At 40.3% G+C, this 72,089-nt stretch overlaps 1 protein-coding gene across 1 annotated transcript; it reads right to left on the reverse strand.

Moving 5' to 3' along the window:
* Nucleotides 1-2,486: 2,486 nt before the first annotated feature.
* Nucleotides 2,487-52,827, reverse strand: Itgb1 (integrin subunit beta 1). The gene is made up of 16 exons (XM_090319111.1): nucleotides 52,725-52,827; nucleotides 35,233-35,299; nucleotides 34,063-34,148; nucleotides 30,719-30,941; nucleotides 27,316-27,486; nucleotides 25,499-25,737; nucleotides 23,800-23,955; nucleotides 22,667-22,762; nucleotides 22,186-22,275; nucleotides 21,003-21,143; nucleotides 20,670-20,887; nucleotides 15,806-16,044; nucleotides 15,394-15,616; nucleotides 13,756-13,988; nucleotides 9,923-10,089; nucleotides 2,487-2,907 (listed from the first exon to the last, which is right to left on the reverse strand). The coding sequence occupies exons 2-16, from the start codon at nucleotides 35,297-35,299 to the stop codon at nucleotides 2,842-2,844; spliced, it is 2,415 nt and encodes an 804-aa protein (XP_090175237.1). The 5' UTR covers nucleotides 52,725-52,827; the 3' UTR covers nucleotides 2,487-2,841.
* Between the last annotated feature and the right edge of the window lie 19,262 nt (nucleotides 52,828-72,089).

Genomic DNA, 72,089 nt, shown 5'->3' on the forward strand with positions numbered 1-72,089 from the left:
CAGGTCTTCCTGCATGCTAGGCAAGCAATTTACCAGTAGGTCAAACTCGCGACCATTTCTTCAATTATTTTGAAGTGTTCTTTATACATTCTGGATCAAAGTCTTTGACCAGGTGAATGACTTGGAAATGTTTTCCCTGCTACATGGGTAACCTTTATGTATTTTCTGGTTTTTGTCTTCTTTTTGTTATCATCATTTTTAAATGTTACCACCACTCTTTCCAAGAAAACCATCCCAAATAGAACTCTAGCCATCTGCACAATTCCCCCTTCTATCTCTCCACAAATATTCCAGTTGGCTGAAAATTCATTCCAGGTATTTCATGTAAACAGTTCCATACCATATCCTGCCTCAGAACACATTTTTAATGGACAAGAGATATCGCAATGTCTCATATTACATATTTGTCAATGGACCGCTTTCACTTTGTGGGCATCTGAAGTGAGCAGCCCTGCGTTGAGTATTGATCTGAAATGAGTCTCTGCTTTCCATTCTTTTGTATATATCCAGGAGTAAAGCTGCCGAGTCCTACCGCCATTGTTTATCTCTGGAGGAAGTGTCTTCACTCTTTGACATTGTATAAGAGTTCCCATTTTGGGGGCCAGGAGTTTGGCCTAGTGGGTCTGTTTACAAGTGTTTGCTGGCCATTTTTCTGTGGAAATGTCTTTTCAAATAACTGAGTTGTCTCTGAAGTTGTAGTTCTTCATATATTTTTTGGCATGTTCTCCCATTTTGTGCCTTGTCACTGTTTGAGAACAGTTTGGCATACAAACTTTCTCAATTTTGATTAAATTCAAAGTCTTCTTGTCTCTCTTTTTCTTTCTAGTGTCACATATATCAACATTTGACTAAACAGGGATGAGTCATACTTGTCTCAACCTTCCTGGTAAATGTTTTTGTATTTCCAAAGTTCTAATTTAGATAACATCCTAATCTAAATCCAGCTTGAATTTTTGTTCCCACTAATGCAGAAGTCACTTCTCTTTATCCCTGGATTCTCAGAAGAAACCTGGAAACAGGAAATTCTAAAGAGTGAACCAAGTGTATCTACAGGATCAAAGATTCCTGGAAATACTCTTCTGACTATCTTTGAGAGTACTAGGTTAGAAGTCTTCAAAGAAACCAGCTTCAGGTTTCTGGCAAATGGCCTCTACTGAAGATTACCTCTCAACTAGACAAGAGAAAGAAAATATGTCAGTTATACTGTTATACTATCCATTAATGTATTAAGTAGTATTGTGAACTGTTTAGGGGCTCAGGGTTTTATGAAGGCATCTTTATTGAAGGGATTTGTAGTAACAGTAAAGAACAAGAGAAAAACCCCCGAAACAACTGTAAGCGGCCAGCAAGCGGCCAGTTCAGTGTACTGTTGGTTTCGTATGTCTTCAAAGACTCTCACAATGGGTGTGATATACATAAAAATGTTTATTTTATCTCTGTGGTTTGAAATGGCCAGTTTCAATCCTAAATATGTTCACATGTCAACAGTATGGCAGCATTTAAGGAATTAATTCAGCTCCTTCAGCTTCCAACAAATGGATTTCTACAGTTAGGGCAACGTTCTTCTCAGATCTGTTAGGATTACAGAGGTGAGCCACCAGTGCCCATTTTTTATCAACTCCTTTATCTTGTATCCCTTTCATGTTCACACCAAAGAGCCAAAACACTCAATTATTTTTACCCATTTTTATTTAATAAATAACTTCAGTAAATAGCGTTGTAAAAAGTGAGTTGTTAAAATGAAAAGGCACTTAAAACAAGAACATGAATAATAACAGACCAGCAACTGGAAGAGTGAGCAGGAAGCCTGGCAGTCTGCTACAGCACAGCTGAAGGTGAGACTTGCCTAAGTGAGTGCTGCTGTATGCGCATGCAGCACCTTATGTTCAACTTCACATCTTCATGAGAACGCAAAATTACAGCTAAAACTTCAAAGAAAAAGTATTGGTAAAAAAAAAAGGCCTCCCCCGCCCCCCGCAAATTGCAAAAAGATTAGGAGAAGTGACTAAAAGCACCAGATTAAACTAAAAAATAGCAAAATCTAAAAGGTCCCCACAGTCAGCAAATGCTATATAAGTTATGGCCTTAATGTAAATAGTGCTCAATCAAGTACTCTTTATAGCAGAAAAGTTCCCAGGATTTTTTATCCAAGGTGTGAATTTATAAAAAAAAAAAAAAAGGCATAAAAGTTACCAAGATTAAGTAACTCTTAAAATGGCACACAGGTTTTAAAGCTATCTGCTTTTCCTTCCTAACTCTCTTCCCATGGCTTCTGTACATCAACTGTTACAGTTATTTTACTGAAACCCTCAACATACTGTCTTTCAAATATGTCAATCAGTCATGCCCAAATAGGCAGTTGGAATAGGCTGAAAACAAGCCAACACTGGCTGACAGGACTTGTACTTCATATTTGGTGCAACTGAAAACTGGCATATCTGAAAATAGGAAAATCGGTCTTAATATGTCATTAGCAGAAGCTAATCATACATGCTATTAGCGGAAATGTATCGTGTTCCTTCAACTCTTGCCCTTTCCTAGAATGTCAGTAATCCAGTGAGAGGAGGATTTCACCATCCAGGAAGAAGAAGTCAAAAAGGCACACTGTGACCTTAGCTGACAAGGCTAACAATCCTGTCTCAAGTCTTTGTCAGTCAATCCCTGGCATGGATTTTTAACACATCATTGTCAAAAATTTTTAAAAAATGAAAATTATACATATTATACACTTTTAAAACCTGCATATGAATAAAACCTGGCAACAGTGCCCTAAAGCTACCTTACTGTGACTATGACAATTGCTACTTTGCATTCAGTGTTGTGAAATCTGACAGGTAGGACTCATTTTCCCTCGTATTTTGGATTGACCACAGTCGTCACAGCACTTTTGTAAATAGGATTTTCACCCTAAAAACAAAAACAAAAAAATGCTTAATCATTTATCCAATTAAAATCATACAGTATTACAGCATAAACAAGGTTAAACATTACTTTATAATCATTTAATGCTTTTTTTTTTTTGCCAGTCCTGGGGCTTGAACTCAGGGCCTGAGCACTGTCCTTGGGCTTTCTCAAGGCTAGAGCTCTACCACTTGTGCCAGAGCACCACTTTGGCCTTTTCTGTGTATGTGGTACCAAGGAGTAGAACCCAGGGCTTCATGCATACTAGGCAAGCACTCTACTACTAGGCCAAACTCCCAGCTCCTAATGAAGTAATTTTTAATCATTTCTAGAAGACATTAATAGTGGCTCATGTAAGGATGATGATGAAAGCTCTGGACATCTGATGCTAACCCTGTATCTGACACCGCTTCTTTCTTGGCTCTTTCCTGTACTGAAGGATTGTTCTAAGACTGTTCTCCATAGACCACAAGACACTGCTGCCATCAGAGATGCTCCTTTGCACAAACGGTCATGCTGCCAATCTTTTGTTTGCTGGTGGGATGGCATTCAGAGCCACTTCCTTGCTTAGGAAAGCACTCTACCACCTAAACCAACACTCTTGTCCTGGTGTGCTTTTTGGACACTTTTTTTTTTCTTTCAAATTAGTTAGGATCTCACATTATTTGTCCAGGTATCAGACTGATGTCACCTTGCAAGTAGCTGAGCTTACGGACAACCATCACAGGCATGCCTGAGTTAGAGATGCATTAACTCGGCCTAACACAAATCCCCTCAATCTGCATGTAAGATGCTTGACAAAACGAGAATCCTGGGCCTGCTGGGGAGAAGACAGCTCCTGAGACCTTGTACAGAAGATACTGCAGTAGAGCTCTGCCCAGCCAGTGCCATTGCACACATGCCATTACCAATTGCCCAAACAGTTGAGAATGTTAAATGATTACCATTCTTTCCCCAATTGTGAAGAGGATGATGGGGTTTTAGCAAGAACTATAGGCCCAGAAGTGACTCCAAGCCATAAACACAAGTATTTCAAGAACCAAAAATGCACTGACAGTGATGGTTTAAGCATAGGTGTAACCACGGGTCTTATTTCTGCCCTCATAGAGAGAGCAAAGTTTGATGGATGACAGACACGAAAAGGGCAAAGTAGAATATGGAACTAATAATAAGAGAGAAAAACAAGATTAGGTATATTTTCATAGTGAAATGGACTACAGATAAATTACTGAAAGGTAAAAGTAATATACACCAAGTTGAGATAAAGGAGAGAATGGCACATGGATAGAATGCACATGGCTGGAAAAATACATGCAGTTCAGATGTCTTACGTGTGTGATGTTTGTAGGGAGGGGGATGTTCTGAAGTCTCTGGACAGAAAAGGAGGACAGGAGGACAGTGCCAACTCATCACCAGAGGAAGGTATAGCAGCTAGGCAGATCCGAGGCACCAGATGAGCCAGTGTGCTGGGCTCAGCAGTGGTACGCACACCACTCACACCAAGACCAGCTATCCTCCTTGCTCAAGCCTCCAGTCCTCACTCCTTAAGACACAACCTCATTGGCTGGAACAAGTCAGAAATCCTCAGAAAAACCATCTGTCGTCAGAATGTCATTGTAAGCTCTAACCTCAACGGAAGCTAATACGTGCTTTATAGACATTTCAAAATAAGAGTCAACAAACTGCACCCTAACGACTAACTTCTCAGGAAGTCAGAGTGTACATAAATACTCATTTCATCCATCCTTCTATTTGCACATGCAACTGGTACTGCTACTCATTCAAATGGTGGGATCCATAAATTAGCACTTAATTAAGCTTCTTTCAAAAATGCACTGGATAAGTATTTTTTGGCTTCTTCCCACCCTACCTCCTTTCTCTCTCGTTGGTACTGGGACTTGAACAAGCACTGTCCCTTAGCTTTTGCACTCAAGGTTGGAGCTCTACCACTTGAGCCACAGCTCCACTTCTTGCTTTTGGCTTGTTAAATGGAAATAAGAATCTAGTAGATTTTCCTGCGGGGCTGGTTTCAAACCATCATCTTCAAATCTCAGCCACCTGAGTAGCTAGAATTCCAGACATAAGCCAGTGGGGCCCGGCTGTATCCTTATTTTGTGCTTAAAAACATTTTATTATTTTGTGTTTAAAACATAAAGCAAAATATAAAGAACCCAGCATGAGTACAAAATATGATTTTTATATGCAAGAACTTACCTTTGGAGAACTTTGGTTTGCTATACACAGAAACTTATATTATTTCAAAGTCCATCCAAACAGAAGTTTAGCATGCATGGTTAGAGGTAAAATGATACTGTCTGTATTAGGCAGCAGTTTAAATGGGGGTAAACTGAGGTAATTTAGATTAGTTTCCATCATTCAGAATGCAATCCCACCCCCCCCCAAAAAAAACCCATTAAAATCTTGAGGCCAGGGTTGTATTCTCAGGTAAAGACCTCTCCTCAAAAGCACATCTTCAACAGTGGTGACTCTAAACCATTTCTACTCTCTTACCCACAATGAAAATCAGCAGAGATTTAGTATCTACAGTAAAATTTGTGTAAGGGCAGGAGGTGTCTACATTATAGTCTCACGTGCTAAAATAACTGCAATGCCTATTAATGAGAATGCAATGTCTACTAATGACTGGAAAACATTAGAAAGTGCTTTAGAAGCCAGGATGTACTCTTATTATTGGGGCGGAGGTGGAGGGGAGGGGAGGTACTGGAGTTTAAAGTCAGTCTCTCACACTTGCTATGCTGGCACTCCACAACTTGATTTACTTCTCCAGCCTTGCCTTTAGCTAGCTAATTTTGTGGATGGAGTCTAAGCAAACTCCTCTGCCCAAGACAATTTCAAATTATGATCTTCCAGATCCCATCCTTGAGAATGGCTGTAGATTATAGGTGTAATCTAGTTTTATTTCTTAATTTCTACCTAATGGTTTTTGAAAAGATTAACCTGATGTATAGTCATAAACTTGCATACAATTTTGTTACACAATAATGAATAATAATTTTTTTTTTTGCCAGTTGGGGCTTGGGCTGAGGGTCTGAGCACTGTCCTTGGGCTTTCTCAAGGCTAGCACTCTACCACTTGAGCTTCAGCACCACTTCTGGCTTTTTTTCTATGTACGTGGTACCGAGGAATTGAACCTGGGTCTTTGTGCATGCTAGGCAAGCACTCTATACCACTAGGCCAAACTCCTGACCCAAATAATAAAATTTTTACCAAACATTTGCCGTGAGAGTAATGGGAAACACTTACTATAGATGAAAAAGGAATACTTTAGCCAAAACCTAAGAGAATGATATGACCAGCAGGCATAAGTAATAATAATTTGATGATTTCCTGCAAACTACCTTTAACATACAGGAAGGGTAAACATTTGCCTTATGAGAAATACTTTGACATTTTTAGCATTTAACTGCTTCTGACAAAGAGACAAAAAAATCCAGTAATGAATTTAATTCTAATTATCACTCAGCAAAGTTATCAGACTGATGAGTCTAAATTAATATTAAAAATATACTAATCTACCCATATACAAATAAACATAAATTTTCTAACAAATTTAACTTGGTGAAGAAGTTTTATGGTTGCCTGATGATAAAAAGAAGATGTGGCAGATTAGGACTCTTGGTATTTTGGGTCATTTCTTTATTCTGTAAAATAGCAAATCTATTTTTGGCTTTTATCTGATCTTCCTTCCTTACCTCCCTCCTTTAGTAGTTCCTTTCTTTCTTTCCTCTCCTTCACCCCCTCCCGCTCCCTCTTGATTTTTGGTTGTTTTTCAGTGCTGAATATCAGACCCAGAGCCTCCTTCATTCTTCTACTTCATCAACTCTACTGCGGAGCTACATCCCCCGTCCCTCTCCAGTATTGTTTCAGAAGCAAACTCCCCCAAAAGTAAACAAGTGTAGCTGCAGTGTCAAGACCCATGCACTGAAATGATTCTCACACCTTCTACCACAGAAGTTCTGCTTCCCTGAGTTACAACAAATTGCCAGAACCTGCAATTCTGTTATAATACAGAGTGATGATCTACCTTTTCCTAACCAAGAAACGGCAGCATCTGAGTGGGATCTGCGCCCTGCAGAGCTTAGGAGCCTGACCCTGGAGCTCAACGGCCTAGATCCGAACCTACTTCTCCACTGCCCAGTTACGTGAACTCAGTCCAGCTAGCTAATCCTTCTATGCCCGTTTTCTGTGTATGAGGCAGGAATAAAAGTAGCTCCTATTTTCACTAAGAAACAAGAATTAGGTCGATCTGTCTGTCTGTCTATCCATCCATCCATCTATCTGTCTAATCTACTGCCAGTCTTGGGGCTTGAACTCTGGGCACTGTACTTGAGCTATTGTGTGTGTGTGTGTGTGTGTGTGTGTGTGTGTGTGTGTGTGTGTGTGTGTGTGTGTGTGTTGCTGCTGCTGTTGTTCAAGGCTAAGTCCTCTACCACTTGAGCAAAGCTCTACTTTCTGTGAGTAACTGGAGACAGAGTCTCACGGACTTTCCTGCTCAGGCTAGCTTTGAACCAGGACCCTCAGACCTCAGATCCTGAGTAGCTAGGATTACAGGTGTGAGCCACTGATGCCAGGCAGCCATAGCTATTATGACCACAACAACACTACCAACACCACCGTGTTCTACAAAAGAAGGTATTGAAGAGGAAAGCTGAATCCTCTACCACAATGAAGACCGCTGGTGGACAAAAGCAGGGTTCTGTCACTAGTTTGGAAAATTTGGTTCTAAGCATAATTAATATTTTTACAAATTTTACAAAGCATTTCACCAAATTTCACATAGAAGCAGTTTGAAACTCTAAGAAAGAATGTTGTCCACTACCTACAGAAGACAAACATAACATTAGCCAGCTACAGGATGTAACTGTAGAATTATTTTTTCTTGAGATAATGACTCACTGGGCCTCCCACGCTATCGTACCACTTGTGATCTTTCCTCCCAGACTCTATAAAGTATTAGGCTATCAGGAAGGCACCGCACCACCCAGGAAAACCATGGTATATTTCTCTTTCGAGTCTTTGTTTTAGCCAAGCACCAGTGACTCACACCTAAAATCCTTGCTACTCATGAGGCTAACCTCTAGAAGTTCAGTCAGACCAGGCAGAAAAGTTTGCTTAAGACTCCATTTCCAAAATTAAGGAGCAAAATGTAGGACTGGAATCATTGCTTAGCTGATTAAAAGTGCAAGACTCACAAATACAATGCAAAGTTAAAATTCCTATACTGATGAACTTATTTTCTAAAAAATTCCATTCCTTGAAAATTAGAATCATTCAACACACATACACCACTGAACTCAAGGCCTGGTGCTATAAGTCAGGCTCCTAATCCATCTTTTGGCTCACAGATTTGAAGGATAGGTTCTCGTGCTAATTTTGTCAAGTATCGTCTTAAAACAGGATCCTCTAATCTCTACTCTCCAGCAGCTGAATCTCAAGTTATGACTGAGAACTAAAAAAAAACAACAACAAAAACTCAATCTTTCTAGAACAGTAACAATGATATTGTAGTTAAAAACTACACAAGTGTTACAGGATGACAGATTTTTCTATTTTCAAAGTCAATTTCTTATCTAATTTTTAATACTCAATCCTACAATGTAACAAATCATTTTTGATATAAGGATAAGATTACCTAGTACTGTTGGGAATATTACAGTCACCAACCCAACCCCAACACAAGTGTAGGAATGGAACCTCGGAGAGGTAAACGGAATACTACTAAGTGGAATATTAACTTGAGTCTGTCTCCCTGCAAAGCACTAAAACAGAGCTGCTGTTTGTTCATCTTCTCATTGATTTGAAGTCTTTTGAAGCACCAAGTCAACAAGCAATAAGAAAAGCTGCAAGACAGCTTTAAAATCCAGACAGCTTTTTAAAAAGCAGCAACAGTGATAAGAGACACACAAGTGCAGTAAGGAAAAGATAAAAAAAAAGTTAACATGCAAAGACATAAAAGGAAAAGAAATACGAACGGCAACTTAGAGACCAGCTTTACGTCCATAGTTTGGATTCTTGAAATTATTTATAGGACTCTTGTAAATCGGATTTTCTTGCTAAAGTAAAAGAAATAGTTTCTAATGATTTCATCAGAAAGAAAATTGACTGTTTAAACACTAAAAAGAGAACTTTTTAAAATTATTTCTACAATTTCTAAAATGAAAATACTTGAGAAATGGTAGTGACCTATCCTTGCAGCTTAGCCTTATGGTTGTTATAGTAATTGCATACAATATTGCATGTTCAGTGTGTAGCATGCAGGCTAAAGGTGACAGGATTCACCAAAAGATTCATTCAAAAGATGAATACAGGAAGGCCATATATGCCCAATTCTGAATCCATACCAGAATCCACTAAATGCTAGTGCAAACTCTGCAGTCAAATCTTGTAAACTGTTTCTCAAACAGCGACATTTATTGAGATTTAATTTGCATAGAATAAATTATACTGTAATTTCAGAGTTCCATGAGTTTTCAAATGCATACAGACAGACATGGAAGAGATTATGTCAAGACAATTCTGGCATCCTCTTTTCTTGCTTAATCCTTTGCCTCCTCCAGCCCAAGCAACCCTGACCTGATTTGTTTGTTAATTATTCTGGAAATGGAGTTGAACAGATTCTGTGGCTGGCCTGGTTTCTCATCATGATTTTCCAGATCTCAGTCTCCTGAGTATCCAGGATTACAGGTGAGGGTCACTTGAACCCAGCTGTAGCTTTTGAAATATGGTTATTTTCTCCTTAAGGTTCAGAGGTGGAAGAAGGGCAACTAAGTTGTTTTCTACACTGGTAATGAGATTTGAGATTCCGTTCTACATTAAAAGAGTAGATCAACAGGTTTAGTTTCAACTCTACTAAAAATTTTCCAATTTACATTCATTAGGGAATGAAATACTTAAAGAGGGCTTTGATAAACAATAAATAGTAATAGTAAATAAAGTCTTAAGAATAAGAGGAACATTTACTTTTTAAGTCACTTCAGTTTTTAGATGCTTTGCAACTTACCGCGTCCCATTTAGCATTCATTTTCTCCTTTTCAAATTTAGCAAATTCCCGTCTGTCGTGAATTATCATTAAAAGCTTCCAAATCAGCAGCAAGGCGAGGCCAATCAGTACAATTCCAGCAACCACGCCCGCTACAATGGGAATGATGTCTGGCCCAGTGGGGCAATCTGGGAGAGAAGAAAGTTGAGAAGGATGAAAGGTGGGGGGTAAATGCAAAGCCGAGCCACAACCACAAAGAGCTGGGCACAGTCTTTTTCTTTTTTTAAATTTTATTGTCCAGGTAATACACAGAGGGGTTACAGTTACATTTTACCACTCCCTCTGTTTGCTCCTACTTTCCCTCCTCCCCTAAGTTGTAAAAGTTCATTTCCAACATATTGTCTTGTGTGTATTGCTGTTGCATTGATTCACACTTTGTCATTTGTCTCACCATTCTGTTATTCTCATCCCCTACCCCAATTTAGATAAACATATATGCAAGACACAGGGTACCAAAATCAAGTACAGTGACAATAGAGAATAAACTAAAGGAGGGGCAGGGAAATGAAAGAAAAAAGAAGTAACTTCACCCAGTACATTAAAAACAACAACCACAAAGAAAAATCTCTTCTTTCTATATCTTCTTATTCATTTCACTTAGCATCATCTCATATGAACATAAAAGGCTACCTATAAACTCAATGAAATATCCATCAACATCTCAACACAACCCTTTAATGAAATAGAAGAAGCAATCCACAATTTCATGTGGAATAATAAAAGACCCCAAATAGCAAAATCAATTCTTAGCAGAAAGAACACGGCTGAAGAAATATCAATACCAAACTTCAAACTCTATTACAAAGCTACAGTAGTAAAAACAGATTGGCACTCGTACAAGAACAGGCCTGAAGACCAATGGAATAGAATTGAAGACCCAGAAATGAATCCACAAAATTATGGCCACCTAATCTTCAATAAGGGAGCCAAACAAAACAAAACAAATCAGGATGTAAGAAAGCCTCTTCAACAAATGGTGCTGGCAGAATTGGTTAAACACATGTAAAAATTAAAGTTAGATCCTTATAGATATCACCCTGCACCAGAATCAATTCCAAATGGGTTCCAGACCTTGAAGCAGATACTCTTGAAAACAATACAAGAAGGAATAGGAGAAATACTAGGGTTCCTTGCTGCAGGCCAAAACTTCCTAAATAAAGACCCAGAAACACAACAAATTAAAGTTTGGACAAATGGGACTGCATTAAACTGCAGAGCTTCTGCATGGCAAAGGACATATCTAGCAAGATAAACAGAACTCACAGATTGAGAGAAGATCATTAGCCATACAAGAAACAAAGGAGTCATATCTATAATATACTTAGAACTAAAAAAAAAAAAAAAAGTAAATTCCCCCAAAACAAATCCTCAGAGAAACAACCACCCCATTAAAAAATGAACTAAAGACTTAAAAAAAAAGACTTCTCTGAAGAGGAAAAAAGAATGGCCAATAGACAAATGAAGAAATGCTCAATATCTCTGGTCATTAAATGAAAAGCAAAACAATATTAAGATTCTACCTCACCCCAGTTACAATGGCTGATATCAAGAAATCTAAAAACAGATGCTGGTGAGGATTTGGCCAAAAGGGTATGTTACTACACTATTGGTAAACTGATTCAACCACTCTGGAAAGCAGTATGGAGATTCCTCAAAAGACTAAACATAGAGCGCCCCTATGATCCAGCAATTCTACTCCTGGGCATTTACCCAAATGTCCACAAACAAGGCCATACTAAAGCTACCAACACAACCATGTTCACGGCAGCATTATTTACCATAGCTAGGATATGGAACCAACCCAGATGCCCCCCTCAGTAGATGAACAGATCAAGATGATGTGGGGGTTCTATGCTTCCATCAGAAAGAATGCATTGCCCCATTTGTAAGAAATGGAAAAACTTGGGAAAAATTATATTAAATGAAGTCAAAGTCAAAGAAAAATTGAATGATTTCTCTCATTTCTAAGAACTATATGTCTATGGTATTTTTTTTTCTTTCTTTCTTTTTTTGTCAGTTCTGGGGCTTGAATTCAGAGGCTGAGCACTGAATGAGCTTCTTTTGCTCAAGGCTAGCACTCTACCACTTGAGCCACAGTGCCACTTCCAACTTTTTCTGTTTATGTGGTACTGAGAAATCAAACCCAGAGTTTCATGTATGCTAGGCAAGCACTCTATCACTAAGCTGAATTCCCACCCCATCTATGATATATATTCCCCCCTCCTCTCTCATCAGGCATGGGGCTTGAACTCTGGGACTGGGCACTGTCCCTGAGCCCTTCAGCTCAAGGCTACCACCCTTCCCCTTGAGCCACAGCCCCATTTCCGGTTTTCTAGTGGTTAATTGGAGATAAGAGTCTCACAGACTTTAGTACCTGGGCTGGCTTTGAACAGCAGTTCTCAGATCTGAGCCTCCTGACTAGCTAGGATTACAGGCGTGAACCACTGCACTCAGCCCATCTGTGATATTCTTTTTTTTTTGCCAGTCCTGGGGCTTGAACTCAGGACCTGAGCACTGTCTTTGGACTTTCTCAAGGCTGGAGCTCTACCACTTGAGCCATAGCACCATTTCCAGCTTTCTTCTATGTATGTGGTACCAAGGAATTGAACCCGGGTCTTCGTGCATGCTAGACAAGCACTTTAACCACTAGGCCAAACTCCCGGCCCCATCTGTGACATTCTTAACAGGGTATGGATCTCAATAGCCCAAATTCTCAGTGCATAGGACCATATATAATGAAGCGTATCAATATGAACTCCAAGATATGGCAACATGAGGTTCTTACTCATGCCCTGTATGTAGGGTTTTTGTTTCTCTTAGTTTTCTGTACCTTGTGTCTTGTATATAAGATTATTTGATATGTAGAAGGGAAAGGGAATCACAGAAACAGCATGATAAAGGATGAACCAACGCGACAATGACACTCACTTGACACTAAATTGGATATGAGCCATACAACTTGGAGGGGAGGGGTAAGCAGGAGAAAATGAGGGATGGGGCAACGATGCTTAAAAAACAAATGTTGTTGTTACCTTACTCACGCATCCCATCACCTTATCAATAACAATAAAATTTAAAAAGTTTAGCAGTTTCCTGTCAGTTAAGTTTATCACCTTTTCTAACATGCTCACATAAAAACCTATATGATCATTTAGGAACTTTTAAGGACTCTACTTAGAAAAAGTTATTCATAAAGCAAGATATAAAAATGTTTCATTTCCTGAAAACCAGAACCAATTTAATAATATCTTCAGAGGTAACAGTGTTCAGAATGAAATGTACTCGTTACCTTATTTATGTAACTCTAACCCCCATTTAACACACACACACACACACACACACACACACACAAACATATGTATTTTTTTTAATAAGAGAAATATTAAGTTGAGAAGTAAACAGTAGCTAGTAGGGAACCTGTTACCATAATAAAAATTTTAGGATTGGGGGACCCAATATCCTCTTAACGAATTATGTTCCCCAGAATCCTTAATACAAAACCCAGTTCAAATTTAAATATCATCAATTGAGCACTGAGTTAATTGTCAGGACTGATGCTAAGTGCCTTGAGCAGACTACTATGTCTAAACATTTCTAACGGAAAACTTAAAACTCGTGATCCTTATTTCATGCTTAGAAAGTGTTTTAAGCTTTGAGAAAAGAAAAATTTCCTAACTTGTACCTAAAATAATAGAGATGGAGTTTGTATCTGGATATTAGGGGATCTGACAATAAGCTAGATAGTCGGAACCACACATGAAAGCAAATAAACACGTATAATGACTGGGTTCTACCTGGAGTCTCTACAACGTGAACGCTGGCTTCGTTGTTCCTGTTCACTGAGTAGGTAAAGTAGAACCAGCAGTCGTCCACGTCCTTCTCCTTACAGTGGGTCACAGGATCAGCCTGCACAGGCTGGGGCAACTTCTCCCGGCTTTCTACCTTCGTCAGGTTGAAGTGTGAACATTCCTGTGCACAAGTGTCTTTCTTTTCTCCTTTATTGAAAGCTCTGCACTGAACACATTCTCTGTCAAAACAAAGTTAGTGTGTTTAAATGTACTTAATAAACATTTTGCCTAAAGTGTTATTTTGTGTGCTAACCCCTTGATTTAATGAACCAAGGGCAACATGTTTTGGATGGGAAGTGAAGATTCTAGCCTCCAGCAGTGGTTTCTGCAGGGCTGTCTGTAGCTGATGTCAATCTCAAGGTGGCCAATTGGAAAGGGTTCATGAGGAGGTCTCTCTGACCCTGCCCCCAACGAGGTAGACTGAGGCAAATGAGCTGCCCAAGCTACCCACATGAGTATGCTCTCTCGGGGAGATGAAAGGACCTGCACTTTTAACAGAATGGTGCCTTTTGACTCCTTAAAAATAGCTTGAGATCTAAGTATTTGAGGTCTGAACCAACCTGATAAGATAAATCTTAAGAGATTCTTATCTCCAGTAAAGCAGCAAGAAGCCAGAAGTGGGGGGATGACTCAATGACTCAAGTGATAAAAGCTGGAGTTCTGGGGCCGGGAGTTTGGCCTAGTGGTGGAGTGCTTGTCTAGCATGCACAAAGACCTGGGTTTGATTCCTTGGTACCACATATATAGAAAAAATACAGAAGTGGTGCTGTGGCTCAAGTGGTAGAGCTCTAGCCTTGAAAAAATCCAAGGACAGTGCTCAGGCTCTGAGCTCAAGCCCAAGACTGGCAAAAAAAAGAAAGAATACTTGAAAGTGATGAAAAAAAAAAGCTGGAGCTCTAGTGCTGTTATTGCCATAGAAAAAAAATGTTAAACATTAATACTGATGCTTAAGTAATTTTGTTAGACAATGCCAGCAATGAATGCTTTTTAACTAGTAAATTTCCTGTTTCTTAAAAAAAAAAACTAGTTCCACGAATGAAATTTTAAGAGTAATAATTGAATTATAATCCCAGTCAATAATAGAATTCCAATTAATAATTCCAATTAATCTATTTCAATACAGAAATAGATCATAAACAAGGTCTATGTTAAAAATGATAGTATAAACTGTTAACTTAAAAGGTCTAAGTTATATATAATTACAATCAATCAAGGGTAAACCTTTAATTTTGCTGAGTTAACTTTATAACTGGGCCAGAGATATTCCTCAGTAGAACACAAGGCCCTCATCTGGTTTAATCTCCAGCACCATTAAAAAAAAAAAAAAGTGGTAACAATGACAATTTAACAAAGTTAACCACACAGATCCAATTATATAGCAATTTCATATAAAAATAATAGCATGGTTCTTTCTCAGGTGATAAACACATACTAGCTAATGAGTAAGACATAAGAAGTGAGCTCCTTTGGGGCATCTATTTATAGTACAACATACTGGTACTTGTCCTGGCTCCACTGATACCTCTAATACATACTTAGGTGAATAAAGGTAAGTACAATCTCAAGCAGTTAGGGAATGCTTACTTATGCTCAGCACAAACGCCAAGGCAGGTCTGACACGTCTCACAAGTTTGACCTTGGAACTTCGGGTCTGTACACTTGCAGACACCACACTCACAGATGCCCCGGCCATTGCAGATCTGTCCGTTTACTGCCATGCACGGAGCAGTGTCCAAAGAGCAGTCGCATGCACTCCCGGTGTAGTTGGGGTAGCACTCACACACACGACACCTACAAACACCATTTCCTGCAATCATAAAGAGGATTGCTCAAAGTAATTATTAAAAAAATCACAGCACTGACTCAAAAAGTAAAAATAAGCCAACAACACATAAGAAAGTGTATTTAAGGATGGACTGACCGAAAATGCTGTCCCTTTAAGATTTTTACCACACAAGGGGAAATCATAGTTCACAACTTACAATACTTTTCTTACCTCCACAGATTAAGCCATTGGATCGATCACAGTTGAAATTATCACACTCGCAGAATTTGCCAGAATAAATTTCGTTGGTGTTATCCCTCTTCCGACACACACACTGTCCACAGACACACTCTCCATTGTTACTACAAATCTCTGAGCTGTTCTCCTTCCTGCAATAAGCATCCATGTCTTCACTGTTCACTTCGTCAGTGCTGCATTCACAGTGTCTGCCAACGCGACCATCGTTACACCTGAAGAAAGAGTTCAAGTTGCATTGACACCAGGAGCCGTGAAGAAGAAACTGCACAATCTCTTCAACTACGAACACAGTGTGTGGGAAGGTTACAAGTGTGTGTGTGTGTGTGTGTGTGTGTGTGTGTGTGTGTGTGTGTGTGTGTGTGTGTGTGTGTGTAATAAACCCAGTCATTGAATTGTAAATGATTTTTTGCAGTATGAGGAGAGGATTTTAACCTTTAGGCCTCGAGCATAATAGACAAGTACTCTACCATCTCAGCTGTACCCCAGGACTCACTTGTAAATTTTAATTTGAAAAGTTAAATCATTGTAAGGCTGGAGGAATAGTTCAAGTGGTAGGACACCAGTCATGCAAATAACAACAACAACGAAATGGCAGTATTGTGAAAATAGTTTAAATGAATTTAGGTTCTACATTCTATAAATGCAGAATTTCCTCTTTTTAATTTTACAACATATCCATTTGTTAAAAAATTATTCCAGAGATGCAAACTAATTATGTACAGCATTAACATTCCCTTTTGCTCCCTAAGTCTATTTCTCAAAGAAAATCACCAGTATTGCTAGTGCAGGCAATATAGGGGTGGTTTTTCACACCTGTAACCCTGACTACTCAGAAGGTTGAGAGCTGAGGATCACAGTTAAAAGCCAGCCCACAGAGGAAAGTCCACAAGATTCTCAATTAATCTCCCAAAAGTCAGAAGTGCAGTGGCACTGTGGCTCAAGAGGTAGAGCACGGCCCTAGAGCACAAAAGTTCAGGGATAGCACCCAATATCAGTACCAAAAAAAAAACCCATTATCAAAACACTGTTCCCAAAACACTGTTCTACAAACACATATTTTATAGGGCCTAAAGCTGAAATGTTCAGGAATAAAGACAGCGATTTAGGAGTGGCAACACTTCCCATTCAGTAAGGTAAAAGTGTGCATGTGTGTGTGTGTGGGGGGGAATTGTTTCTGAGCAAGAGTAGCTAAGGAAATCAGAGTGGGTGAGACAGTGGTCTGAATTCCACCAACAGCCCCAAAGTTTCTGTCTGGGATGAGTGTGAGTGGATGGACTTGCAGTTCATCCAGAAAGAAGCTACAGGAGATTCTGGGGGCTACATGTGAACTCACACAGCATCTGTATCACAGAAACCCCAGGAGGTGTGGATGTACAGAACTTTCAGTCTCAGCTCCACCTAGAACACCTCACAGCAGGTGGACAGACGCAGCTGGACTGGGAAAACACTAAGAGAAACAGCTGATCCCAACAGACTGCGTTTACACAATGTAAGAAACAGGAAAGCCTCAACTGAAATGCTAAATGAGATCAGTTAGCTCTTTGATTTCTTCTCTGCTGCTGGCTGCTGGGAATGGCCAGCCATTATACTGAATGGGAACTGCACTTATGCTGCCACCTGCTGGACAGAATACGACAAAAACCTGTTCAAAAATTGGGGTGGGAGGGGGGCTCTCTCCTTAGTTGATTTTGGTGTCCTTTTTTTTTTCATCATCTAAACTTTTAAAAATACATTTTAATTTATATTACCTCTTTGTTATCTTACATGGTTACTTTAGGTATTTCTGTTCATTCTTTCTTACCTTACAATTGTTATTTCTTTTTCTTCCTTGTCAGACACACTGCATGGCACAAGGCAACCTCTTAATACTCAACCTTAAAACTGTATCTTCTTTCCTCTCCAATTGACAACCTCCATAAATATCTTCCTTCTGTCTATAAACAGGATGGCTCACTAGCTCCTATCTTCATCTACCTTTTATCTAAGCACTGAATAGGTTACATAATCAGATCAGTGTTGGTTTATCAGTTTTATTAGTGTACTTATCTTCCTATTAATCTATTCTTTTCACTTTATGGCTAAATGTCACCAACTAGCTCTTTTCTACCTACCACATCATTTTCATTAATGCACTCTATTAACCACGGCCACCACCCCTTCTCACATTGTAACAACACATGCCTCACCTCACTTCCACCCTTTCTTATGTATGATAGTACCCTCCTCATTTTCACACAAAGTATGGAGACCCTCTCATATTCTCAGGATACTAGAGCTGCGGTGGGAATGGGATAGGATTGTTTTAATATTGGTCAAGGTAGATATATATCACCTGTTTGCCAATGTGGCTAGCCTCCTCTCTGTGAGAACAGGCCAGCACACACAGTGCTTTTAGGTGCCAACCATACCCTCCCCTTAAAAGAAAAACTTCACCATAATCTGGCCACTATCCAGTTGTATCTTAACAGGGGGAAGTCTACAAGTGAAAGGCCACAGAAAGTTAAATCTTCCAACCAAACTTGCACTCAGACGGGCAAGTCCCAATGTAAAACTACCAGTAAAGTGAGCACATGAAGAAATGCATCTCCCCTGAAGGCCAACAAATTCCACAAAAAAGCATGAACAAAAGCAAAGCAGATACTCTCTAACAGTGAACTCAAAAGATTTATGACAAAAATGAAATTAAAGACAAAAACATGTGATTGAAGTCAAAAGAGAATTACAACAGAAAAATGAAATAAGGAAGATTGTATCGGATATGAAAGAAGAATTCAATAAAGAAATTCAACTCAAATAACAATTCTGAAAATGCAAAATTTCAAACCCAAACAAAAAAGCTCAAGTGAGAGTGTTGCCAGTGAATACAAGTTGAGAAAACAGAGTATCAGAGATCAGAGATAAAAGCAGAGGGGCCAAACAAATCAAAGATATGGAAAAAATACTAACAAAATAAGTACAAGGCATTCGGTACTTTAGAACAGAAATTTATCAATCTTAGGTATGAGACTGAGAAAAAATTAAAACTAAGATAACATATTCAATAAAATCCTAACAGAAAATTTGCCAAGCTTGAGAAAGAGTCATCAAGGTACAGAATATTTACAGAACATTCAACAGGAAAAAAAAAATCAAAGCAACATCCCTTGACAGCCAAAATATTAAATATACAAAACAAAAAAGAGGATATTGAAAGCCTTAAATACCTGAGAAAGGAAGTTCATTAGAAAAACAAATTTCTTAATGAAAACTCTGAAATTCAAGGATGTGGAAGAACACAATTATCCTCATAATTTCTCATTTCAAATTTCTCCCTCACAATTGAGGAAGAAATAAAAATTCTCCATTATACATAAAGGTGCAACAAATTCATGACCACTAAATTAGCACTGCAGAAGATAACTGAAGGAATACTACATACAAAATGACAAATGAAAACAGAAAAATAGAGGAGAGAATAAACCCTATTTAATGAGACTAGCCAAAGAATAGGAAAAAACAAGCATTATAAAAAAATGACAGGAGGGCCGGGAGTTTGGCCTAGTGGTAGAGTGCTTGCCTAGCATGCACGAAGACCGGGGTTCGATTCCTTGGTACCACATGCATAGAAAAAGGCCACAAATGGTGCTGAAGCTCAAGTGGTAGAGCTCTAGCCTTGAGAAAGCCCAAGGACAGTGCTCGGGCCCTGAGCTCAAGCCCACGACTGGCAAAAAAAAAAAAAAAAAAAGACAGGAAATATGACACAAGTCTGAATATTAACTCTCAATGTTAATGGTTTCCAGTCTCCAATCAAGAGGCTATTTCAGGCTCAAGCCTATAAAATTCTACACACTCAGGACTGAGATCTGATGATTGTGGTTCGAGCTCAAGTCAATCAAATGTAGTTCAGTCTTTATCAACAACCAGCCAGTAAAAGCCAGAAATATAACCATATAAATAGAGCCATCTAATCTTTGACAAAGGAGCCAAAAATACACTGGGGAAAAGACAGCCTCTTCAAAACAAAACAAAAGAAAAACTTACTAAGAAACCGATAATTTATGTTTGAGAGTTTGACACTAGACTGTTCTTACTCTGTACAAAAATCAACTACAATTGGATGAAAGAACTAAATGTAAGCTCTGCACCCCTGAAACTACTACAGGGGATATTCTGGAAATTATAGGCACAGAATGGATTTGTGAATACAATCCGAATTGCCAAACAAAACTAGAGCAAGAATGGATGAATGGGACTACACCGAATTAAAAATTTCTGTATAGCAAAAGAATTACAAAAAACAAGGGACAACAAAATGGAAAGAAAAAAAAAAAGGCACAAAATGGAAGGAAATCTTTACCAACTATTCAACATAAGGAGTTAACACCCAGAATATACAAGATAGCAAAAGAGCAAATCACCCAATTAAAAATGGGTAGTTTTTCAAAGAAATGCAAATGGTAAATAGATACATTAAGAAATGTCCCACATTCCCAGCCATAAATGAAACGCAAGTCAAAACTACACAAACATTCCATTTTACCCCAGTCAGAATGACAATAATCAAGAAAAAAGCCAATAAATGCTGGTGAGGATGTGGGAGAAAAGGAGCCCGGAGAGGCTGGGTGGGAAGGTAAAAAAATGTAATAGTGGAATGAAGAAAATGTAATATATACTGTACAGAACAGTACACTCTATAAAAAATGAAATTATGTCATTTGCAGAAAAACAGACTTACCTGAAGAATAGCATGTTAAGCAAGATAAGACAACCTCAAAAAGAAAACTATGTTCTTGCTCATTTGTGGACTTTACACTTCAACTGTGAATAATATGTAAACACTGCATCTATAAAGATATACCTGCAAGCTCCACACTCAAACGTTCCGTTCCCGTCATGACAGCGAGGGCTTGGAGGAGCGTTTTCATCTTGGCATTCACAATTACAGATGAAGTGAAGAGCAATCTCTACCTCTTCAGTAAAGCCCAGAGGCTTAATTTTAATGGTTTCCATATCCTTAGTGCTTCCAGAAACCTTTTCTGGACATTTATTTGCGGTTATGCTTATTTCAAATTGAACCTGGAAGAGAAAAAGAAAATCAAATTAAGCTATCAATAAAGCTCATTTTTTTTGTAAACACACTTAAAATGAGCATTTTTTTTTCTTTTCTACAGAAAATGCTTATAAGACACACCTCATCTCCTATGGAGATATTGGAACACTTTCTTCCATTTTCCCCTGTTCCGTTCACCCCATTCTTGCAGTAGGATTTGTAATTTATCGTTACACCTTCTGGCAATTTGCTGTTTTCCAAAATGACTTCTGAGGAAAGGGACTAAAAGATTAAAAGGTAATGGTCAACAGGAAAGTCAAATAAAATATTACCCATATATAAAACCAAAGAGTAACAATCAACTGTATTCATAAAAAATAAAAACATTTGAAACCAGGGCTGCCTGAAGGATTAGAAAACTCAGAGTAGTAACTTCTAATTAGGAGTCCAATCCTCAAAATAATGTGTACAATAGGAGTCTTTTTAATTCAATTACATTATTAATGGTTATATAGCCTAATATCAATTATGAGAAACAGAGAAAAGATGTTTTCTTTCCTCTGTAAATGATCTGCTCAACAAACTGAGAATAAATTTATTAGAATGCCTGAAGTCCTGGCAGACCGGTATAAACTTTAAGTGGCTTGTGAGGGATGGGTGCAGGTAGCTCAGCGGCAGAGCAGTTGCCCAGCCCATGTCAGTTCTGGGTTTGTCAGCACTGCTCTTGAGCCTACCAAAACAAACAAAAACAGAGACCACCCTAAGAGGATGAAAGTCAGTCCTCCTTATAAGGCAGGTATATAAGCACTTAGGTGTTACACATATATGTGTATTGGTATATATATAGTGCTATTTAGTCTTAATGACACATTCATATGGTCACATCTGAGTGTATGTGTATACTTGTTGAAAATAGAAAATGACACTCTCTGACTTAGTACAAGAAAAGGCAAAGAAAAGTTTTCTTAACACAATTTATCAAAATAGAAAAAACCAGTAAGGATACTTACAGGAAATAAAAAAGACTGAAAGAGTAACTATATACCTAAACATAAATCTTACACTTGTTGGCAATGAGATTTTTGCTTAGTGACATGAGATGTTCAGAAAGTTCCACACATTCCTTTGGCATATTTCTTCTTCACTTAGACATGATTTTGGAAGACAACAGAAATATTTACGCCCAGACACAGAACTTAAGAGTTATGTTTTCTTTTTTTCTATTGCTGTCTTAGCTTGGAAAATTCTGTATCAGTGAATATTTACTTTCCTAGAGCAAAGTATCCTTATTGTTGAAAGTTGATCTTACTTAAAATCTACTCACATTGTAGGCATCAATGATCAACTGAATCACATTGCTAGAATTACCAGATAATGTTCCCACTGCTGACTTAGGGATCAAATTTTTTAGTTCCTGAAATAGAAAGATAAAACATACAAAATGTATTTATTTAAACTATTTTTAAAAAAACTATTAAGCAAATAATATTTATCTTGAAACAACATTTTCCTACTCTTTTCTTCCTTCCTTCCTTCCTTCCTTCCTTCCTTCCTTCCTTCCTTCCTTCCTTCCTCTTTCTTTTTTTTGCCAATCCTGGAATTTGAACTCAGAGCCCGAGCACTGTATTTGGGCTTTCTCAAGGCCTAGTGCTCTACCATTTGAGCCACAGCACCACTTCCAGCTTTTCTATGTATGTGGTACCAAGGAACCAAACCTGAGTCTTCATGCATGCTAGGCAAGCACTCTACTACTAGGCCAAACCCCTGGTCCCAACAAAAGAACTTTCTATCTCAACTGAATTTACCTTATAAACAGGTTGAAATTCTTCAGTAACTGCAAAAATTGTCTGGATATTATTTTCACTGAGTTTCTGGACAAGGTGAGCAATCGAGGGATAATCCTAAGGGGAGAAACAATATGTTTCAGTACGTAAAAACATGCTAATGTAGTTCACGTTTCCTTCTGTTGGTCTTTGCTGTCTTTGTGTGTTCACACTCACATGCATGGGGCTATTTGTTGATCAAGGTTAGCACTCTACCATTTGAGCCACAGCCTCCTTTCTGGCTTTGTCGTGGTTTGTTGGAGATAAGAATCTCATGGAATTGCCAGCCTAGGCTGGCTTCAAACCACAATTCTCAGATCTTAGATTCCTGAGTCGCTATGTAAACCAGGCCAACTCTAACTTGTCATCCGCCTGTCACCAATATTTTTTCATATTTAAACTATCATGCCTTACATATATAACAGGTTTCCTTAGGCAAGACGGCCTTCAAATAAGAATATCAAAAGCAAACAACCGCTAAAGTGAGTAGTGTGCGGATATACATACACACACATATAAACATCCATGTTAATAGGTCTTAAATAGTAATATGAACTTCAAACATAAAGATAATAAAATTAAACTGTGAATAGTTAAGAATTCTATTATTTATCACTTAAAGAAATAAAATGACTTGTATTCTTCTAGACCTTGAATAACTTCCAATCTTTATTGTCAAAAGATATGAAATTGACTTTTTAAAGTCATATAACATTGTAAAGTGTGCAAACTTAGATAAATTTTTAAGAAAAATAATACCAATATGACTACCAAATGCTGCATGAAGTGAAGAGTCAGCTAAAGTGGCCCCTTACCTCTAGCAAAGCACATGTCTAAGTGTGAAAAGTACCACTTAGAGCCAGGGGTCCTCTCCAACCTCCCCTCCCAAAGGTGTGAAACATCCCTTACAGCCAGGTAAGCCTCTGTCAAGTAAGGAGCATGCGTTTTTCACAAACAGCAACGAAAGACTTCCTGGTTGTTGTGCTATGGACCCTACTTATAACGTGACAAAGCCAGAAGCTCTGCCACACTGTTCACTCAGCCCTTTAGGATAACAGGCAGAGATTCAAAACCCAACCTAACCTACCCACTTGAGAAGGCCTTAAAGCACTTACATAGTAATGGCTCATTGTATAGACATTGTTTTCCAGATGACACCTTCCATCGTTCGGTAACACGATGCCACCAAGCTTCCCGTCACCAGCGAAATGAAAGCCAGCATCCGTGGAAAACACCAGCAGCCGGGTGACATTCCTCCAGCCAATCAGTGACTTCAAAAGAAAGGATGGCAAGTTTCAAATGCTTCTCCTGACAGATACATCCCGTTGCTGTTCATTCAAGCTACTATTGTACTTTCCACCCGATTCTTCACTTTATCGTTCTCTACACAATTCTAATAATCCTCTGGTAACCAAAGCTCCTCTAGCCTGAAACTGCCCTGTTTCACTGCTTGGTTTTCCTCCTTGTTGTCCACACAGACATCTCACCTCACCTCCTAAAAGTTGTTTTTCTGGTTTGACTCAGCAACAGAAGCCACAGTGCCAGCCTTTCAGTAGGCGAGAGTACTGAGTATATAAAAGCATCACAAGTTTACATCTGCCCTCACTCTGCATCTGGGATTCCCCACCCCCCACACCAAACCCACTTGGTTAGCTCTTTTGCTCTCAACACTGGCACTCTTATCACTTGAGACATAACCTCCACTTTTAGCATTTTACTGGGTAATTAGAGGTAAGGGTCACTCAATTATGTCTGCCTGGACTGGCTTTAAACTGTGAGCCTTAGACCTCAGCCTCCAGGTATGAGCCAACACATTTTTTTTTTTTTAACAGAAAATATTATGAAAGATTTATCCTAGGCCAGGAGTTTGGCCTAGTGGTAGAGTGCTTGCTTAGCAGGTTCGATTCCTCAGTACCACATACATAGAAAAAAGCCAGAAATGGTGCTGTGGCTCAAGTGGTAGAACTCTAGTCTTGAGAAAGCCCAAAGTCAGTACCCAGGCCCTGAGTTTAAGGCCCAAGATTGGTCAAAAAAAAAAAAAAAAAAGACTTAAGACTTATCCCAGTGTAAACTGATCCCTTCTAATCTATCAACCGGGACTTTTAGTTGTTATGTGTTTGTGTAATCAAATTTATAGAAGTGGTAGAATTTATAGAATAAAATACTTTTTCTATTACGTACTTATATTTGTCTAAATGTAAATTGCTTTAATTCATCTGTTCTGCTCCCCCTAATACTAAATTACTTATATTAGATGTTATTAATACTAGTGGTCTATCAAAAGTGGGGTATCCATCTCGGTCAGCTCTAGAGAAGTAAAGCAAGACAAACTCTGAAAGATAGGCATTACCACAAGTGCGAGGTGTGGTTTGGTCACATAGAATAAGGTATGGAGAGAGGTAACCCTGAGCTCTGTAACTGCTTAGAAAGTAATACAACTAACAAGTAACACAGTACACAAGTAACTAACTGCTTAGAAAGAAAAGCGGTATTGGCCAAGGCACGTCCTTGAATTCCACTCTTTCTTCAGCTTAAAAGCTGAAACCTGAAATTGCAACTACTACTGTGAAAATGCAAAAGGAAAAGATAGTATTTGCTTTATGCTTAGTAGTTTACACAGACCACTGAACTGGAAGCTCATAGTAACTCTCAGTAGTGCATTATCCTTTCAAAAGCAGCAGAAAACACCCCTGGAGATGCTAAGAGCCCAGGATCAAGAAGGAAAATTCTAAACTACCACATCTACTGCCATTCCTAACTTGTGGTTAAATCACAAGAACGATCCACAATAATGTAGAAAATGAATTCACTCACGCCACACACAGCAACCTGCATGATAGCATCAAATCCACCCTCAGGAGAGTCCAAGTTCCCAGATATGTGCTGCTGACCAACAAGCTTGTTAAATAGGTTCCCATTATTAGTGAGACTGAGAACATTTTTGTAGCTAAATGGGCTAGTGCAGTTCTGTTCGCTTGTGCAAGGATTCCTGAGCTTTGCTGGTGTGGTACTAATATAAGGCATCACGGTTTTCTCCACAAATGAGCCAAAACCTGGCAAGAAAAAAAAAAGGCATAAGGATAAATCCATGTACAGATAAAACTATCATTCAAAACAATAAATCGACATTCCTGGCTATGCACTGAATGTCTCTATCCCTATCTCCCCAAAAGTACACATGTTAAACCCTTGATCCACAATCACATGGCACCAGGAAATAAAGCAACCGGAAGAGGTGAGATCATGATTGGAAAAGCATCAGAGGACCCATGACCTCCTAGAAAAAGATGAAGAATTCTTTTTTCCTCTCTACCATGTGAGAACACAGCTAAAAGCCATCATCCGCGGAACAAAAGGCACAGAATGAATCCTGATCCTAAGATTTCTCAGCTTCCAGAATATTGTCAATAAATTCGTTGTTTAGGTAAGTTACCTATTGACAGTATTACAACAGCCAAATAAAATTACCCATAAATACGTGTAATATCTTTGAGGCAGGGTTTTAATATTTAATCCAGGCTATAAACTCAGATTCTCTTGCTTCAGTACTGAGACTAGGGGTAGACCCCACCACACCCAGTCTGAACCTACCATTTTAAAATTACTCGCCTTCATTTTCTTAGCAGAGAAGATCTCAATAATGACAGAATGAATGACGAACATTCTGGTTTTATCAGACTACTTCATAAAAGACTAAGGCTAGAGGCCTGGCTCAAGTCTAAGTTCAAATTCTAAAAATGAGTTAGAGCTTCCTATTTCCCACACTTAATTATGTTTCTTAATTTAAAAAAAATCTTTTAAGCAATAGTTACTTGAAATATGGCTGCTTGTTTTCTTTTCTTTCCAGGACCATGGTTTGAACTAAGGGCTACTTGCTTCCATAGCCTGCTTGCTTAGCTAGCACTGTACCATCTGAGCTATAACTTCAGCCCTGCTTTTTGCTGGTTATTTGGGAGAAGGGGTTTCATGAACTCTGCAGCTCAGGCTGGCTTTAAACCTTCATTTTCTGGATCTCAACTTCCTGAGGAACTAAGATTACAGGTATGGAACCTGGCACCTGGCCAAAATACAGCCAATTTTTCAAAGGCTTACACAAGTCTGTGAAACCTCTGGAATATTTCAGATGGCCAAGGCAGTAGCAAGTAGGAATGGTTAGTTAGGAACATATGAGGTAGAAAAAAGGGTTAAAAGGGGAAAATCTTATTGCATACCAGCAATCCCAGAACTTGGGAAGCTGAGGTCAGAGGATTTTGAGTTCAAGGTAAACTACAGAGCAATATTCCATGTCTAAATACCAAAAGCAAAAACAAAACATATTCACTAATTAGGGTGCAGTAATGGTCATAGTGATTAGTAATGAAATGAAACTTGGAGGTACTTGACACAAATTTGTAAAATAAATAAGCAGATGAATGGATTAAGTCCCTGTGATACAATCATGCCCTTCTTTATTTATGGGGCAAAAGCAATGTCAAATTGCATAGTAGCACTCCTCAGCACAGGAAGAGGAGGCAGAAAAATGATTAGACCTGTGACAGGAATAACAGTTTCCTCTCAGAAAGAAAATATAGGAGTATTGAGAAGTGCCAAGATTTATCATAAGAAAACTATACTCTTTCAAATACTCTTACCAATCCGGAAGTCTGAAGTTATCCTTTTCATCTCATTCATCAGATGCGTTCCAAGACTTTTCACGTTCTCCAGATCATCTTTCATGGAGTAAGAAAGGTCCATAAGGTAGTACAGATCAATGGGGTAGTCTTCTGCCCTCTTGAATTTTAATGTAAACGTCTGTGGTTCCCCTAATTAAACGAGTTAACAAATGAAATCAGCTTGCCAGCAAATCAATCCGTGACAAATAACATAAAATGAAGTATATCATTTAGCTATATCTATCTATCTATCTATCTATCTATCTATATCTCAGGTACGCCTTCAAATGCATTTAAAAAAGGAAAATCGTGTAACAGCAGACCTTAAGAAGACAAAGAGGATAAAGGTAACATCCCAATCAACAAGACAAGACATAAAATCAATTCTGCTACAGTTTGGGTCTCAATTATGTCCCCAAAGTACCTGTGTTAAAGGCTGGGTTCCCTGGCTGGCACTACTGGAGGTGTGGAAAATCAAGAGATGAGGCCTATAGGGAATTTTCAGGTCACATAGCTGTAACCTCTACAAGGACTCTTCCTTCTCTCGCTTCCCAGACCTGAGGTGCACACTATATCCCATCAAGTGCTTTGAGGACGGCATGCCTCCTGCCATGCCCTAAATCAACAAAGGTCACTCAATCCTGCATTGTAACTCCCAAAACTGTGGGCCAAAGTAACCTTTTTCTCTTTATAAGGTGATTATTTCCAGTAGTTGTTACACTAATGAAATAGTACCATAGATCAGAAGCTATGAGGAAGATAACATATAAAATACCATAAATTGACTGGAAACAAGACTGGGCAAAGTATAGGGCAGAAACTTGACATTTCAGAGATCAAAATTATAAGTGAGAAACATGTTCTTTGTGTAACAGGATACTGCCATAGGCAAATAAATAACTGAACCATATTTTTACTTTAGAAACCAACAAAATCTTTCATAGGGACTAGATTAGAGCTCAACGGCAGACTACTGCCCAGCACATACAAGGAATGCTGCTTCATCTCCAACATCATGAAACAAAGTAAAATTTAAAAAAAAAGAAAGCTAAAAAAATATGAGTAAATGAAGATTTGGATAAATGAAAACTTATTATTGCCAGTCCTGGGGCTTTAACTCAGGCAGGGCACAGGAACTGTCTTTGAGCTTTCTCAAGGCTACTGCTCGACTACTTGAGCCACAACACCACTTCCAGGTTTTTCTGTGTATATGGGCCTTCGTGCTTGTTAGGCAAGTACTCTACCACCAGGCCAAACTCCCGGCCTACATGTTAATTTTTAACATGTAGATTTTCACTGCGTAGATTTCTAGTGAGCAGAGAAAGAAGAAAGGAGTTCAAGACTCTGCAGCTATAGCACACAAAGGGTTTTCAAACACTCAGATGAAAACCAACTTTTAGGCAAATCACAAGAAGAAAAAAATGCATAAAGGAAATGGGGGGGGGTAGCCCACCATCAATGTCTCATATCTGTAATCCTAACTACTAAGAGGTTGAGATCTGAGGATCCAGGTTCAAAGCAAGCCTGGGTAGGAATGTCCCCTGAGATGCTACTCTCCAATTAACTACTCAAAAGGCAGAAAAGGCAGAAATAGCACCAGAGAGAGCACTAGCCCTGAGCACAAAAGACAGACACACAGACACACACACACAGAGCTAAGAACTAGAAGTGATATCACAGGGTCAGGAGAAGAACATCCCAAGAAGTTTAAAGCAGCACTTAGTATAAAAAGGGTTGAAAATAATAAAATACCTAAATGAATGGCCTATATAAGGATCCTATACATTAGGTGACGGTGGCACTCAGCTAGAGCAGATGGGCAATGGGTCACAGGACAAGGAGCTCAAGCTTTTCTGGGGCCAGAATGTGGGGTGTGTGCATGTGGGGGAGGGGTTTCAGAACAAGAAACTCATTGGGCCGGGAGTTTGGCCTAGTGGCAGAGTGCTTGCCTAGCATGCATGAAGACTGGGGTTCGATTCCTCGTTAACAACATACATAGAAAAAAAAAAGCTGGAAGTGGTACTAAGGCTCAAGTGGTAGAGCTCTAGCCCTGAGAAAGTCAAAGGACAGTGCTCATGTCCTGAGCTCAAGCCCAGGACTGGCGAAAGAAAGAAAGAAAGAAAGAAAGAAAGAAAGAAAGAAAGAAAGAAAGAAAGAAAGAAAGAAAGAAAGAAAGAAAGAAGGAAGGAAGGAAGGAAGGAAGGAAGGAAGGAAGGAAGGAAGGAAGGAAGGAAGGAAGGAAAGGAAGGAAGGAAGGAAGGAAGGAAGGAAGGAAGGAAGGAAGGAAGGAAGGAAGGAAGGAGGGAAGGAAGGAAGGAGGGAAGGAAAGAAGGAAAAGGGAAGGGAAGAGAAGGGAAAGGAAGGGAAGGGACGGGAAGGGAAGGGAAAGGAAGGGAGGAAGGGGGGGAGAGAGAGAGAGAGGGAGGAGAAAGGGGAGGGAGGGAGGGAGAAGTCTCATCATTCCCCTGTTAGAAAGGATGAAGGGGAACAAAAAGAGAGGCCATTTCTTCATTTTTAGATGTAAACTGCCACTTTAATATTTTGAGAATATTAAATAAATACAAAGGGATTAAAATGTTGCATTGATATTATAAAATGACAGAAGATACATATTTATCGTTTTCACTAACTCATTTGATTCAAGTCTAATGAATACCTCTTGAAGCTGTATGAAAATCTGATGCTGCCACTAAGAAATATTCTTCAAAGTATGCTATACAAATTGTTATGTCTTACAAAGACTTTAAAAATTTAACCTATTCCATATCATTTTTTGAGACCAAGTCCACATATGAGAATGACATCTCAAATTGGTTAAAAATATCATATAAGCCAGCACTGGTGGCTCACACCTGTAATCATAGCTACTCAGGAGGCTTAGATCTGAGGGTGGAGGTTTAAACCCAGATCAGGCTGGGCAGGAAAAGAAAGGCCATGAGACTCATCTCCAATTAACCACCTGAAAACTGTAAGTGGAGCTGTGGCTCAAAGTGGTGGAATGCTAGCCCTGAATAAAAACAAAACAAGGGGCTGGGAGTTTGGCCTAGTGGTAAGAGTGCTTGCCTGGCATGCACGAAGACCAGGGTTCAATTTGTCAGCACTCCACATACATAGAAAAAGCCAGAAGTGGTGCTGTGGCTCAAGTGGTAGAGTGCTAGCCTTGAGAAAGCCCAAGGACAGTGCTCAGGCCCTGAGTTCAAGCCACAGGACTGGCAAAAACAAAACAAAACAAAACAATGTTTAGGACAGTGCCCAGGGCCTGAGTTCAAGCCCCATAACTGCAAATAAATAAATAAATAAATAAATAAAACCCAATGTACATATATATCATAGAAAAGCAGTGTCAAAAACTTAAGTAGGAGATGTGGGTGCATTTCTGTACCTGATCGTAAATGCAGATCCAACTGCTGTGGTTGGATCTGAGTAATGTCTTCTGGCTGAAGCTTCTCTGCCGTTCCTTTGCTCCGGTTGGTAACATTTTTATTTTTCTTTATATTTTTGGACCCTCTGGGATTTTCTATGTCATCTGGAGGACATCCTTTCTTTTTTAAGGCTTCTAAATCATCACACCGTGCAGAAGTAGGCATTCCTTCTTGTAAAAATGTCTAAATGGTACATAGAAGACCAGTCACATAAAGTGTGAAATCAAATCTGTTTCATAATTATAACTGCAAACACACTAATTACAGAAGTCAAATTAATTCTGACATAATCAATAATTTTAAGGTACTCAGTCTTTGGCTTTTAAACACAATGTCCCATTTATTCAACCTGTAACATATGCTTAATATGTGCATGTTTAAAAATAAGGAAAATCAATTCTAAAAAAGAATACCTTTCCTAGAATTCTCCTAAATATATGTATTTTAAATATCTCACATTCAAGTTCAGAGTGACCTCATCTTTAACTATAATTAGCAATATGCTTATCCAAATACCATACATGACTTTTTTTTTTCTCCTAAAAATTGTCCTTAGAGGGCTAGGAGCATGACCTAGTGGTATAGTGCTCACCTTGCATGCACAAAGCCCTGGGTTCAATTCCCTTAGCACCACATATACAGAAAAAACCAGAAGTGGTAGAGCGCTAGCCTTGACAAAACTCAAGGACAATGCCCAGGCCCCAGAGTTCAAGTCTCAGGACTGGCGAGCACGCACAAACACAAACACACACACACAAAACTGCCCTCAGAAAAAATCCCTTAAGAGACTAGGAATATGACCTGAGTGGCTGAGCATCTGCCTACTAGCAAGAAAATGTTCAAGCATCAGGACTACCAATAAATAAATAAATATTTGAAAAGTCTTTTGTTCTATAAAGCATACTCCCTTGCATAATATTTTGAACATCCCTATGTTTAGGAAAAGTATATTAGATTAAATGCATCTCAATTAATTGATGGTGGTATTTTTGTGTGTGTGTGTGTGTGGCATTTTTTAAAGTAGCTATCAAGAAATCTAGCACACATACAGGAAAGTTTGAATCTTTGCTATTAATGTAAAAAAAAAGTTGTAATTTTTTTTTTTTTTTTGTGCCAGACCTGGGACTTAAACTCTGGGCCTAGCATTGAGCACTTCTGCTCAGCACCACTTCCAGCTTTTTCTGTAGATGTGGTACCGAGGAATCGAACCCGATTCTTCATGTATGCTAGGCAAGCACTCTGCCACTAGGGCACACTCATGGCCCTTTAAATTTTAGATACCTTTTAATTTAATTTGTTTTGTAGGTTGTAAGGCTTGAACTCAGGGCCTAGGTGCTATCCCTGAGCCTCTTTGTGCTCAAGGCTAACACGCTACCACTTGAGACACAGAGCCACTTCCTATCTTAAAATTTTAACATCTTAATATATACTTACGGCACAGAATTCCCACTAATGACATAATTTGTAATGTGGTAAATTGTAAATTCCCAAATACTGGCCAATCTAGGAAACTTTCGAACATCAAGAGAAGTCAGGCACTGGTGGCTCAGGCCTCCTATAATTCCAGCCACTCAAGAAAGCTGAGATCTGATGATCGCACTTAGTAGCTAGTCTAGTCAGACAAAAGCAAAAGATTTTACGTAAAGAGCCAAAACCAGAGGTGTGTCTCAAGACGTACAACACCAGTTTGAGTGAAAAAAGACAAGAGTGGTCAAGGCCCTGAAGCTCAAGCCCATACCAATACACACACACAGGAAAAAAAGGAAAATAAAGATTCGACTGAACATATTCTAAAAGAGCCTGGTAAGGAACTAGGCCCCAAAGCTCAACAGACTCAAATATTGAAAAGCAATTGGCCAGAACAGCCTTTGAATACAGATAAACAGTGGCCTCCCTAAAACAGAGGTTGAGAAGAACCTTCTACATGAAACTGTCGCCAATTCTAATTAAATCAGATCAAACAAAAATTATAACCCCCACTTTCCAGAGAAAATAGCCTAAGATAAAATAAATCCACAGCAGTCCCCTCTCTGGCCACTGTTTCCAACTTAAGCTAACATAACATTTTGGGGGAGAAAAGAATCTGAAATTTTTGGAGAAAAATTTTGAAATAAAATGGTCTCATTTTTACCTCCTCCCCCTCCTTTTTTTTTTTTTTTTGGACAGTCTGCGGGTTTGAACTCAGGACCTTGGCACTGTTCTTAGGTTTTCTCTAGGCTAGAGCTTTACCACTTGAGCCACAGCACCACTTCTGGCTTTTTTTTGTATATGCGGTACTAAGGAATCCAACCCAGGACTTCATGCATGCTAGGCAAATACTTTATCACTAGGTCATACTCTTGGCCCCTCCGTTTTATCTTTCAGATGGTCTAACCCTCCCCACTTATGATTCAAGCTAGCACATGCAACATGGGTCCAATAAACCTTTGAGCTTTTGCATTCATGAGTTAATTAGTTAACAATGTCAAAATGACTCAGTTCCTGTTCTGAGTATTCATTCATCTATTCACTGAAAATTTAGTCTAATATAGGTATAAAAGTTCTATTAAAGAAATAAACAACAAAGAAAAACACTTGAGAGTAAAATTTATACCCTAACTTCAATAGGTTTTTACTAGAATACAAATAAATTCTGTAAGTTTGTGTGTGTGTGTGCATGCGCGCGTATGTGTAACTTTGAAAGTTAATTTAACATTTCCCCCATTAAAAAGAGTGGGCAAAATCTAAAATAAACTCAATGTCTAGTTTTCCCTAGATAAAAGATAGTCTTAAATGGTTTAGCAGGAGAAGGGAAAGGAAAGGTTAGGACCTAGCACGCGGGAGGCCCTAGGTTTGATTGTTAACACTACAGACCTAGAAGGAAGGAAGAAGAGAAGATATAGGAGGGGAGAAAGTTGGAGGCAGGCCTGAGGTCTACATCTGTAAAAATCTTAGCACTTAAGAAGCTAAGGCAGGAAGATCACTACACAGCAAAACCCCGTGTCCAAATTAAAAAGAAATAAAAGCAGAAAATACCAACACCCACAAGACATGTATATAAATTTACTACCATTTGAACATTTCCTTTTAATAGTTACGTTTTCAAAATCTTCACCTCTTTGAGACTTATGAAAGTCTTAATTTCTAACACCCATATTTCAAAGGTTCAACATCCAGATTAACGGCAGAGTTCTAGACCAGAGTGTACCAGCCAATAAATAAACACTGATTTAAGTAAGACTTTATTCTAGTATTTCCCAAAGATACAGCAATGGGGCACATTTAATAATTGGAGGACAAAATGAACGTAAGCAACTGTACTTACTGCATTTGAGCACCATCCACAATTTGGCCCTGCTTGTATACATTCTCCACAGGATTTGGCATTTGCTTTTAAACATCTATTTTTATCTGTTAGAAAAAAAGAAAGATCGCTTTAAATTTCACCCCCCCAAAAAATAAATATATAATAAAATTGACATCACATTGGCAAATAACATAATAGATCCAACTAAGTTAAATATGAACAGTCTGACCTAGTTATTAAGCTAAACTAGACCTAGTGCAGAGGGACTTGGATGATTTTGAATCACCTTGAAAAGTTATAAAGGGACAATCATCGAAGACAAGAAACTACTGGCATATACTTGAGCTCTATGTATGTATCAAGGGTCTAATGTCACAGTCTATCATCCCAAAAAGTTATACCTGTCATGAGTTAAAATATAATGGAGTAAAGTACTGTCTCTTTTTACACGAATCATGATACCATGCCTATTGGTTTATATTAGATATCCGCACACAGTAAGGAAGTTACATTCTGTTTTGTTTTCTTGTTTGTGGTGTTCTAATTTATCAACAGTTCCACTTACTCTTTCTTTCTTCACTTCTGCATGTACTAATCTCCCCCCTCGCCATGATGTTGAAGCACATAATTCTAATTAAGTACATGTTGAGATGTGGAAAGAACTGAGTACCCATGATCCATGATTCTACACACAGATAAACCACACTTTACATTGCTCTTCCACCATGTGCCAACATGTTGCAATTTGCAAGAATTTTTGATGAAAGAGCAAGACCATCTCTTCTAAAAAGTCAACTGTTCCTGGGTTGTATAAATACAACAGACAATTCATAATTCACAATTTTACAATTTCACAATTACTTTAGTTACTAGATCATGCTTTTACCTTCCTGCTTCTCACTTCAACTCTTTTTTTATTCTCAAAAATCTTTGTGTATTTGGTCTTTGGTCTACTCTATACCAATCCCTTTCTAGTTCACTGTCCTCATTTTAGACAGCAGGGATGGTGGGAGCTAGGCTACAGACTCCTTTATCTTTTTCAGCTGGGATCAGACAGTGGTATATACTACAGGGTTTCAGAAGAAGCGGAATCACTTGATTTACCATTTTCCAGGAACCTAACTGAACTAACAGTGATGTAAGATACTGAAGAAAAAGAAGAGAAATTGAGAAAATATTCTTTTTTACCTGTTTGGCCAAACACATAGCAAGTTGAACTGATAAGTCCAATCCAAACAACCAATTGTAAATTCATCTGAAATAGAAAATATGCACCATTGTAAGGAGAAGGAGGAAATAAGGAAAATCCATGAAGATGTTCTGTACTCTTTCCTTCCTGTTATTATAAATATAATGCATCTGAAACAGTTTCTTCTGCAACCTCATTTACTGTCCTTCCCCAGTCGGTTATCTCTCTTTCATTCACATAAGTTCCAAGCCAGATCCTCAGAATTCACTCCTGCCATTCTTGAAATAAAATGGTTTTATATTTGATAAACTGTTAAAAGTGCCAATTCAATGAGCTCCAAAAGAATGTCCATATCAAGTATTCCCTAACAGGAGAAAGCTACCTCTAAATCCAGGCATGCTGGTGCATGAATGTGGTCCCTGCTACCTGGAAGATGAAAGAGAATTACAAAGACCTTATTAGAAAGATGACCTATAAAGCAGAAGAGCCAAGGAGGAGGAAAGAAGTGGCTCAACAAGAGAGAGTATGTGTCTGATTTTAATACCCACTAAGTTGAAAGGAAGGGAGGAAGGGAGGGAGACAAGGTCTTTCAAAATCTCTACATAAAAAGTGAACACTCTATATGTTAGATTACTCAAACTTCCAAATATTACGTATGTAACTTTTCTCAGAATCAATGTTTTCAGAGTTTTACAGTTCATACCTTACCAAACTTCCTCAAAGATTACTATGATGACAGACTGCTAACAACACCCCATCACTACTTACTATCTTGCATCAGCACCTACAATCTCCACAACAACACTGAGGGGTGCGTCTCCTAAGAAGCTAAGAAGCTATTCCGCTGGTCAGGCAGAGTGTTTAAAATGCTAAGTGCCCCTGGGATGGGTACTTCCTCTGCGCAGTGCTGGCATCCCAGAGACAAAGGCTAAGAATAACCTGCTCTGTCATGCCCTAGGCTCACCCCAGTTCTACTACCATTACAGGGCCTGTTCCCCACAGTGGGTGACCAGAGCTGGCTTACCAAGTCACCTTCTGAGGCCTACCTAAACTAAGATTTAATGCAGTAACTCTACCATCTATAGTTCTAAGCAACCCAAATAAAGTATTCGGTTCTGAAGGTTATGACTAAAGGGAAGCAGAACATACGACTCCTGAGAAAGCAAAAGTCATGGCTGTGAGGAGCAGAGCTTCTGGAAGGCTTCCAAAGTGAATAGCAGGAATATTTGTCCCATATAAGGACGGATACTTGTTTCTTCAGGCTACTTTGGTAACCACTGGACGGACGGACTGCCTTGAGCAATCTTCTAAATCATCTAATTTAGGAAAAGCTACTAGGTAACAAAATGTTTTCAAAATTTGGCAGCTACCTGAATATAAAGCATAAAATAAGTGCGATGGACAAGTCTTTTTCCTTCTGTAGATCTCAACAAGGCAAACAACAGCCTTCTGAAACCCTCCTCCCCCTGGAAGAGGGCCAAACCCAGGAGAAAGCAAAACAAGGCTCTAGTGTTAAAGAACAGCTGAGGGCACAGGGATGGTTCTGGAAACAGCTTATGGACAGACCTCAACTCTCCAGTGACTACTCAGCACGCTAGCAACAAAGACAGCCGTCACTGGCTGGTGATGTTTGTAAATGGCCAGGTTTCAGGGATATGAAGAAGCAATAGAAAAGGACAGTACTCAAGACTAAAGAACAGATCTAGGGACAGGAAGATGACAATGATTACGAATAAAGCCTGGCTACTTGGGAGGCAGAGATGGAGGATCACAAGACTGCATCTCAACCAGTGGCTGGACTCAGTGGTACTGGGCTACAACTATAATCCCCAGCAAGGAGAAATGTAATGAATGGACGCCATGGTGAATGCTGCCCTCTCTAGCAATACAAGAAAACACATGTAGGGGGAATCACAGTCCACAGATCCTACCTCAAAAATAACCAGTCCACAAAGAAGCTGTAGGAGTGGCTCACATCGCAGCGAACCTGCATAGCAAGTACAAGGTCCTAAGCTGCATTTCCAATGCTGTCAAAAGGGGTGGGGGGGAAGAAAGCCAAGACCCTACCTGAAAAACATCTAAAGCAAATAAGAGCTACAAGTATGACTCAAGTGGTAAAGCATCTATCTCGTAAATGTAAGGCCAAGTCCAAAATTCAGGGAATGGAGGCTACAAATAAAAGAAGGGAAGGTTTGGAAACGACCACAGCAGGACAGTAACCAGCAGAGATGATGATGGAGCAGAAACTCCCAGCCTTGTCTGTCAGAAGGTTGTGGATGACCTTTGGTTAAAAGAGGAAAAGTGAAAGTGCCAAGACTGTGCACATGTGAGCTGTAGCTCACAAATGATTTGTATTCTGAAGGGGGGAGGTTTAAGAAGTTAGAAGGTCATTAGAAAGGGACAATGTCACTGGGACACTGTTCCACTCTCACCAGTCCTCTTTTAGTAGCCAGGAGTCTCGAAAGGGTCACCCATCCAGATTCCACCTCCATCTTATTACAACTGGTGGAGACTAAGCACTCTGCAGATGAAATGACCTTGCAGAAGAACTCTTTCTGGGCATAGGCTACTATTGGTATTAATTTACCTGTCCATTCATTTAATGTAATAGGAACTTCAGGGATTCTTTTGCTATTCTTTTTTACTTTCGTATTATCTTCAAGTAGTTGTACCAAAGGAGTAAGTCGTTGTACAAAGGAGTTGTCAATTAAAGCAGTTTACGAATACACTGTATCTCCAGGAAATTCTTCACCACCAAAGATGTTACAAAAGCAGCATTTAACACAATCTACCCTTCCTAAAGGCTTTTCCCACCCTGGACTTCACTCTACATCTGTGCAGCTTCCATCCAGACAGCTAAGTCACAATTTGTGCTTAATGGTAAATAAAAACAATGCTGCTTAAAGGAACTTTTAGTTCAAAAACAAAAATGCAGATAATTGCGAGGGCCAGTAGTTCATGTCTATAATTCTAGCAACTCAGGAGGCTGAGATCAAAGGATCACAACTCAAAGTCAGACCAGGCAGGAAAGTCTGTATGACTCTTATCTCCAATGAACTACCCAAAAAGAAACCACAAGTAGAACTGTAGTTTAACTGTTAAGGCACGAGCCTTGAGGGGAGGAAAAAAAAAATTCAGAGATAGTGCCCGAGACATAAGGCCAGGTCCCTAAAATATAAAAGAAACAGGTTAAGATGTAGATAATTTACAGTTACAATATAATGTAATAGTTTCTGCATTGAAGACAGAACACAATACACTATGGCCATTTAAAAAACAAAAATAGGGGCAGTTAAAAGCTTCTGAGACAGCAAAATTCCAGCCAAAATGGACATGGGCAGGAAGGCAAGTAAAGAATGACATCCCCCTGTCTGTAAGGAAAGGGAAAGACTTGGAAAAAATCAGACACAAAGCCAGACACAAAGGAACACAGGCTCTATGGTTTCCCTCATTTGTAACAATTTGTACACATCTAGGACTCTCCTAGCAGAGGATTACAATAGCCCCAAACCTAATAAGTACATAAGGTCATATAGGATGAGACTAAATGAAAGGATGGAAACAAGAGCTTTATCTTGTGTGATTGTTGTTCTTAATGTACTATGTTATTTCTCTTCTCTATTTTTGCCCTTACAGTTATCTCATAGTTACTGCATCTGACTTTGTTACCTGGTATATTGTATATATGTTTATTTGAAATGGGAAGGGAAGGGGAGGAAATAAGATGACGGGGAGGGGGTGGGGGGAGTGAAAAGGAGACAAAAACATGAGAAGGGGTATCAATGTTTGAGAAGGAATGTACCTACTGATGAATGTAACTGCAATCCCTCTACACATTATCCTGACAATATATATATTTTTTTGCCAGTCCTGGGCTTAAGCTCAGGACCTGAGCACTGTCCTTGGATTTTTATCTCAAGGCTAGAACTCTACCACTTGAGCCTCAGCACCACTTCTGGCTTTTTCTAAGTATGTGGTACCGAGGAATCAAACCCGGGTCTTCATGCATGCTAGGCAAGCACACTACCACTAGGGCCAAACTCCCAGCCCAATAATTTTTTTTTTTTTGCCAGTCCTGGGCTTGGGCTCAGGGTCTGAGCACTCTCCTTGGACTTTCTCAAGGCTAGCATTCTACCATTGAGCCTCAGCACCACTTCCGGCTTTTTTTTTCTATGTATGTGGTACTGAGGAATCGAACCCGGGTCTTTGTGCATGCTAGACAAGCACTCAACCATTAGGCCAAACTCCCAGCCCCGCCAATAATTTTTTTTTTTAAAGAAAAAAAAATGACACTCCACTCCAGGCTAGGCCTACAATGCAAACCATGGAATACCAAGGGAAGTTATAATAACTTCTTTTTAATCCCGCATCTAAATATACATGTCTGGGTTTGTTGTCTACCTCTCCAGTTGGAATTCTTGATCTCATATTTCCTTTCTTTTCAGAGAAAATGACTAGGGGGTAAAGTATGTTTTGTAGCTGTGTGCTGTTGGTGAGATGAGTTGTTTCATGCTAGTAAATTTCTACTATAAAAATGATACACATTATTTTAAAACAGTAAAAAGGCCAAAAAGCATGTTATCTTATGAGAATTAAATAATGAGTTGGAAATAATAGGAGCCAAGAGCAAGCACACAGGAGAGACCAGATTACAGAGTTTTAGGTGCTATATGTGCATAAGGAATTCAAATATTATGCTATAAATTTTATTTATTCTATAAATTTTAAGGAACCAGATAAAAAATTGAGGCAGGCTAGTAAGATGACACATATAGATAACAACAACAAAAAAAAGCCAGTGGCTCACACCTATAATCCTAACTATTCAGGAGGCTGAGATCTGAGGATTGCAGTTCAAAGCCAGCCTGGGCAGATTCTTATTTCCAGTAAACTCCTCAGAATAAGCTGGAAGTAATGTTATGGCTTGAGTGGTAGAGCACAAGCCTTGAGCACGAAGAGGCTCAGGGACAGCACCCAGGCCCTGAGTTCAAGCCCTAGAAGTGCCCCCCTCCCCCAAAAAGAGGGGAAGATAGAAGTTTAGAAGACAAACACGGAATTTACTACAATAACAATCTCTAATCAGCACACTTGGGAAGATCATTCAAAGTCATCTTGGGCAAAACTATCTCAAAAACTGGGCCGGGAGTTTGGCCAAGTGGTTAAAGTGCTTGCCCAGCATGCATGAAGACCCAGGTTCCATTCCTCGGTACCACATACATAGAAAAAAGCCGGAAGTGGTGCTGAGGCTCAAGTGGTAGAGCTCTAGCCTTGAGAAAGTCCAAGGACAGTGCTCAGGCCCTGAACTCAAGCCCAGGACTGGCAAAAAAAAACACAAAAAAACAAAAAAAAACAACTATCTCAAAAACAATAAGAGAAGAAAGAAATAAAGGAGGGAGGGGGGAGGAAAAAGGAGAAGGAAGGAAAGGAGGGAGGGGGGAGGGAAGGAAGGCCGAACTTCAGTGGCAAATGCCTATAATCCAGGCTGCTCAGAAGGCCAGTATCCAACAGACTGCAGCGATGCAGAAAAGTCTATGAGACTCCCTTCTCCAAAAACCAGCAAAACTCAGGCTAGAGGAATGGCTCAAGTGGTAGAGCAACAACTGAAGCTCTAAGCTCAAACCCTGTAATGAGCTGGCAGGAGAATAAGTGACATGTCAGCATTTATGCAATTTAAAAATGACAAGACATTCGAGTGATTAGGAGATAGGTACCTGCTTAAAGACTAGGAGAGACATTCACCACAGGTGAAGACACACAGATCTGGATTTCAGGCAAGAGGTCAGGTTTACAGACAGACATAGAGGTGACATTATCTAGGTGGTAACTGAATATGTGAAAGCAAATAAATTGTGAAGAGCAAGTATCCTGGCTCCAGTGGCACACATCTATAATCCCAGCTACTCAGGAAGCCAAGATCTGAGGATTATAGTGAAATGCCAGCTTGGGCCAGAAAGTCCTTTCGATCCTTCTCTCCAACTAACCAGCAAAAGGCCAGGTGTGGTGGTGTGGCACCCGTGGCACCTGTGGTAGAGTGAGCAAAAAAGCTCAGGGACAGCACTTAGGATCTGAGTTCAAACCCTAGGACTGGCAACAGAACACACATATGCAAGGAGAAAAAAGAGTTGACAGCAAGCAGACTTTAAAAGGTGAATGAAATTGGATAGGGAACGGGGGAAACAAGATAAGAGGTGGGGGTGGGGAAATGGGGACCAGGACATGTGAAAGGGTATCAATGAATGGGAATTAATGCACCATCTATCTGGCGAATATCATGTAACCCTTCTATTAATTACAATAAAAAATATATGAAAAAAAAAGGTGAATGCAAAGACAACTGAGGGAGCCAGGCATCAGGGAAGCCACTCTTCTTGACAACAGAGCTGGAAGTAAGAAAGCTGGAAGAGCGTTATTTATGCCTGACGGATGCTAGGAGGTAGGACTGGGAGAAAGGAAGGAAATGATGATTATACAGCAAAGCTGAGGGCCCAGCTCATTTATAAAAGCAGGTTTATATCTCTTTTCTCCATGTAACTATCTCCAACAACTTTTTCCTCTGTTAAATTGGAGGCTATTTAATGGGCTTTGTAATAATTAATATCCTAATAACTTGTGATAATAACACAACAGCACATTACTGGCGAGCATCACTGCATTAATGAAAGTACCTAGATCACCTCAAAGGATTTTAAAAAGCACACGCGCACGCTCACACGCGCACGAACACACACACACACACACACGCACACACACACACACACACACACACACACACACAGTCATGTTGGGTGGTGGCTAACATAGCTAATGGAAACAGAACTAAAGAACCAAGTCTTAGGTCAAAAGGAAGCCAACTTAGGAGGGACTTAGAGAGGGAAACCCCCTGAACAGACACTTCACTAGTAGAAGCCTGAATCAAAATTCAATGTTTGGGTTCTCAAAAAAAATTATTAGCTTAACTTTATTCAAGGACTGCCTCTTCATGGACCACTGAGAAAAAGAAAACCTACTCATTCCCTGAGAGGATCAGATGAAGCATGTAGAAGACACATACAAGAATGCTGTACTGAGCTAAATTCTGATGATTTATATGAATGTTCAACAAAAAGTGATTTCATTTATTGTAAGAAAAGTGGGGGAAAGACTTCTGGCTGAGGATGTGGCTTAGTGGTACAGCGCTTTGCTGTAGAGGTGTGAGGCCCTGAGAGGAATTTAAATTCTTATTTCAAAACCATTGACTCATAATAAAGACAAAAATAAGGATGCTCCTGTCTGTAATCCTAGCTACTCAGGATCAAGGTTGGAAGCCACCCAGGCAGAAAATCAGCAAAAAGTCAAAAGTGAAGGTATGGCTCAAGTGGTAAAGTAAAAAGGCCAAGGAGGAGTGCAAGGCCCTGAGTTCAAACCAAAATACAATAACAACAACAACAACAATAGTATGTTGTCCAAGGAGAAGTTAAATAACTGAGTAAGAAGAAAAAGTTATCAAGTATAAACAAGTATAACTTGGCAACTAAACTCTAAACTGTGATCTGATTTTGTGCCTGAAGAAACTAAATTTTGAAGGTCTACTTAAGACTGAAGGCCTACATTAGTTTTAAAGGAATAACATCCACCAAATGTGAGTACTGACTCACAGTACAGAAATAGAAAAGGCTTATAAAATTCTATGCGTTTAGTTATTGGGCATTCAGAGCGAATAGAAAACAAAAAGGTAGTCTGTTACTTTGTCATATTTTACCAACAAGCTATTTTGTCATGTTGTAAAAGTAGAGACACCAGCTTTGTAGCCTATTCTTACAAAAGTATTTCACATTTTCGCCATATTCATTTTATCTAAGGATTATTAATTCATTCCAAGAACAAGGATGTCATAACGGGTACTAACCCAAGTGCATTTGCACTTTCCCATGGTCAAAATGTACACAGTCGTTTAAATCGCACAATAAACTCATCTTTACTCGTAAATATTAAGTTGTTACATCCTGTCCAAACTTTCAAATACACATCACTGTAATATTTTTAATAAACAACTCATTTGGCATTTCCTTTTGCATTTACAGATGAAAGCTCTAAAAAATTATGATTAGGGGCTAGGAGCGTAGCCTAGTGGTAGAGTGCTTGCCTAGCATGCACGAAGCCCTGGGTTCGATTCCTTAAAACCACATATACAGAAAAAGCCGGAAAGGGTACTGTGGCTCAGATAGCAGAGTGCTAGTATCCAAGGACAATGCCCAGGCCCTGAGTTCAAGCCCCAACACTGGCAAAAAAAAAAAAAAATTAAGGAAAATTTATGATATAAAGAGTAATCTTTGAGACCAAAAGTGGTCTTTTAGTTTTCAATTTTAGAATATATGCACATGTATAATAAGGTAGCTTAGGCATGGAACACACATCTAAACATAAAACTCATTTCATGCTTCACATTCACAAATCCACATAACCTGAAGGTTATGTATTCTAAAGTAAAGGACTGTAACTGGTAAGGCCAAATGCAAAATGGTACAAATGATATAGCATGCAGACACTCCATGGCATTTCAGGCTTTTGAGTATATCAGAGTTGAGATTTTCAGATCAGAGGTGATCTTAAACTATCCTATCTGTGTAGAAGTTAATTGAAAGAGGTGGGGGAAGAGGGAGGGAGGGGAAGAGAGAGAGGGGAAGGGGAGGGAGAGAGATGGAAGGGGAGGGAAGGAAGGAGGGAGAGGGAGGGAGGGAGGGAGAGGGAGAGGGAGGGAGAGAGAGAGAGAAACTCAGCGGGGTGCTGGTAGCTCACACCTGTAATCCTAACTACTCAGGAGGCTGAGATCTGAGGAACATGGTTCAAAGCCAGACCAGTCACTAAAATCTGTGAGACTCTTATCTTCAATTAACCACCAGAAAACCAGAAGTGGCTCAAGTTGTAGAGCAATAGTTTTGAAGTGAAGAGCTCAGGGACAGTGCCCAGGCCCAGAGTTCAAGCCCCACAATCGACAAGAGAAAAACAAGTAATAAAATAAGCCAATTCACTTAAGAATTATCTACCAGATTTCTTTTCTTTTTTTTTTTTTGCCAGTCCTGGGCTTGAGCTCAGGGCCTGAGCACTGTCCTTGGACTTTCTCAAGGCTAGAGCTCTACCACTTGAGCCTCAGCACCACTTCCAGCTTTTTTTTTTCTATGTATGTGGTACCGAGGAATCGAACCCGGGTCTTTGGGCATGCAAGGCAAGCACTCTACCATTAGGCCAAACTCCCAGCACCCAGATTTCTTTTTATAAAACATTTTTTGCAGCCAGGCACCAATGGCTCATGCCTTTAATTCTATCTACTTAGGAAGGCTAAGATCTTAGGATGGCCATTTGAAGCTAGCCTGGGCAGGAAAGTCTATGAGACTCTTATCCCCAATTAACCCCCAGAAAACAAGAAGTGGCACTGTGACTCAAGGTGGTAGAGTGCTAATCTCGAGGGAAAGAGTACAGGGACAACACCCAGACCCTGAGTTTAAGTCCCATGACCGATCCCCCCCCCAAAAAATGCAGGGGACGGGTATATGTATTTAGGCAGGTAGGAGGGCTTGCCCGTGGCACACACCCACTTGAGGCACACCTCTCATTCCAGTTTTTTGCTGGCTAATTGGAAACAAGAGTCTTGCACATTTGTCTGCCCAAAGAACCTGGAACTTCCAACTTTAGAGCTCCTCCTTTTAAGTAGCAAGGCTTCTAAGTACAAGCCACCCCACATTTGCTTGGATTTTTCAACAAAGTCTTTGGACAAGTGTACATTTATTAAATTCAAGTCAACAAATATTTACTGCATACTTACCATGTGCTAAACTCATAAGTGACAGCTGCGTTCAAAAACCCGGACTTTCAATTAGGTTTCTAAATGAAATACTTCATTTCCTATGTCACAGCATTTAAAAATATTTTTGCCAGGCTGGGAGTTTGGCCTAGTGGTTCGATTCCTCAGTACCACATACGTAGAAAAAAGCTGGAAGTGGTGCTGTGGCTCAAGTGGTAGAATGCTAGCCTTGAGGAAAAGGCACAAGGACAGTGCTCAGGCCCTGAGTTCAAGGCCCAGGACTGGCAAAAAAAAAATTACATATAGGGCTGGGAGTTTGGCCTAGTGGTTAAAGTGCTTGCCTAGCACGCACGAAGACCTGGGTTCAATCCCTTGGTACCACATACATAGAAAAAAGCTGGAAGTGGTGCTTAGGCTCAAGTGGTAGAGCTCTAGCCTTGAGAAAGTCCAAGGACAGTGCTCAGGCCCTGAGCTCAAGCCCAGGACTGGCCGCCCCCCCCAAAAATAATATATATATATATATATATATATATATATATATAGAGAGAGAGAGAGAGAGAGAGAGAGAGAGAGAGAGGGAGAAAGGCATTAACCCAAAGCTAAGGTGTTATCTAATACCTAATTTCAATATCCTCCACTCCTCCTTCCCCTAACCTCCGCCCCTCCACACATACTCAGAACAGCATTCAGAACTAGAAAACCACCTAACCAGCCAGGCCTGGTGGCTCACACCTGTACTCGTAGTTATTCAGGAGGCTGAGATCTAAGGACCGTGGTTCAGAGCAAGCCCAGGTACTGCAGTTTGTGAGACTCCTATTCCCAATTAACCACCAGAAAACCAGAAGTGGCGCAGTGACTCAACGGGAAGGGCAGTATCATTGAGCTAAAGAGCTCAAGGGCACCCAGACCCAGGGTTCAAGTCCCATGACCAACAAAAAAGAAAAGAAAGGAAACCAACTGACTAAACTCACTGCTCTCAAACAGAAAGAAAAATAAATAAATAAATAAAGCCAGCTGAAGGAATGTGAACCCTCCTTACACAAGATAATATTAGCCTGAAGCTAAAAAACTGCAGCAAGGAATTCTTATTTGATCCAAAGCTACAGGCTCAGAAAAAACTTTGATATTTGGAAACAGATTACAACACATCTTAGACACTTCAAGAAATTTACATAACAAGATCAAGTGAAGAAATATCTCTTCAATATCTCTGGCCATAAAAGAAATGCAAAGCAAAACATATAGAGATTCCACCTTACCCCAGTCAGAAAGGCCATTATCAAGAAACCTTATAATAGATGCTGGCGGGATGTGGCCAAAGGGGAATGCTACTACACTACTGGTGGGAATGTAAACTGGTTCAACCATTCAGGAAAACAGTATGGAGGTTCCTCAAAAGACTAAACATAGAGCTCTCTCTCCTATGACCCAGCAATCCCACTCCTGGGCATTTCCCCAAATGACCACAAACAAGGCCATACTAAAGCTACCAACACAACCATGTTCACTGCAGCTTTATTTACTTTAGCTAACCAATCCAGAGGAGAGGAATGGATCAAGAAGATGTGACATTTATACACACTGGAGTTCTATGCTTCCATCAGAAAGAATGGCACTGCCCTATTCATAAGGAAATGGAAAGACCTGGGAAAAGTTATATTACGTGAAATAAGCCAGGTACAAAGAAAGGTAGGTTGCATGCTTTCCCTCATTTGTGATAACTAGAAAATATCTATAACAGTCTTAACAAGGGATCAATAACCTAATTCTACATGCATAGGGCCAGTTATATAATGAAGCATATCAACATGAACTCCAAGAACTGGAAACTGTATGCATTTTTTCTGGTGCGTGCGTGCGTGTGTGTGTCTGTTTTAGTTTTCCGTACTCTTTGTCTTGTATATAATCTCATCCACCTCTTCGGAAGGGAAAGGGAATCAGAGAAAGAGGACAAAGGATGAACTAATACAACATAGAAACTCACTAGACACTATGTTGGAAATGAATTTTACAACCTGGGTGTGTGGGGGGGGGGGCGCAAGGAGGGGTAAGTGGGAGAAAATGAGGGATGGGGTAACAGTGTAAAAAGAAATGTACTCATTACCTTATTTATATAACTATAATCCCTTGTTCATGACCTTTAAACAAAGATTTTACGAAAGGGGGGGAAAAGCAAGATTAAGTTAAATTGATCACTAAAGACTACTCAACCCACAATTTCCAGAAAAGTGAGAATATAAGAGAAACTCCTTCATCATCAACCAGTGTGGTACTAAAGAGAAAAGACAGGCCAGCAGTGTGGCTTAGTGGTGGAGTGCTTGCCTAGCATGCATGAAGACCCAGGTCCAATTCTTTGGTACCACATATACAGAAAAAGCCAGAAGAGGTGCAATGGCTCAAGTGGTAGAGCTCTAGCCTTGAGAAAGCCCAAGGACAGAGCTCAGACCCTAAGTTCAGGCCCCAGGACTGGAGAGAGCGAACGAGGATAAAGAACCTGTCTGCTCCCTTGTGTGTACAGTAAGTAACCCAGGAAAAATACCAACAGGATAAAAAATGAAAAACATAAGAAAACATATAGACTTCATCCTGTTCCTTAAATTTAGAATAACTAGATGGTTATAGTGATTCAAACACCGGACTGGGGCCAGGAGTTTGGCCTAGTGGTGGAGTGCTTGCCTAGCATTGCACAAAGACCCAGGTTTGATTCCTCGTTGACCACATGCATAGAAAAAGCCAGAAGTGGTGCTTGAGGCTCAAGTGGTAGAGCTCTAGCCTTGAGAAAGCCTAAGGACAGTGCTCAGGCCCTGAGTTCAAGCCAGGACTGACAGAAAAAGAAAAAGAAAAAAGAAAAAGCTAAGGGACCTGAGTTCACAACTCAGTATGGGCACACAAAAACAAAAAACAGACTGGATGGAAATGGCGCTGTGGCTTGAGGAGTAGGGCAGTAGCCTTGAGCTGAAGAGCTCAAGGACAACACCCAGGCCTAAAGTTCAAGTCCCCTAACTGATCAAAAAAAGAAAAAAGAAACAAAACTAGTCTGGAAAGTAACTCAGGAGTAGAGAAAGTTCTTACTCACTATTTAAAGAGCAAATAATTATGGCCACTCTTCAGAAATAATTTCAAATTATGACTAATTTGACTACCATTCTTTGTCCAGACTCTCTTCTCTCTGCCCCTTTATTTAAATTTGTTAACATTTTAAAACCAAATTAGCCAGGCATCAGCGGCTCACGAATGTAATCCTAGCTACTCAGGAGGCTGAGATCTGAGAATGAAGGTTCAAAGCCAGCCGAGGCATTAAAGTCTGTGAGACTCCTATCTCCAATTAACCACCAGAAAACCGGACGTGGTACTGTGGCTCAGGTGGAAGAGTGATAGAAAAAAAAATTAAACTATGGAGAGACCACTGCATTTCCCATTAGTAAACTGGAAATAGCATCTCATTTAGTCGGAAGAATAAAATACGACTATAAAGGTTCTCAGCACAATTACCTTTACAGTGATGTACAATTCACAATTTACGTGATGACTGGATCTTCATCTTTTAACACCAAACTATTCGCTGGTCGTGGACTTCTAAGCTAAGAACCTAAGTGTTTACTAAGTGGTCCCTAATTTGTGGGGTGGGGCAGTGTACACATGCATACATGGGCGTATGTCCTAGGGACTAAACCCAGAGCCTCCAGTGGGCTAAGCACACTGTGTGCTAAGGTTCTTACCACTGAGCTACAACTAGAAACTACAATCTTTTATAAGTCATTCATCCTAATAAGTGTAACTTACTCCCTATTATAATTCTGTTACATTTTTCCAAATGAAGTACTAAATGTGCTGCTTTTCTCAACTTAAACCTCTGCCACCCCAATAATCAAACAGAACCTTATTGCTAGTCTTCAAAAAATAAAATTAAAATAAACCATACAGCAGTCATAAAATACTGGAGGCAACGGAAACTGGTATAAGTCACCATTCCTAATCTCAATTCAATATGTATATATTTATTCAATAAACATTTATGTACTGAAATGAGTCTTCTAAATTTTAAATGGTACTTACCTGATCTGAATGCAAATATTCCCCTTATCCCTCTAGCAAACTATACCTGGAAAAATATAATGCTCATTGTTCTTTTTCTCAAAAACTAATAAGAGTATCATGAGGACCAGTGGCATTTCTTTTTTTGTTTTTTCTTTACAGTTCATTCTTCTTTTTTTTTATTGTAATTAGTAAAAGGGTTACATGATATTTGCCAGATAGAAGGTGCATTAATTCACATACATTGATACCCTTTCACATGTCTTGGTACCCATTACCCTCCCCCCCCACATCCCCCACCCATCTTGGTTTTCCCCCCTTCCCTATCAAATTTCAACAGTGGCATTTCTTATACATTTTCCTGAACTGAATACTGCTTGCCCCAATGAGACAACTGACTCATCATAGTCTATATCAATGTCTTGACTTTTTAGGTAACTAATAATACTGACGGATTATGAAGTATATTGTTCAGGTGAGCTACATGCAGACCACAAGACAAGACTTGACTGACGGTACTGGGACATTATGCTGGCTCTTGTGGTTACTCACCATAAAAAGAAAAATGCACCCTACAATAAGTACCTAGATCGGACAGTGGCTATCTCAGTTCACAGAATAACAGAATGAAGGAAATAGAGAGATCACCTTACAGGGTAGGTGTGAAACCCAAAGGTGGAGTGTCTTAACAAAAGCTACACAAATTCAGTGGCAAGACCTCCCAATCAAGAATCCTTTATTACAATCAAATTCCTGCCCTGATGTGTCTAAAAACAACTATCACAAAGTAGTGTCAACTAAGTTTTTACACCCGCACTCCCCTTGGCATCAGATACTTGAGTTTTAGAGGCCTGTATAATGAGTGGTCCTATGAGCAGGAAGTGTTTGTGAATATACAGATATATCTGTATGCTTATGTATACATGTCTATGTATATCTGATGCTGTTCCTTTCTCATACCCAGCTCATGTTGTGTGTACAACAAGCATACTATCAAAAATATGGACCCTTATTTTTTAAGAGTCACTTGACTTCTGAAAAACCTACATTATTTTCTAAATAAAATCTGAATCAGTAAAAGGTCATTTTTAACCAAATGGGAGATATATTAGTATAATTTGGCTCTTTTTATATATTGGGTCTAACATACAAAATATATAGTTTTCAATTAGCTACTGAACTAGTCTGAAGCTGCAGGTATTGGGTTTTAGGGAACACCTCTAGTCTCACTTTGATGGCTAGAACCTGCAGCTACAGATTCTGCCACTTTCCTTCAGTGCAGAGAACTAACTTACTCTCTTCCCCACCCTCTCTCCCCTTCTGACACTGCAACATTCAAAACATAACTAAAGTGTGAATGAACACTATTAATTTAGTAATATAGATTTTCACATATTTACACACTACACTCAATCCTCTAGGAGTCCACACACAATGAATCTTCTCAGATAAATTTGGCCTGTTACACATCAGAAATTTAAATTTAAATTCTCAGAACTCCAAACTTCTCTGAAACTCTTACTGGTTACAACATGTTTCTTTTAGCTCACCAGAACAGCAGAGTTATGAGCAAGACAGTTCACTTAAAAAGGATATGAGCAGGGACAGTGCCCATGATAGCTACACAGGAAGGTGAGACATAGGGGAATTTTAATTCAAAGTCAGCCCAGAAAGAAAAGTCTATAGACTCCATCTCCAATTAACCAGCAACATACCAGAATGGAGATATGGCTCAAGTTGGTACAGTGCCAGCTGTGAGTACACAAGAGAGCCAAGTGAGAGCTTAGGTTATTTGTTCAAGTCTGTATACTGGCACGTATACATATGCACACATATGCACACATACATACATACACACACACAGTCTTAGTGGGAAATAATAATTCTCCTACACACAGAAGACCTTGTCCTTATAGTATCCTTATTGTTTGGTCTCTCTTGTCCTGAGAAACCAAACAATAAGGATACTATATTAGGTAGCAAGTACTCTCCTCAATATCTGAATACATATTGACTTCTTCAGGAGAGGAACCAGTGTCTCTCCTAGAATTAGTTGTTTCATCAACTTCAATAAAGAATTAGATTTTTATTCAGTGAAGTTGGGGGGTACATTTAAATTATGTTAACCAGGAAATGAGGAAGTTAATTTCACTGACATTAATATTACTAAATCTAGCAATTTTTTCAGAATTGTTTCAATCCATACTTTTCAGGTATAGAATGTTGAGGATTGAAAAACTATTTTTGGACACATTTAAGGTCCCCTGAACTACAGAAGATTCTAAGCTAATTGTCTTAAGATTTTTGTAAAACTTCACACTCTCTTAGAAAAAGAGAAAAAAAAATCAGATAACTTGTAGTTGCGTAAAGCCAACCATGTTTAAGATGGAATTTATTTGCTTTCTGTTTACATGAGTATGAAAGTCTGTTTAGTTAGCATTCTGATAACATCTCCTCAAATAAAATACTGATGATATTGCTTCTCTACCCTCTCTCCTGCCACCCCCTCTCATCACCTTCATTTATTTCATATTGACCAGAGAGCCAAGATTAAAATATAAATACCACAGTGGGAATCTTTGTCGGTCCAGTTTCCTCTAAAAATTATCTAAGACATACAAACGACTTCTATCAAGTGTTCAAGAAAGCCGTTTATAATACTGGCTCCTCTGGAGTCTGAGATCGGAAAAATCACAATAAGGAGCAACATCTCTAATTCACTGGCAAAAAAATAAATAAATAAACAGAACTGTCTCGAGAGGTATACTATTATTAATCAGGAGAGGGGGAAAAAAAAAAACCAGATCAAAGACAGCACAGCTTTGAGTTCAAGCTCAGGCTCACACACAAGCGAGCCAGGAGAGGGATCCCAATCCTGGAAGACAGCCATAAAACCCAGCCACCAGGTGACCCACTCAGCTATCCCAGGGATGCCGACCAGACACACCGGACTAACCCCCCCCCAATACCTTCAGATGTCCCCACGCTGGTGACAACGCGCCCACCCCGAGCATCTCCAGGAAAGACCCCGGGTGTCTGTCCACACCCAGGCGGGCGGCCGCGGACACCCTCGCCACGACCCCCTGGGGGGGAGTCGGGGGTCGCGCACGCCCGCACACAGGAGCCGGGAGCTCCTTCCAACCTCGCCTCGCACGCTGGTTACACGCGTCACACGAGTTGCCATCGCTAGTGCAAGGCGCTCGAGTCTACTTTACAGGTGAAGGGGGGGGGGGGGAATAGCGCAACGACTGACAACTCAGTGCCGCTTCTGCATCAAAACCACACAGGGAATGAACTCCGAGCCGCTCCGGCGCCCGGAGAACCAGATGGGAACAAGCCCGGCCCGGGCCTGCTCCGCCGGCTGCCCGCGCCCCGGCTCTGCCCCGGCCGGACCGCCGCGGTGGAGCGAGCCGGGGGGGGCCGGAGGGGAAGGCTGCGAACCGTCCCGGGACCGCCCCGGGCCCGAGGCCCCTCTCGCCCGGTCCCAGTCCCGGAGCCCCCGCAGCGCAGGCCGCACGGAAGCCACAGCGCCCGGGCCGGCGAGCCTCCCGAGCTGGGGACCCGGTGGAGGCCAGCTCGGAGCCCCGCGGCCGGCCGGGCCCGGAGGACGGGGTACCCCACCCCACTTCCCTCCCTCCTTCCCTCCCGGCCTACGGAGCAACCCCGCCGCGCCCCTACCTTCTCCCGCGGCGCTGGCTGCTCCGCCGCGCGCTCGGCCTCTCCGCGGGCTGGCGCGGCCTCCGGGTCTCGGGCGCGGCCGGCGGCGGCTCCGCCTCCTCGGGGGGCGGGACCGGGAGACCCGGCTGCCCGCGACGCCTCCCTGCAGGAAACGACCCCAGCGCGCCGCCTCCCCCGCGCCGCCGCTCCCGCTCCGCCGCCGCCCTCTTCCCTCCGGAAACGCATTCCTCCCGGGCCGCGTCAGCCGCGCCCGGGGCGCAGAGGAGGAGCCGGGGGGCCGGAAGAGCCGGCCTGGGACAAAGGAGCCCGCGGGGCGGGGCGGGGCCGGCGCGGCTTCTCCGCGTCCCGGGGCGTCTCGGGGCGTCCCGGGGCGCCGCGCGCCCGTGTACCCCGCCGGTGGAGAGGACTGGTCCCCCTCCACGCAGGCCCTCCTGGGGGAAACCCATGGATTCTCCCCGGTGTGATACTGTGCTTGGCTTAAGAAAGGTGGAGATGGGGGGCTGGGGGAGGTTTTCTTTTGGGGGGGGTGAAGTGATCTGGGGAGCTGCTTTTCACCAAGTTATGTGGGTGACTTGGGAGTTCAGTTTCCCTTCTCCTCCTCCCCTCCTCCTTCCTCTTTGGTAAGGTGGACTTGGAGAGGTGGGTTAGGGCACCTTTGGATTAGGGGATTGAAATGGACCCCAGACCCCACATCATAATGAAATCCGGGAATGCAGAACACACGTGGCAGACACGCCGCCTTCTAGTTACCAAAAAAGAAAAGTGAGTTGTGGCCTCCAACTCAAATTTCCAGATTTATCCACCTGGGAAGTAATGTTTCCGTGGTGGGGGATTTAGAGACAGGGCTGCCCCACTGACATTGATTGATTGATTGATTGTTAAACAAATAGAAGAGAACATTAAAAAAAATATGCCATCTATGGAAAAGTTTGCGCATTGCTCTCCAGCCGAATCAGGTCTCTCCGTTAGCCAAGTTCCTGTCTTACTTTCCGGGATGCACTGAGGACCAAGCTTAGGAAGTCATTTCTGTGTGCACTGTGCAATAGTAAAAAGCTCAGCACGCTCTCGACTTTAAAGTTATTGTTGGAACTGTTAAGAACTAGCCCAATGACTGCACATGAAACTGTACATTAAAAAGACAGAGTGCAGTGTATCCGCCAGTGATGTTAACTCCCTGTCTCTCCCTGTTTGTGATTTGGGAGCCATCAAAAGCATTTACAAGAACCATACATACTTAGATTCACGTTTACTCAGTTTTAAGCTACAATGAGTTTGAACCTATTTAATAATTTTTTTAACACTAGTAACACATAATAAGAACTCAGCTAAGATTTGGAAAATGAGTCCTGCCTCACCCAAACTAAGCTAGTACATTGCCTGGGTATGTAGAAAAGAAATGAGTGTATTCTCTAAGTTGTGCATGAGTGGTATGTTTGACTGGTGATTGCATCTAAATATTAATAGGTAGACAGTTCCCTAACTATAGAATTTATGAATATTCCAAACAATATGGCCTTACCATATTTAGTTGGCATAGTAAGGTTACATTACTAGATCATAGAGAACAGGTATTCTTGAATCCAAGGTAAATTCATACCTTGCCTACACCAGCTCCCAGTTATTGTTGTCTTCTGGTTCACAAGTCATCTTGTCAAATACAGTTGGCCTTTTGTTTAGATTTTACACAATATTACTGCTTCGAGCCTACTATTTTAACGTTTCAAAGTTGCTCACCACAAAGATTATCAGCTTCTTCAAATTGTCTCAATTACCTTTTAATCCCTATTTGTAATTATAAAAAGTTTTCCATAAATGAAAATGATACAGAAGTGTCTAAACCCACATAACTTTTTAGCTCAGCAGCTGGCAGAGACCATAAATCAGAACACAGAGGCCAGTGTTGCTGTGGTATCCTTGAGTTTTTGTCTCAGGAATTAAGTCCGGGACAAAGGAGATGAGTGTGAATAATTTTTTCTGTGCCAATCCTAGGGTTTGAATTCTGGGCCTGGGAACTTTTCCTGGGTTTTTTCTGTTTGCTTGGTTTTGGATTTTGCCCAATACTAGTGCTCTACTACTTGAACTACAGCTCCATTTCCCACTGTTTTGGTGCTTAATTGGAAATAAGAGTCTCAGCGGTTTCCTGCCCAGGCTGGCTTTGAACCATGATCCTCAGAACTCAACCTCCTGCATAACTAGACTTACAGCTGTGAGCCAAATGTAAAGAATTTTATTCAGAAAAGAAGTATCTAGTTCAAAGGCCACTACCAACCCTCTACCATTTGTCCATCCATCTTCTCTTCTTGGGGTACCTGTCTCTCTCTAGTTTTCTCCATGTTCTACTCTCTTATGGCTCTAAATCTAGGGTTCTTATATCCTGCACTGTGCTTCAATTGGTTGTCCCTATTATAATTAGTTATTTGGGAATATAACACTCATAGATTGAGTGATTGTTAATTCCCATTCAGATCCCCAGGGTCAGAGGAAGGTTAGCAGGACTAGAAGAGGGTAGGAAGGGGCAGAAGCTAGGTTTTCAGTGTCATTCACATGTGGTTTTGGTCTTTGAGGTCAAGGTGCTGGGGAAAGGAGGAATACCTTGGATTTTTTTTTTGGGGGGGGGGCCAGGTCTGGGCTTGAGCTCAGGGCCTGAGCACTGTCCTTGGGCTTTCTCAGGCTAGAGCCCTACCACTTGTGCCACAGTACCACTTCCACCTTTTTCTGTGTATGTGGTACCGAGGAATCAAATTCTGCCTTCGTGTGTGCTAGGCAAGTACTCTACCGCTAGGCCAAACTCCCGGTCCCCATCCTGGATCTTAATTAATTTACTTTTTTATTAAGAACAATTCATATTTAACCAGATACAAAAGAGGTTAAGAGCTCTAATAGCGACCTGGCTATCTCTTTCTAACAGATGACAGTTGGTTAGTGACTTAGATCTGGTGAGTTACATTTAACCTCATGGTTGTAGAATATAGGATTGGGAGTGAGGGTGAGTCAGAGCTGCCTTCAGGAATGGCTAGCTGTGTATCACTTCTGGCCTGAGCACTCTTGGAACTTAGGCTGTCAAATATTGGCCCATTTAACTTGCCATACATCATCCCATGGTGTTTTTTTTTTATATAAACTTTTGGGGACATACAGTTCATACATTCATTTATAAATAATTTTTTAAGAATATTAACTATCAAAAGGCAAGACCCCATGGGGCTAAAACTAAGGATAAATACCTATATTGTAAGAAAACACTAAGTTTTTCCCTTAACTGGTACAATACATAAAACCCAGCAGTGTGAGTTAGGATTTTGATGTCTCCAAATAGCCATAATATGTCTGTGGTTGAAACATAATTAGAAGTAGTCCGCCTTTTCATTCTCAAAATTTGTCCAGGATTGAGCCAAGCACGATAGTTCATGCTTGTAATCCTAGCCACTTTGGAGGCTGAGATCCAAGGATGGCAGTTTGAAGCCAGTGCAGTAAAGTTTGTGAGATTCATCTCAGATTAACTACCAAAAAGTCTGGAAGTGGAGCTTGGTCTCAGATGGTAGGTAGCCTTGAACAAAAAAGCTCCAAAGACAGTGCTCAGACTGAGTGCAAGCCCAAAACTAGCACACACAAAATAATGTCCAGATTTGGATAATTTATATGGTCACCATATAAATAAATAAATAAATAAATGAGTAAGGGGACACTGTCAAAATTCAAAGGAGATTCATAGGGATGCATTACAAATCAGATTTGGGGTTTATAGGTTTGGTCCAATTCCAACATTTATAAGTAAGGAAAATGTGCATAATTCTTGTGTGATGAAAAATCTCTACCAGGAGATTTAATGAAGGAAAATGTCTCAAAATAGCCCAACAACAGGATTTAGGTTTTAACAGTTGGGGTATTATATATGCTATAAGTTTATGTGTGATGATTTCCATTGCAAACTGATTGACCTAAGGCCGGGTCAGTCTTTGGTGACTTTTTCAAGAACTGTTTTTACAGAGTAACATAGATAACATTTTCTCACCTGTCACCTGCAGCTGCTTGCAGTGGATCTCCTTTAAACATGAGAGAGAAAAGGAAAGAAAGAAGAAAGGAAGGAAGAAGGGAAGGAAAGGAAGGAGGGAGGGAAAGAGGGAGGAAAAGGAAAGGCGAATAAAAGGAATAACTGATAGCATCTTATGAAACTAAAAGCCCTTCTATAAATGCAAATCTGGGGTTAATGTGAGGATAAAGCGTAGTTCAATGCTTGAACCCCTATGTTTCCTGCCCAGCACTCACATAAAACAAAGAAACACATACAACTGTGCCTCAGTAAGAAGCAGTTCTGGAAACTTACTGACATTTTGAAAAACAAGAAAGGGTGAGACAGTCCTTATAGTTCCTCCTTTTTTGTCTCCAAATATGTAAATAACGTATTAATAGTCATATAGAGAAACTGGAAGTTGTTTGTTTGTTTTTTTTCCCCAGTGCTGGGGCATGAACTCAGGGTCTGAGCACTGTCCTTGGGCTTTCTGAAGGCTAGAGCTCTACCACTTGAGCCACCGCATCTCTTCTGGCTTTTTCTATGTATGCCGTAACAAGGAATTGAACCTGGATATTCATGCTTGCTAGGCAAGGATTCTACCACTAGGCCAAACTCCCTGCCAGACTGGAAGCTTTTTATTTTGTAACTTTGAGTTTTGACTGTGAGGGCTTCCATTTAGTGCCAGGGGAACTACGGAGAGTGTTAAGTTTGCAAGGAAGCAGCTACCAATTGAGTGTATAGTATGGATTTGACTACCTTGTCTTAATATTGTAACCATTGCTTGATTTGTTTATTTAAAAGAAAAAAGAGGCCCTAGGCACAAGAGCTCACACAAGTAATCCTAGCCACACAAAAGTCTGAGATGTGAGGATCTCAGTTGGAATCCTAGCACAGGCAGGAAAATCTATGGGACTCTTTTTTTTCCCCCTTTTTTTTTTTGCCAGTCCTGGGGCTTGAACTCAGGGCCTGGGCACTGTCCTTGAGCTTTTTCAAGGCTAGCACTCTACCACTTGAGCCACAGCTCCACCTCCAGCTTTTTCTGTGTATGTGGTACCCAGGAGTCCAACCCAGGTCTTCATGCATGCTAGGCAAGCACTCTACCACTAGGCCTAGGCCATACTCCTGGCTCAATGAGACTCTTATTGCCAATTATTCACCAATAAGTCATCAGTGGAGCTGTGGCTTAAGTGACAGACCACTAGCCTTGAATTTAAAAAAAAAAAAGAAAAAAAAGCTCAAGTACAGCACTCAAGACACTGTTCAAGCCAAAGCACTGGCACAAAATAAATAGGAAAAGAAAATCAGAAGTGGAAAATGCCAGAACATCCTGACCTGATTTGCTCATGAATCCTTTATAGCTTAGAGGAGGCATCAGGTCTTTTCGTTTTCTAGATGGTTAGTGGCTGGATCATGACTTTGGTATGAGTCACACAGGAAAGAGTCTGCCTCCACTGTCTCTGCATCCCATCCCCAATTTCTCTCCATACAGAATTGTCTCCACACGGTGAGAGTGTTCCTTGCCAGATCTCACATGCTGAACATTTTTCAAGGCCTACAGGGAACAGTGTTTGGTGGCAGCTCTTTTCAAACCCTGAGTCCCTTCAGCTGCAGAAGGGAATGTGCTTTCCCAAATAAGAATACAGACTATGCCAAATATAAGCAGTTGAATAGCACTGGAGTTATTTTTGGGAACCAGGGTCATTCAGTACAGGAAATGAGGGTTAACTGGTTATGGCTGGTGACTAGGAAACAACATTATTTCTGTCCCAACATTAACTACTTTTTGAGTATCCAGAGAACAGTTAATCGGTTGCAATTTTCAGTGAAGAACAGTTTGACCAGATTCACTAGAGAGTAGGAACTAAGCTCCTATCTGAAAAAGAAAGTAAATAAATAAGTATGTTGTGTAAGCAAAAACAAGTCCTGGTATTCAACCCCTAAATGAATCCTCATGAACATATTCTGTAAGATTTTTCTTTTCTTTTTTTGCCAGTCCTGGGCCTTGAACTCTGGGCCTGGGCACTTCTCCAAGGTCCTTTTGCTCAAGGCTAGCCCTCTACCATATGAATGACAGCACCACTTTCTACTTTGTCTATGCTTAATTGGAGATAAGATTAATTGGACTTTCCTGCTCCAGCTGGCTTCAAGCTGGATTACAGGTGTAAGCCACTAGCATCCAGCTCTGTATGAATCTTGCTTCACCAAGTCCTCACTTCATTACCCTAAACATTTCATCTGTATATTCATCTTTTCTTTCTAGTTTTAATGGGATTTAGCCCCCAAACATAAGAAATCCCTACTCTCAGCTCCTATGAGGTCAGTCCTTCTCATAGACTAGAAGCCTAAACATATATATTTTTTGTTTTGCCTGGAATTTTGAATAGTGTATGGATTAGCTTTACCTGCAACTGTTTTCAAAACCTTAGCTAGTGCTGGGAATGTGGCCTGCTGGTAGAGTGCTTGCCTAGCACGCACGAAGCCCTGGGCTCAATTCCTTGGTACCGCATACACAGAAAAAGCTAGATGTGGTGCTATGGCTCAAGTGGCAGAGCTTTAGCCTTGAGCCAACCATGCCACAAGATTGGGGAAAAAACTCAAAAAACCTTATGTAGTATTTTAAACTATTTTCTTATATAGGATTGTCGTGGCAGTGCAGAGTCACAATGGCTCACACTGGTAATTCTAGCTACTACTCAGAAGACTGATGTCTGAGGATCAAGGTTCAAAAGCCAGCCATGGTAAACGAGATCTTGAGATTCTACTCTCTAAGTAACAACAACAACAACAACAAAAGCCAAAACTGAAGGCATGAGCTAAAGGGTAAAGCACCAGCCATGAACAAAAACCAAGTTAGGCAAGATGCAAGACCCAGTACAAGCACAAAAACAAAACAGAAAAACCAAACAAAATTTATTTCAGTCAGGCCCAGTGGTTCTGGCCTATAATCCTTGACCCTTGAGCAGTCAAGAAAGGGACAATGACATTTTCACATCAGCAAAGGCAGAAAGGCCACCAGACCCCAGCTCAACTGGACACAGTGGTACACAGAGAATCAGAGGCTACCATTAGAAGGATTATGGCTCCAGTCTACTCTAGCCAAAAGTCTGAGGGAATCTTTTCCTGAGCAGAAAAGACTAGACATGGTATCTTGCACCAATTATCCCAGTAACTAAGGGAAACTCAAGTCAGAAGATCATATTCCAGAATAGCTTGGGTAAAACCTGAACCTAGGTCAAAAATAACCAGAGCAAAAAATGTGACTCAGGATAAGAGTACCTGCTTTGCAAGTATGAAGTCCTGAGTTCAAACCTCATTGCCACCAGAAAGGGCAGGGTGGGGGGGGAGGGAGAAGAACAAAAAGATTTCATATATTTTATATTAACAGAACAAATGAGCAGACACATACTGAAGAGTGGCACTAAAAAGTTAAAAAGAAAAACTGTGATACTTTTATCCAATTTAGGGACTGGGTAACTTAACTCAGATGGCAGAGTACAAAGGCCCTTGGTTCCAGAGCAAAAAGAAAAAAATCAACTTATACTAAAATGTCTTCTACTATATCTAAAAATCACTCTGATTAAAGAACAATTGTGATTGTTTGATTGCAGGTTGTGGGGCTTGAACTCAAAACCTGAGTTTTGTCCCAGCTTTTCTCATGGCTAGTGTTCTACCACTTTGAGCCACAATGCCATTTCTGGTTTGCTGGTGATTAGTTAGAAATACAATTCTCAGATCTCAGCCTCTTAATCATACATAGGCTGAACCACCAGTACCTGGCAATTGTGAATTTTTAATTGGATTGAAAACAAAGTCAAAATAAAGTTGAATTCTATGTCCTGACACTATTTTCATGCAGTGTTTGGAAAAGCAAGTCTAATACTTCACCACTAAGATTTCTCCCTGGGAGGTTGAATGATGTCACAGGCTTTTCCCCTTTATCATGGCATGAATCCTTTTCTGAGAACTGCTGGGGGCTGCTTGTTGGGTAATGTCTAAAACCAAAAGAATGTATGTCGTAGACAGTGGGAATAGTTTTGATAGTTTTGTTTAGTTGTTTCACCTTCTGGCATAGCTGATTCTATTTATACTAAACATTCAACTATCTTTTGCCTTTCACAATTTCTTTATTCACTGACTTTGACATAACTAAAATGCCAACTAGTCAGTTTTTCTCTTGCATCTGAATGTTGGCTGTGCAAATAAAATATCTGGAGCAAAATTTCACCAGGTAACTATTGTCGTGTGCAACATCTACATGCTAAATCTAGAGAGAACTCCGTTCTCTTATCTGAGGCAGGAGGGTTGAAATTTGAGACTGGCCTGAATTACACAGTGAGACCTTGTCTCAAAAAACAAACAAGAAAACAAAAAATACAAAATTAGGCAATTAATGGTGGGGCACTCCTGTAAACCTAGCTATTCAGGAGACTGAGATTTGAGGATAGGGGTTCAAAGCCACCCTTAGCAGACAAGTCCAAGACATTCTTATCCCCAATTAACCATCTAAGGAGAAAAAAAAAAAAGAAACAACAAGAAGAAACCACAAGTGGAAATATAGACTGCTAGCCTGGAGCAGAAAAGTACAAGCAAGCTCATGAATCCCTGTGTTCAAGCCCCAGCAATGGCATTTAAAAAAAAAAAATCAACAACAGGATCTGGGAATGTAGCTTAGTGAAAGGGCGTTTACCTAACATAAATGAAGCCCTAGGTTCAACTCCTCATATGAACAAAAAATAAATGAAATAAATAAAATTAAGGGAAAAATTTAACTTTTTTCAAGTCCCAGGACCACCAAAAAAAAGTTAGAAGACATAGATTAAACAAAAAAAGTAAAGTAACAATAATGAAGCAATGGAGTTCTCCTCTAATTGACTGAATAAATTAGATGCATCCATGGACTCAAATAATCAGACAACTGAACAAGATGCAGATGGCATCGAATGTAATGCCTATGTGAAATTGTATTAGTATTACCCATACCCATATTTTATGGGCAGGAAAACTGAAACAAAAGAGATTGAAAGTTGCACAACTAAGTTACACAACCAAGCCTGGAACCCAGAAGCCTGACTCCAGAATCTTGCTTATCTACTTCTCTTTGTTGCCTCTGCAGTCTTTCCTTAACTTTCTGGAGACCATGTGTGCTCTGATCTGTCTGTGCTGTGTCAGTCCTGTCTGTAACTCTGGGGTCAAAGAATAACAATTTAGGACACTAACTTACTGTCCTAAGGACAGTAAGGACACTTAGTGCTGAGGACACTAGCTTACAGAGTAAGTATTTGCCTGGCATATATGTAAGGCTTCAAGTTCAATTCCCAGCACCACTACAATGAAACAAGTCCATCTAATTGCAGATGTAAATCATGATTGGCATTTGCATTGATATGAGGTAACATTCATGTTGGTGTGTTATGACACTATCTCTTCATTAGTCCAGGACTGGGTGAGGGTGAGGATGTTATTAGACCCCTTTGGAGCCTAAACAATCATATATACATACAAAAAGAGTGATGTGGTTATACTTGTTACTTACCAGTATAAATTGACATATGAGCATGCCTAAGATTATCCTACTTGTTCATTCCAAAGATGGTCAAGTACATGTGATTTATTTGACAACTTAACAATTCTGTTTCTCACAAGGGAAATCACTGTCTTTTATGTGTTTTATTTGTTTGTTTTGCCAGTCTTGGAGTTTGAACTCATGGCCTGAGTACTGTCCTTGGGTTTTCTTAAGGGTAGAGCTCTACCACTTGAGCCACAGCACCACTCCTGGCTTTTTACTATGTATATGGTATCAAGGAATAGAACTCGGGTCTTCATGCGTGCTATGCAGGCATTCTACCACTAGGTCAAACTCCTGGTCCTTTTATGGGTTTGTATGTCTAGCATGGGTTGTTTATTGTTTTATTATTCTAGCAGTGCTGGAGATCAAACACAGGGCTTCATGCTTCACTTACACTGTGCCACTCACCGATAGCTCCAGTTCCAGCACAGGTTATCTATATCAATATCGATATATGTATATATTATATATACATGTAATAATATATAACATATAATATACAAGTATATTGTGTGTATTATGTAATATACATAACATATAACTATATATGTATTCTTTATCTTATATATAATTACATATATATTTCTTATATAATATATAATTATACTGGTTATATCATATTATGGAATATAGAATATATATGATTATATTGCATATTTGCTTATTTTTACATTTATAATAAATGACTGTGCCTCTTTCTATTTCACAATCACCTATGAAAATGGTTGCTATTAAAACAAAACAAAATTATCCACCCACTCTCCCCAACCCTAAGAAGTACTGATGAGAATGTAGAGAAATTGGAGCCTTTGAAACTGCCAGTAGGAAAACATTAAGGTGGTTTCTCAGATACTGTGCCTAGAGCTAGCATATGATTCAACAGTTCCATTTGGGTATGTTCCTGGTAGAATTGAAAGCAGATGTGTTAGAATATATTTGTTCATCCATGTTCCTAGCAGCCATATGTGAATGTTATTATATATTACCCAGAACAAGCAGGCAACTCAAGTGTGCATTGAAAGATGAGTGGCTCAACCATTCATTTGCAATAGCATTCTGTCTTAAAAGGGAATGAAATTCTGACACTTGCTACCACATGAGTGAAGCTGAGGATATGGTGGTAAGTAATAAGCTAGTCATAAAAAGGCAAAATACTGGCTGCTTCTTTTACATAAGGTACTGGAGTAGATTTCTTAGACAGGAAATAGTAAGGCTGCAAATGGGCGGAGGCTGCTGGAAAACATTATTAAATGTGTCCAAACTCAGTTCTGAAAGAAGGAAAGCATTCTGAAGACTGGTTGAATGCAAATGGGCATAGCACAACTGAATTGTACACTGGTTTACAAACATGTGTTTCCCAGTTTAGTGTACTGAAAAGACGTCAATAACGATAACCCAGAAGAAATAGGCATTTGCATTTGCTTTCAAAGATCACTTCAGATGGCTAGGTGCTTGGAAAATGACTGACTCCAACCTAAAAGAGGAAGTATACAAGTGTACTGACATGTGAGTGTACACACCTTGTCCACACACACACACACATACACACACACACACACACACGATGTATTCTGTGCTGCTGGGCATCAAACCCAAGTCTCTGAAGGTGAAAGGCACGAGCTATACTAAGGAGTTATACCTCAACCTCTAACTGGGCTTCCTTCCTTCCTTTCTTCTTTCTTTTCTTTTGTGCCAGTCTTGAGTCTGGAAATCAGGGCCTGAGAGCTGTCCTGAGCATTTTTGTTTTCTTCCTCAAGGCTATCACTTTACGGCTTGAGCCAGCTTTCTACTTTTGGATTTTTTTTTGTTGTTGTTGCTTAATTGGAGATAGGAATCACATGGACTTTCCTGCCTGGGCTAATCTTTCTTTTTCTTTCTTTCTTTCTTTCTTTTTTTGTTGGACATGGGGCTTGAACTCAGGGCCTGGGCTCAGTCACTGAAATCTTCAGCTCAAGGCTAGTGCTCTACTGTTTGAGCCAGAGTGCCACTTTCTAGGTTCTAATCTTAATCCTCAGACCTCAACCTCCCGAGTTGCTAGAATTGCAGGTGGGAGCCACCAGCATGCAGCTGACTGATTCTTAGTACCTTCTGACCCTTTCCGTTTCCATCTGTTCAATGGATATGAAAATGACTTGTTTCTCAATGTTCTTTTGGTTAGTCACTGAAATGAAAATGTGTGGAACACCATGTGTAAAAGGAGAATGGTAGGACTAGAATGCATGCTAGTATCCTTTCCCTTAAAACATCTTGGAGCTGCATACTTGTTGCTCATGCATATAATCCTGCTTACACAGTAGTCTGGGGTTTGAGGACTGCAGTAGGAGCCAGCTGAGACAGTTAAGTCTGTGGAACTTGTATTCTCAAGTAACCTGTAAGAAGTCAGAACTGGAGCTGTTGCTCAGGTAGTAGAGTGCCAGCCTTGAGGAGGGGAAATGAGTAGAGATTTCCAGGCCCTGAGTTCAAATCTCTGTTACACACACACACACACACACACACACACACACACACACACACGGAAAAGGAAAGAAGAAAGAAAAAGAAAGATGGAGGGAGGAAAAGAGGGAGGGAGGGAGGAAGGAAGGAAGGAAGGAAGGAAGAAAGGAAGGAAGAAAGGAAGGAAGGAAGAAAGGAAGGAAGGAAGGAAGAAAGAAGGAAAGACAGGCCAGATAAAAAGAAAGAAAACCATTTGGGGAAATTTCCTCCTAGAAGGCAAGAACCAGTGTTTCCTGGATGGTGTCTTGCTCAGTGCCCTGTAAAGTCAGGAGATTTTTTTAATCTTCTTTCATCTTTTCTTTGTGACTGGGCTGGTTGGAACCTTTCAGGGTGCTTTGCAAACTTCACATGGCTTCAAAGCAGTGGAACAGTTCAACTTGATGAGATCTCAGAGACTGAAGAATGGAGAGGGTACAGCAGATGGGATTATTGAACTAGCGCTCAGAGCGGTGCAATGTCTCTGGACTATAGGGCCACCCAACCATTTCTGCTCTAGAACTTGAAAGATCCTGAAGACCCACACCCTACTAGCCAAAATTGGCATGGGAGAAGAAGATGTTAAAGAGACCTTATTTCAATCTAACCAAGAAACTCAAAATAAGTGAAGAGAAAGAAGAGCGGAGTTCCTCAAATTAGAGGGTTAGGAACCATATGCTGTGTGAGCTGGCTGGTTTGTGAGGAAAACTGATTTGATGAACTCAACGATTGCAGGCTGGCATTTCTCAGGATAATATTTACAGTTTCTATGAGTGCTGAGCCACGACAGTGGAAACTGGAGTGATTAGAACCAGTGTCAGCCAGAACCAGTACTGTGTGTTCAGAATCAAGAAGTGTCAGCAGCCACAAGGCGTCTGAGCTGGAAAACCTCTGAGAGAAAATACAATGGCTTTTGGAGCTTGCAATCATGAAAGGGGAAGTTTAGATTGCATGTCAGAATGGAAACTTGTTGAGCTGTGGTTGGAGGTGGCGCCACAAGAAGGCCAGACCAAATGAGGTCACTGCCCGTGGTATAATTGCTCAAGTGACAGGTGACAGGTACGGCTTGAAGAGTAGGTGCATGAGATTCTGACACTGCAGAAAATTACGTGGAAACATGCAGATCACCTCAGGACATGCATAACTATTATTGGGAAATGTCCACAGTGGGGTTCAGGTAGAGGAAATTAGGATTAGCAGAGCCCTAGAATTCTGGTTGAAGAAAATAGAGAATCTTTGGATAGAAATTCTTCATTGAAGTTGGACAAAAAAGTCACCACTGACAATATTTACCAGTAGGTTTTTCATGATCTGGTCTTAAGTTATTCAGCTAATTGAAAGTTGAAGGCCAAGATTATACTAAATGATTTGCTGTCTTTCTTCTTCTGACTTTTAGAAACAATGCCTTTGCTTTGCCTTATTAAGAGAGAGGGTTTTCTTTGGTTTTGTCAGTCATAGGCCTTGAACTCTGAGCCTGAGTGCTGTCTCTGAGCTCTTCAGCTTAAGGTTAGCATTCTATCACGTTGAGCCACAGCACCACTTCTGGTTTTCTGGTGGGTTAATTGGAGATAGAGTTTCACCGACTTTCATGCCTTGGCTGTCTCAGATCTCAGTCTCCCGAGTAGCTAGGATTACGGGCGTGAGCTACTGGCACCCAGGAAGAGCCTAGTTCTTTTACACAGTTTTCTTGCTCATGGCTGGAACTCTACTACTTGAGTCATGTTTCCATTTCTGACTCTTTGCTGGTTAATCAGAGCTAAGGATCTGGAGGATTTATTTGCTCAAGCTCGCATTGAACCAAGTTTCACAAATCTCAGCCTCCTGGGTAACAGGCCTGAACCACCAGCAAATAAGAATCTTTTTGATATTTGCCTGGGTTCTGGACTCCAATCCTTGTCTTTGTTTTTTTTTCAGTCATGGGGTTTGAACTCAGGGCCTGAGCACTGTCCTTGGTTTTTTTTTCTCAAGGCTAGAGCTCTACCACTTGAGCCACAGCACCACTTCTGGCTTTTTTTCTATGTGTGTGGTACCAAGGAATTGAACCCAGGTTTTTATACATGCTAGGCAAGGACTCAACCATTAGGCTAAACCCCTGGACTTCAATCCTTCTTTTCTCCAGGCAGCTGGAATGGTGGAACTGGCATGACAGGTAGATACTGCCACACCCAGCCTTTTGTTTTGTTAAGATGCAATCTTGGAGATGGAAGGTATGCAGCCATGAGCCAAAGTAGGTATAGACTTGTCCTACTCTTAGACAAAAACAAACAACAAACAAAACAAAAAACTAAAATGATGAGATATTGGCTAATTTTTGAATGAGTTGGTCTCCAACTGAATCTTCTTGTCTGTTTTTTGAGTCACTAGAACTACAGGAATGAGCAACTATGCCTGTCACTGGAGAGGATATTTGAGATGAATTTTGAAAGAGAAGGATTTTTCTTTTCCTCTATTTTCCCTTCTCTCCTTCCCTCTCATGCTTCCTCAAAGACTTTGGCCTTACTTAAGATGCTTTGAGATAATTTCCCACTCAAAAGGATGGTCTTGACAATAGATAAAAATCTCCCGAGTTTGTGTTTTAGTTTTAAAATTATTTTATTTTATTTTTATTGAGCAATGCAATAAGTATTTATGAAGGAAAAATCAAACACATGTAGATGAATAAAAATCATGACTTGAGGGGCCGGGAGTTTGGCCTAGTGGTTAAAGTGCTTGCCTAGCATGCATGAAGACCCGGGTTCAATTCCTTGGAACCACATACATAGAAAAAAGCTGGAAGTGGTGCTGAGGCTCAAGTGGTAGAGCTCTAGCCTTGAGAAAGTCCAAGGACAGTGCTCAGGCCCTGAGCTCAAGCCCAGGACTGGCAAAAAAAAAAAAATCATGACTTGATTTCACAAGAAAAATTGTAATTGAGCTGAATAAAACTCATTTTCAACCTGTTTTCTATAAAATAATATAAACATTTTTTTTTTAAAAAAACTGAGCTATGTTTCCTGGGCAGGCAATGTGCCCACTGAAATCTCTGGACTCATTACTTTCTACCTCTGTGGAGGTAGTGCAGTTTCTGTGTGGTATAAAGCTCTTATCACACAAACAGCATATACTTAGAAGAGGAAATATGTGCAATAAATATTCACTGTTTTATTACTTTATTGTTCAGAGATTGCTGCTTTGTCCTGACTGTAATATAAGTTACCAGCAGAGCTTTTGGGGTGCTTTTTGGAAAGTTAAAAATTGTAAGCTTCGAAGTATGATATCATCACATTTCTTCTCATAGAATGTAGAGTCATGGTGTGATTAATTTCTGAAGAAAGAAAACATAAGTGTGATTAAATTGAGGATTTTTTTTTTTTGGCCAGTCCCTGGGGATTGAACTCAGAGCTTGAGTATTGTCATTGGGTTTTCTCAAGGAGAGCACTCTACTACTTGAGCCACAGTACCAGTTCTGGCCTTTTCTGTGTATGTGGGGTACTAAGGAATTGAATCCAGGGCTTCATGCATAGTAGGCAGGCACTCTACCATTAGGCCATGCACCTGGCCCAAATTGAGGATTTTTGTTTGCTTGTTTGTTTTCAATGCCAGTATTGGAGCTTGAGCTCAAAGCCTGGAGCTCTCCGTTCATTTTTTTCCATTCAAAGCTGGCATTCTACCACTTGGGCCATGGCGCCACATCCAGTCTTTTGCTGTTTAGTTGGAGATAAAAGTCTCACGGGCTTTTCTGCCTGGACTGAATTTGAACCAAGATTTTCAGATCTCAGTCTTCTGAGTAGTTAGAATTATACATGTGGCCACTAATTTGAGTTTTCATTTCTAAGAACCACTGACACAAAAAACTGATGTTTTGGTGTTTTTTTTTTGTTGTTGTTCTATTATCCTTTAAAATGTTAAATATAGAAGTGAGAAATATGTAGCAAAGCCCAAGTGACTCTGAGTAGACCTGACAACTCCCAGGCTTTGTCACCTTTGCCTCAAAAATGTTTTTACATTTTGAAAGATTTGGAAGCAAAGGTTCAATCAATGAGAACTGATTTCCCACTAATGCAATCTATAGTAAGGGTTCCCTTATATATCCATACTACTATCATCATACCAACGAAAGCAGGGCTTCCTCTTAATATCTACTGGCAAGTCCATGTTTCAAATCTCTTCACTGTCTAATGTATGCACACATATGCATAGATTCATATACATATAGATATAAATGTGAAATGGTTGTTCAGCTGGGAGCAGATGGCGCAGGTCTATAATCATAAGCATTCAGGAGGCTGAGATAGGACTATAGGCAAGTGTTCAAAGTCAGTGTGGGCAAATAATGCATAAGAGCTAGGCGCCATGGCTCATGCCTGTAGTCCTAGCTACTCAGGAGGCTGAGATGTGAGGATCGCGGTTCATTGCCAGCCTGGGCACTAAAGTCCATGAGACTCTTATCTCCAATTAACCACTAGAAAACAGGAAGTTGTGCTGTGGCTCAGAGGGTAAGGTGGTAAGCCTTGAGCTGAAGAGCTCAGGGATAGCGCCCAAGCCCAGAGTTCAAGCCCCATGACCATCAAAAACAAAAATCCATAAGACTCCAAAATAATCAGCAAAAAGTCAAGCCGGAGGCATTACTCAAGTGATAGAGTCTTGTTCTCTTTAATTCTTAGGAACCATAGGACTAGCTCCTTTTTATTTCTTAGTAAACCTGCAGAAATACACACACACACACACACACACACACACACACACACACACACTTTAAAGGCTGTTCGGGAATATGGCATCATCACAGTAAGTACTTGAAACATTACCAAATAAATAATTGAAGTCCTAGAAGATTTTATTACCTCATATGACATTAGCCCTTTAGAGTATTTATTTCATTCCAATTTACAAATGAAATAAAATCAGATAGGCCTCAAGTGAATTTGCCAAATTTATTTCCACTTTCCTTTTATAATAAGATTTGCCTTTTAATAAAGCTATCCAGATGTAAAAATGTACTTCTTTATCATTACCTGTAAGACACGATTCATAGTCTAGTGGACTGACTAACTAAGCATTGGGTATACGAGCCTTGAATCAATAACTATTTTCCTTAACTTCCTTCTCTTTCTCCATTCTTCCTTGCTTCCTTCCTTCTTTCTTTCCTTTTTCCTTCCCTCCCTCCCCCTCCCTTCCTTCTTCCTTCCTTCCTTCCTTCCTTCCTTCCTTCCTTCCTTCTTTCCTTCCTTCTTTCCTTCCTTTTCTTCTTTCCTTCCTTCCTTGTCTTTCATTCTTTCTATTCATTTTTATTTTGTTTTATTTTGGTGTTCTTACTGAGGTAGCCACTCAGGGCCTAGACACTGTCCCTTAGCCTTGAGCTACACCTTCCCTTTTGGCTTTCTGTTGGTTAGCTGGAGATAGGAGTCTAATAGACTTTCCTGGACTGGCACTGAATCACGATCCTAAGTTCTGTCTCCAAAGTAGGTAGGACTATCGACATGAGTCACAATGCCCTGCTCTTACTTTCTGTTCTTTGCTTGTCTCATTTTGTTTGTTGAAATGACACATCACTAAGTAGTGCAGGCTAGACTTAGATTGCAATACTCTTGTCTCTGCCTCTAAAATATTGGAATTACAGGTGTCCATAACCACAGTTAACTTGATAAATAGTGGTTTTTTTTTTATTGTGGTGCTAAGAATGAAAAGTGTTCTCAGTATTTGATGTTGGATAGGGTTTGATGTAAATTTGGGTTCTGAGGGCTTTTGCCCAGTCCTCTCAGATCACTCTCGTTCATCATTCCGAGGCTACCACTTTGGGCTGGAATCAGACTCGATAAATCCTAGATATATCTTGTCTTCCACTTTTCAATTGTTGTGTCAATGTTGGGGACTGACTGTGGGGTCAGTGATGGACTGTGGGGTCAGTGACCTTGGACCCACACAATTGTGGGTCTTGTGATTTGGGGCTGTGTCAATAGTTTCTCATTTAACCTGTTTGGGACTTGATCACTTCTCATTTAACCTATTTGAGACTTGATACCGTTTGTACGAATGTAACCCCTAGCAGTTCCCGAGTTTAAAGAAGTGTATTTAAGGTCAGAAATTGAAATAAACGGAGCTACAGTCTTGGGCTACAGGTTTTTTAAGCTGTGGCTGCTGATTTGGGCTGTAGCCCTCCTGAACCCCATCTGTTTGTCTCTCTTTTATTTTTTCCTAGTCCCTTCCCCCTATTTCAGGAATCCCAATTTGTTGCCGGCTGGCTCCAGTATAGGAAGTATAGGAAGCTTCACCTCCAGGCCAGGTAGCTGTCCTGAGCTCTTTTGCTCAAGTTTAGCATGCTCTATCACTTGACACACAGCAGTACTGGCTTTTTTAGTTCATTGGAGAGAAGACTCTCACTTTTTCTGCCCCACCTGCAATCTTCAGATCTCAGCCCCTTGAGTAGCTAGGATTGGTACACAACTTCATCTTCCTTTTTTTTTTTCTGGCCAGTCCCGGGGCTTGAACTTAGGGCCTGAGCACTGTCCTTGGACTTTCTCCAGGCTAGAGCTCTACCATTTAAGCCACAGTACCACTTCTGACTTTTTCTATGTATGTGGTACCAAGGAATCAAACTTGTGCATGCTAGGCAATCGCTCTACCACTAGGCCAAACTTCTGGCCCATTTGTCTTCCTTTCTTATATTCCCTTTATGTTTTCACCCAGACATGGCCGAGTAAAATGAGAGGAGAGGAGAACCTGTCTGCTTGTATCTGCACCACAGCATGCAGAGACTTGGACATGCAGAGACTTCAAGTTCAGCCAGGACTCATTGTGCTTTAGACATCCAGGTCACTGTGTAGGCATGAATGGATGCCCTGTGGACAGGATAATCACCTGGAGATTCCTGAACACAGATGGATGACACCCAGAGCAAGAAGGCAATTATTAAACAGGCTATCTATAAAGGCTTCCTCAACTTACTGTGAGCATTACAGGGAGAGTTACAAGCTTGAGTCACCCTGGAAGAGCTGTCATAAGGTATTCATTTTTAGTCAGCATGTGATTGTCTATACTGCTTATTTTTAGTGTTGTTCCAGGGTCAATCTTCTGCAGGGCAAAAGAGAACAGGAGGCAGAGTATCCAGAAAGAACAGGCTCTGGGCATGACTCAGCTTGTTGGGGTTAGGCATTTAAGATATCACTACAAACTGCCTCCTGAGTAAGTCTCTCTCTCTCTCTCTCTCTCTCTCTCTCTCTCTCTCTCTCTCTCTCTCTCTCTCTCTCTCTCTCTCTCTCTGGCACTGGGGCTTTGATCTCATGGCCTCCTGCTTACAACTCAAGCCCTTCAGCTTGTTTGGTTTGCTTGCATAGGTGATACT

This window comes from Megascapheus bottae, chromosome 26 (genome assembly GCF_031878675.1).
Source record: "Megascapheus bottae isolate mThoBot1 chromosome 26, mThoBot2.hap1, whole genome shotgun sequence".
Classification (NCBI taxonomy): Eukaryota; Metazoa; Chordata; class Mammalia; order Rodentia; family Geomyidae; genus Megascapheus; species Megascapheus bottae.

Coding starts and splice junctions, on each gene's coding strand:
- Itgb1 (XM_090319111.1), bottom strand. CDS start 35,299: ATGAATTTACAATTGGTTGTTTGGATTGGACTTATCAGTTCAACTTGC. Junction 22,763..23,799: donor ATACAATGAGCCATTACTAT/GTAAGTGCTTTA, acceptor TTCTCCCCTTAG/GATTATCCCTCGATTGCTCA. Junction 15,617..15,805: donor CAATGGCTTAATCTGTGGAG/GTAAGAAAAGTA, acceptor TTATGATTGCAG/GAAATGGTGTTTGTAGGTGT.